The sequence below is a fragment of the Candoia aspera genome, chromosome 3 (assembly GCF_035149785.1).
Source record: "Candoia aspera isolate rCanAsp1 chromosome 3, rCanAsp1.hap2, whole genome shotgun sequence".
NCBI lineage: Eukaryota > Metazoa > Chordata > Lepidosauria > Squamata > Boidae > Candoia > Candoia aspera.
The window spans coordinates 67,316,750-67,377,697 of record NC_086155.1 but is presented as its reverse complement, the minus strand read 5'-3'; the positions used below and the strand labels follow the sequence as shown (position 1 = coordinate 67,377,697).

Sequence of the window (60,948 nt, the reverse complement as noted above, 5' to 3'; positions counted from 1 at the left end):
CTAGCCTGATGCCTTAACCGCTAGACCAAACCGAGCAGCCAACGTACAGTAGTCGAAAATACGACACAGTATCTATTCTGTGTAAAAAATGCTAGATAGAAAAATCCTACCCAGGGAGGGTGGAAATCATGTACAATCCCATACATATATTCTAGCACTTTTATCTCTCTGCTCTGAGATCTTAAGGTAAGGTGGACTGTTTATATCATTCTGATAGATTTGGGCTTAATTTTCCTTTCTTCCTGAACTATCCATTAAACCAGAAAATGGTTTACTCTGTACAAAAATTCTTATAAAAGTTTGCTCCAGTAAATCTGGGAAGGTTTAATCATCAGCACATATCTACCTAATTTATATATTCTATAAGGTCCTTCCAGGTTTATCATGATGTGTTGGAATATAATTTTTTAGCTTGCCAACTCAGATCCAGGCTATACTTCATGCAGTATATCTATGTAGCTATGTCTCTTAATTGACATAAGGCAGCTTCTCCAATTTCTTTTAATTCTGTATATGGGATAAATTTATATTGAGATTCTTAAATATCTAATTATTTTATGCTAATTATATACTTTTCTGTATATAAGTATATGATCTGGCCATTGACTGAAATAATTTGATCTGTACCATCATCTGTAAATGTTTTTCAGCAGAACGTCAATCTTATACAATTTAATAAAATATTTTTTTTCTGAAAATGGAGAAGCTAATAGTTAATTGTAGCATACTTCCATCCAGCAGTGTTGTTTGCAATTTTATTCCACATGCTCTAATCCTGCTTCTGGACACAGCTTCCACAGAGGCACCAGCACAAGTAAGACCTGATCCATGCTTTCCAAAGACGTTGACAGATCCTACAGAGCATCCTCATATAAACATGGGTTTAGCACTCTTTTGAAAGAGTGCTACATCTGTGTTTAAAAAAACAGGACTGCACACAAGGTTAATTTAAGAGAGTCAGGTTCTTTCAGCTGATGTTGCAGGTCTGTCGCCATGCAATGCTGACACTGATTTTCTGCTGCTTCTGCCAACAGGGAGATTTGTGAGGCCATAATTTTTACTGTTTATAATATAGTGGGGAAGGTGCCATTTTGCCTATTCATACAACATACTGCTTACAGTATGACTACTTCCGTGTGCTGTCAACTACAGCCACTTGCAATCAGCACTGCTATTTCCTTCAAGCATTTGTCAAGGATGGCTTGCACATTATCGATGGCTCGTTCTTCATTCCTCCTACGCCTATGTCTTGTCAGCTGGGCTGGTTTTGGACATGGGTCTGTCACTCTTCCAAAAGAGCAATAGATTGTGTTCAGGAATACAGGTCACAGACATGAAACAACTTGGGCACCTTGAAAGATAGCTAAACAGTCCTTTCCAAGTTCTGGCAACATATACCCAACATTGACCCACATGTTAAAAAGACACTATTCAGCAGTTAGAGCAGTGCAATTTTTGCCAGCCTCCTTTTCTGTCCACTCAAGAACTGGATAATAGCACATTTAGGTGTTGTCTGGCTGTGCCCGAAGAAATGCCAAAGGAAATATAAGAAAACCAGATAGGATGCAAGGATATTGAGGTACATGTTGCTAATACAAAAGCTAACAATAAAACATTATTTAAATGCATTAGAAGCTGGAAACTGACATAAATATTGGTTGGATTGTTGAATCAGGATTTTCAGGTGTTCATATCCTTGGCTTTTTCCGCAAGCATTAGGCTAGGATGGGGGTTGAGCTGGGAGGATGTTGCCAGGGGGGAAGCGTACTCTTGTTTTTAGCCATGTTTTTATGGATGTTGTGAGCCGCCTAGGATCATTATATGAGTTAGGCAGCCATATAAGTCCTACAAACAGACAAACATCCTAACATCTATCCTGTTTGTCACAGGTGTCCTATATGGTGATGAATTAGATTGCCCTTTGGTCTGATCACAGCTCTTTTTATATACTTTTGAAGAGTGACAGTTTGAAATATTCCTCCACATTGTTCCTTTATTCATAATAAAACTGTTTCCTAGATGATGCCTCTGTTCATTTGTAGAGGTTGGAACTTTAAAGAAAGCAATACAGTAGGGAAACACTGATTTTAAAAAGCAGCCTCTTTAAACACACATGCACATTATTTCTTGTCTCCTGTTGTCATTCCATACAAGAGCTTCTAGTTTTCTTTCTCAACTTGCACACTTTTTAGGCCATTTTGATTGGTTCTAATGAAGGTTATTCAACTATGGGCTAGAGATTTAGGGAAAAAAACCTAGAACATAGCTAACAATAGCTTTTAATATATTCCTTTTCTTAGGGCCACACAAAACATGTATTAGAAGCCACTCTGGAAAAACTTGCTTCTGAAGGGCAGGCAGCATGCCCAGTTTTAATACAAATGCAGTAAGAGAAAGATTGAAAGTTGTTTCATTAAAATTCTTACGAATGCCAGAATAAAACGAGGTTTGCTCGTGCCACCTTGCTGTTGCTTAGAGAGAGGGAAAAAAAAGCACCACCATTTGTTGTAGAAAAGGACACAGCATTTAGGAAGGAAGGAATAAAATAACAGGAAGGGGGGCATTTCCAGGACCAGGCAGCTCTTCCCTGGCAGTAAGTTAAGCAAGAAGGTCCAGTGACCAGGCCTGGCAGTTCCCTGGCATGCCCAGGTAGCCCAGGAGGAGTCTCACCCCATCTTGCTGCCAGCCCTCCCGGGCGCCACTTGGGCACCGCGGGCCCCAATCGCGCGCCGTTGCCCTCGGAACGCGAGCCCGAGCTCAGGCGCCCTTCCCTGCGCGACGTTCTACGAGCGACGCTCCGCCCTCAATCCGGAAGGGAAGCGAAAGGGCGGCTTCGGCCTAGAGCGCAGCCAACGCCCTTGAACGGGTGGCAGAGTAGAGCCTGCCTAGCTGGCTTTGTCCTTCCCCTCTCGGAACCAGGCGGACGAAAAAGCCACCTCTTCCGGGGGTCGGATGGGTTGCAAGGAGATCCCACCCCGCGATCGCAAGCCCCTCTCTTCTCGCCCCTCTGAGTCCCTTCGCCCGCGCCCAAGTTCTCTCGGTTTCGGGGAAGCCGGGACTCGGAGAAGGACGAGCTGTAAAACTTTCGGCCCCTCCTACGCCGCCTGGGGCGTCTGCTCTCAGCCGTTCCCCGGCCGGCCGGGTTAATTCCCTCGGTGGTGGTAGGTGCTGAGTTTGCATGGGCGCGAGCCGCGGCCCGAATTCTTCCCTCCTCCTCCCGTCCGTGTCTCTGTCCCATAAAACAGCCTTTTTCAGTGAGGTGCCCCTTAGCATGTGTTGGCCTACGTACCGCCCCTAACCCGTGTTGGAGAATAGGGGCGTTTGTTCTCCACACTCACCTTGGAATCTCATAATGCAGGTGCACAAGTTCAGCAGGGTGATTCCTTTAATCACAGGTTCTCCCTGTTTAAGTACTTGCGCCCAGGAGTCTAGAATACCTGTTTGCATGTTTAATATTGAGAAGGGAGATGGCAATAAGATAGGAGTTTTGTTGGTGTTTATTCGTTTAGTCGCTTCCGACTCTTCGTGACTTCATGGACTAGCCCACGCCAGAGCTTCCTGTCGGTCGTCAACACCCCCAGCTCCCCCAGGGACGAGTCCGTCACCTCTAGAATATCATCCATCCATCTTGCCCTTGGTCGGCCCCTCTTCCTTTTGCCCTCCACTCTCCCTAGCATCAGCATCTTCTCCAGGGTGTCCTGTCTTCTCATTGTGTGGCCAAAGTATTTCAGTTTTGCCTTTAATATCATTCCCTCAAGTGAGCAGTCTGGCTTTATTTCCTGGAGGATGGACTGGTTTGATCTTCTTGCAGTCCAAGGCACTCTCAGAATTTTCCTCCAACACCACTGTTTTTAATTCCCAGTTGGTTTAATGGGTGGGTTACTTTGTTGGCCTGGAGTTTAGATGAATATGTGGTTTTTGTCCCCCAAAGACTCTTCCCACTCTTTGGAAAAAAAAAAGAAATTTGATTAGACAGTGCCTGATTGTCATTTTGCTTGCTCTGTTAACCCTTGCTGCCACCTTTTGACACTTTCATCAGTCTGTCTATATTTTCCCAAGTTTCTCAGCATTTTCCTTTGGGTCGGAAAGTGCACTTTCAATATTGCCTTCTTTCTTTTAATAAGGGGGAGTCTTCTTTGACTTATAAGCAGCCTTGCTACGCTTTAATGATAAATACCAGGGCATTGTAAGGGATTCACTGAGTATTATATCCAACTTATTTACAGCTGTGTTACAAGATAAGTAAAAAAACTCATTCCTGTAGGTGGTGAATGAATGTTGGAGTGGAGAAATTGCAGCTTACAGAGCAACAAGTTTAAGGCTCCTCTGACCAATTCAACTGGTTATTGTACTAAGCCAGAATTTCATTATCCTTGATTTGTTAAGCCATCTATTGTGTCTGTCTTCACTCACTGCAGAAACTTTATATAAACTGCAGTAGCGTGATTCATGGCTGGATCAAAACCAAACCAATTGAGTGGTATGATTTCAGGCTTAGCACGAAATATCAACCCACAGAAGGTATGAAATTAAGTCCTTCTCTCACTTCCTGGAAATTCCTAGTCTTTTATCTTCTTTCCTCATATAACTTGTTTGTTTGCTGCCATCCATGTTCTCCCTTAAACTCTGCTCTAATTTCTTTTTCATTAGTTCTTCAGTTTTGCTTCCTGTTTCCTAAGTTCTGCTTTATTTCTTAACTGTCGCCATTTTTTATTGCATTTATATACTTTCCCAAGGAATTAGCTGTTTTGAAATACTGTAGTAAAATAATAGAACAAAATCTAAAACTACAGAGTTTGGAATCCAGTTCCATCATACCACTGCATCCCAAGGAGGGGCAGGGTGCAATTCTCCTTTCCCTTTAGCTGTTGTGTGTTTTAAAAATATGCTTTTGGTGTGTGGGTGTGTGTGTGAATAACAAGGAGCAGTTCTGCCATCTACAGTATTCATGGCTGTGTTGAAAGTTACCCATAGTTAACCCAGACCAGCTGATGATCCAACATTGTGAGTTTCCTGGTTTGGCCTTCTTAGCTTCTTCTTGGATTTCCATGTTGGACCACAACTACAGCTAACATGACCTAACCTAGAGTAACCCCGTATGGAAAAAAAGCCTGTGAAGCATATGGTACAGTCTTACATGCTGATTCCTAGGAATGAACCCTGGGAATGGTCCTTTTCTTTTCACACTTTCTCTTCTGGACCATGTTAGTGTTTTTATTTATTCAATTCGTATAGCTGCCCATCTCAGCAAGTCACTCTGATTCGTTTTGATTTTCGTTTACTAGCCTTATATTAAGCAGAGTCCCCAAATGGTGGAATTCTGACTTAATGTTGATTTATAAAGGGGCTAGACTTGGCTTGTTAACTGACATTAATTGTGATTTGGAAACTAGTTAAAAAATTAGGTTAAGCAATGGTCTGTTTGCTCCTGCCTTCGTAAATAAAGTTTTTGACTCCTGGAATGACTAGTCAAAGCCAGGCTGTGTTTTTATCACATCCTTGTAGCACTCAAGTAGGTCTGTCAATCTTACATGAATTAATTGATTTGTGTTCTCTCTTTGTATCACATGCTTACAAATTCATTCTCTCTTTTGTAACTTTATATTTTGATTATCTTAGATATCAAAACTGAACATAACGACAGATGGCTTCCCTTGGTGGCTCAAGGAACTGCATTTTAAGTCGATTGGCATCTTCAATTAGTTGGGGAAAATGCATTAATCCTTATACGTTTTCCAGTAAAGCGTTAAATGGACCCCAGCATCAACTGACAAAATGCCAGGCATGGAATAAAAAGAACAGCATTAGATTGTATCTGGGGAATGAAAATTCCAGAATCAACGGAAATGTCATGAATAGAACCCACAGATGGCTTCTGAATCCTAAAGATGTAGGAATATCTTCAACTAGATGCAGCTATTTTAGAAGGCCTTGTATTCACACTCAGCAAAAGGCAAGGAGAAAAGATGTATTATTTGGAGTAACTATGTCTCAAAAATTACAAGACATTGCTATTCAGAACATCCAGGTCTTCAGATGTTTTCATGGATCATCAATACTGCAAGCTGCTCCAGCTCCACTCTTACTGATGATCTTGAAGCCAGTGCAGAAGCTTCTTGCTATCATCCTTGGGAGGTAACCAATCAATATTGCCCTGGGCAAAGAGAATGTAGCAGGCTTTTTTTTATAGGAATAATTGTTTGTAAAGTTTGTAGTGTGTTTGTTTACAAAGGAGCTGTATTGATAAAAGCTCATGGTGTGCAAGAAAATAATCTTGAATTTCTTGTAGCTCTTTTAAAGTTACTGAAGTAGCTCATTGTGTGGTAGCATTCTGGTTCTGAATAAAAAAGTAGAAGAAAACAGCACGTTGCATTCCGGCTTTTGAGATGGAGAGAACACTATGGGTAGCCCTTGCTTACCAACTACTCATTCAGTGACCGCTTGAACTTAAGACAGCACTGAAAATAGAAACTTATGACTAGTCCTCAAAGTTGCTGCCATGACAACGTCCCCACGGTCATGTGATCATGATTTGGGCTCATGGCAACAGGCATGCATATATGACAGTTGCAGTGTGCTGTGGTTATGTGATTGCCGTTTGCAACCTTCATAGCCAGCTTCTGACAAAGTCAGTGAGGAAGCTGGCAGAGAGTTGTAAGTTGAGGTAACATGAGATTGTGCTTAACAATGTGTGATGATTTGCTTAATGACTGCAGCCAGGACTGATGGAACTGACGTAAGTTGGTACGGTCATATGACATTGTGCTTAATGACCGTGCTGCTTAGCAACAGAATTGCCGGTCCCTATTGTAGTGGGTAAGTGGGGACTACCTGTATAGGAATCTCTTGTAGTCTGGCAAGAGTAACAGGCTGGTTCTTTGGCACTTTTCCCCCCAGTGCTGTGGACACTGTCTCTTGACCCAGGAGGTAGATAAATGCTATAGAAGCTGGAGGGAATGAGAGAATTTATGCTGCTCATTCACTGTTGCTTGGGATCAGACAGTTGTTGGGACCACACCAGTGACACATACCACCTTTACTGCTAAGAATTTGAGACATGAAATCAGCTGTTCCCAGTTTGTTTTGTAGAATCTAGTTTGGATTGCCAGAAATTCCAACCAGTTCCTTCATTTGGGTTTATAGGGGCTTCTGTCTGTTAAGTTCCCATGCACTGGATATAGTACATCATTTGCCAGTTTGGAGAAAAACAGAAATGATAAATGTACACCCTAAATATTAGTTTAAAATTCCAACCAGTTTGTGGCTTAAATACAGAGTATTTTTGATAAATGCTGTCAAAAGAGTTTATCTAGCAGACTCGGGTTGCATCTTGAACTAAACCATAGTGTGGTTTGTTTGATTGCTCAAGGTTCAATGCAAATCTTAACTCATATGTTTATTTAGTTATATTTTAATTAAACATAAACATTTATTTTACTAGTGAAAGGTTACAAAAGAAAATGTTTCTTCACATTACAGATAAGCAAGGGGTCAAATGTATTTTAATATTTTATTACAAATAATATATTTAAAGTATGATAATGTGTTCTATTTTGACAATAGAGTAGTTCCTTTACCACTGGGGCCAGAGACCATCCACTCCTATGCTAAACTTTTCACTAGTAAAATAAGTTTGTTTTATACTTTAACAAGATTCAGTGTTAACAATGATTTTACCGATTTGTAGAGCTTGTTTTGCAGTCCTTGGGTGGAATTGACAGGATACTGATTTATTGTGCTGTAGTGAGAAACAATTGCACTTTATTTTTCTTTGACTTCATAACAGCTGAGTTAGCTGCTAACCTCCCATTTGGATATAATCTGTACCCAAGAGGACAGCAGACACACCCCTGAGCATGTATAATGTTTCATGTAAAAAAGCCACATCTTTGCCCAATTTCTGTGATCTTCTATCTCATTAAAAGGATTGCCAGCAAGAAAAGCATTGTCTGTAATACCTACCTGGGGTGTTCCACCAATGAACGATGTATATCTCTGCTTCATGTTAGTTGCAGTATATATGAATTGAATCAACTAAACATAAAATGTTTTTTGTAAAAATAGTCCGGTATCTAGAAGCTGTTTAGAGTTACATATGAGACTTCACTAGCCCAGTGAAATGCTTGCCACTCTCATGATCTCTCCCATCCTACCTCTTTCGCTCTAGCTCTAGCTCTCTGTCTCTATCTCATATTGCTCTTGAAACTTCTTGACAGCAGATCATCTTGAGGCATGTAGTAAAAATATAACAATTTGAAAAATAAGTTTAAACTCCCCAGGGCTTTCTAAAACTAGTTGTATAGGTTTTTTGTGTGTCTGCTGTATAAGATTTGTCTATTCACTATGAAATCTAAATAAAAAGACCTGCTCATGGAAAAGGTGACCTGGTGCCCTCTAGGTGTTCTCAGTTGAAACTCCCCAATTTATTCCTTCCTTCCTTCCTTCCTTTGTATAAGAAATTTATTCGATTTAAAGCAAAGATAAAAACTACAAAAAAGAAAAAAGAAAAAACTACAAAAGAAAAAAAGTGTGAAAACACAAAAAAAGAATTTTAAAGATTACATAAAGAGGTGACTTCTGACTTTTAACAAGAATATACAGCAATTTTCATAATTAATCCCTTACTGTATATCAGACAAAATTCACATTATTTCTATAAATCATTCCATTAGCACATTATAAAAATCATGAAATACAATTGCTCCTTCCCCTTATATTAAAAGAAAAAGAAATATATAAACCTCCTAATCAACTTCCCCCCAAAAAACATGTATGTAATTATTTCCTTCCTACCACCTATTCTATACATTTCTGTCCACTATAATGAAAATCAAACTAAAAAACATATAAATTGTCTACTCTTATAATTAATAATACTGCAAGTATAACAATCTTAATTCTATTAAACCTAAAATCAGCATTCATTGTTTATAACTTATTAATCTTAGTCCAAATTATTAAAAAAGAGTATGAAGTCAAGCCTTAAAAGCAATTCAGATAAACATTCTCAAATCCTTACCCCACTTCAAAATAGACCAAGGCATTCACATATTCCCACAATAAACACAAGGCATTTTTCACAGAGAAATCAAAGAGCCCAACTGTCCCCCTTAAAAAATCTGACTTCTTGGCAAAAAACCTCCCATAGAAAAAAAAAAACTTTTTTCCCATAACTTTTCATCAGAAAAATAATTCCATTTTTGATTTGCATTTTGGTCTGTCCATTTAATGGGCAAATTAACATCAAACACAGTAATTCTATTTTCACCACTCTGCTGGTTTGGGTGCTAATACATTTGCTGTAATCTGAAGAGGGGGGCGGGGTTTGCACCTGCTGATTTTTTTTTTTACATGAGCTCTAATGATAGCAATCTAGGGGCAGTTGTTTGAAAATTGTAATATATGTGTCTTATAGGAGCATAAGAAAATGGTGGCGTGCACTTCCTCCAAACAAGAAGGAGTTATTTAAAGAAGCTGTGAGAAGAAATAAATGGAAGATAGCCTGTGGACTTACTAGTTTAGGAGTTGTGTTTATCATTTTTTATTTTACTCATTTGGAGGAGACACCAATAACTGGACGCACTCGGCTTTTAGTGTTTCACAAGGATCAATTTGCAGAAATGACGGAAATTGAGTATAACATGGTAGGTAATTACTAATGTAAACAAAACCTTTGTTTCTTGTACTTTCAGAATGAGCTTCCTTTTTTTTGAAGTGGTGTAATATATGAAGTACAGGTTGAATTCATCCATTTATTATGGTATCATGTGATTCTGGTAGGTTTTGAGTTAGTGCTTTGGCTTTAGCTGTTATGATTCATAAAACATGGTTTATCTTAGAATGATATGTAAACTTATAAAACAAAAGCATGGCTAAAACTAACCATGTCATGTAAAATCAGTCATAGATTGGTGGTGTAATGCCATTTGTCCATGATATTCTGCCCCAGATCTTAGGAGAGCCATCTCAAATACGCAGCACTTTTACATATGCTTGATTTTCCCATTTGCTTCTGCAATTTTCAGCCCCCTTTCTCCTTAATGTGCCTATTTTGGACTTTAAACCCTTGAACAACTTTTTTCTTTAAGGGCAAAAACGTGATATCACTGAACACATTCCCTACCACCCTCAAAGGCTTAAACAAATTGACAAGAAATAAAATACAGCTCCTGGCAAAAAAAGGTTGCTCTACAGGTAGTCCTCGCTTAACAACCATTCATTTAGTGATGGTTTGGACTTAGGGCGGTGCTGAAAGAACTAACTTGCAGCCGGTCCTCTCACGATCGTTGCAGCATCCCCATGGTCATGTGATCACGATTTGGGCACTTGGCAACTAGTTTGCATGTGTGACTGTTGCAGCATCCCATGGTCATGTGATCACCATTTTCAACCTTCTCCAATGGCTTCTGGAAAGCAAAATCAGTGGGGAACTGCGTGATTCACTTAACGATCATGTGGTTTGCTTAATGCCATTGGTGTTTCACTTAACAACTGCCACAAAAAGGTCATAAAATCAGGTCAGATTCACTTAATGACCGCTTTGCTTAGCAACCAAATTTCAGGTCACAATTGTGGTTGTTAAGTGAGGACTACCTGTAGTTCCTACCTTAGAAATATTCTTAGTGAACCTGATATCAGGATTTGCCCACTTTCTACCGCTGAACAAACCAGAACATGTTTCCTTGTCATTTACTGGAGTACAGACAGACAAGATTGGTCAGGTCCTCTCCTCCTATGTTCAATTTGTCAGCTTAGCCATAGCAATATAGATGCAGCAACTAGCCATGTTTCATACAGCTTCTTCTGCAGGGATTTTGTTGTAACTATATTGTTGTTTAGAATTCAGAGGTAGTACACCTAGAAAAAGTTAAGTCTTTCTATTTTGCTTGGTTAGAATTTTGTATATCAAAAGTTGATACACTTTTTCTGCTGTTCAACCATTGTTTGACTTCTGTCTTCGGACAGTGGCACAGTGGTCTATTTTAGAACTTATTTTATGGGTGAACAGGTGTGTCTGCAGGATCCACTGCTTTCATCAAAACAGCAGTGTTGCAGCATTGTGATACAGGCTTCACTTCTGTTTAATGTGCGTGTGAAGTCAGTTTGATATGCATCTCATCAGCACAATGCTGATTTCATCATTTTCCACTCCACCGCTCTACTACCCGCTGATGCTGCTGTGGGTGAGGCAAAAGTTGTGAGATTCTGCAAACAAGAAACAGTAAGCTAAGCAAACTGATAGTGTGGGTATGAAATGATACTCTTGCAGGATTGGCCAGTTTGTGACCTCCAGACATTGTTATATTATAACACCCATCCTCTCTCATTATTACTGATCAGGAATAATGATAACTCATTAACGTCTGAAGAGACACATGCCCCTTTTATAGTGAAAATGTATCTCTATTTGCAGACATTCAATTGGATATAAAAATCAGGGTCAGTAGAAATTAAGAGTATTCTGTTGGTGTAAATATATTGCTAAAATGTTCAATATCTGCAAAAAGCATACCTGCAAAAAATTCCTCTATGAATCAGCTTTGATTTAATTTTGATAGTGATTCCAAGAGGCATGATATGATTCAGGTTTGTGGTTTGATGGTGAACCTACTTGATCTGAGCTGTCTTGAGATTCTGCTTGAAAAAAGTTCATTCATAAAGGACTGCTTTTTTATAGAATACTATGAAAATAGCAGGGATTGTTGAGTCTTTCAAACAGACTTTGTTTTGCAACACTGACGTTTTAAAATATGCTCCCATTACCTCTGTTGAGGCACAGTTAGCAGGGATAGGGGAAGGACAGCATAGCAGCCTCCACATTCTCCAGCAAAGGGCCTAATTTATGCTAAACCAATGCAGAAATTATCCTACTCAGAAGCTGTTGAAAAAAATAAGCTCTTAATTTTCCACTTGCTTTTCTGGGATGCCAAGCTTAATGTAAGATTCACCACTGACTTGGCCTTGTGGGTGGGTGTTTTGCTGTCTCTGATTACTGGGTTTTCTAAAATGCCAGGGGAGTTGGTGTGGCTGTTTGGCAAGTTTGGCCACTTCTGGGGTCTTTCTCCTCATCTCTGGCTTCAGTGGAATGTCAGACTGGGCAGGGCATGTTGACAGAGTTTGGCCTACTCTGGGCAAGACTTAGGAGAATAACCACTGGCTTGAGCCAAGGAACTGTAGTTATGCTGCCTCTGATCACTGAGCTTTGTAAGATGCCAGGAGCATTGGCGAGGTTGGCTCCTACATTTCTAGCAGGACTTGTTTGTGTCAGGATTGTGGCTTGCTAGGTATGTTAAGTAGTTAGCTACCCGAAACTGTGCTTCTTGATCCCAGTACAACAGTGAGATACAATGCCACAGAGATAGGCGGGGCAAAGAAAAAGTAACACCTGCAATTTTGTCTCCATCTGTTCATTTACCTTGGCTTACATCCAGTTACTGTCCAGAGGCTTAAACTTGCCTGATCACAAAGAATTTAAAAGCAAGATTTGACCCAAGAGTGTACTGGATAAGTCAAAATGCTGAAAGCTGAACTGAGCTTCCTGTTGTAGAGACACACCTTCTTGCTGTTTGGGAAGAAACTGTTACGTGATACCCTTGAGGCAAGACATCATTTCCATGTGTTGCAGAAGTCAAAGGATACTGGAGGTAGTCAGAATTAAATCATTATTTGCAGCAAGAATTCTCCCTTCTTTTGCTTCTCTGTTTTGGCATCCTAACTGCAGGATTTGAGTGGCGCTTATCCACATATATGATGACTTCCTCAAGTGCAACTGTGGTTTCTCAATTTTAACATTTCCTAACAGGGGTGACAGGTTTTATAATGGGAACCATTGTTCCACCTTCATTATTGAGTCAATTCAGTGCATCAATTAGCTTGGCACCCTCTTTGGTGTAACAGTTCAGGGTGTTAAACAGGCAGTTTTTCCAGCTGCGCTGCCTGTGATTAATTTGAAATACAGGGGATGGGTGTGTAGGTGAATTGTAGCTACTGTTTTGTGGACATCCTTTAAAAGGTGAGGATGTACATCTTTTTGATTTTAAGGACTGTTCTTAGGTTAAGTTTGGTGGTGTCGGGGGTGGGTGGGCAAAGGGTGTCCAAGTGATGTAAGCAGCATTGCAGCCTCATAAAACAAACCCTACCCCTTTTCTGTGTGTATCGTGATGAAGGCTGTAAGAGCGTGTGGACACTACTCCTTAAGCTTTACTTTTTTTTTTACTGAGGTAAAAAATACTCCCCCCTAAAAGCACTCTATTTGAATTCTTAAACTTTGCCTCTTGCAAACCATAGTATGAGGTATAGTGTTTTTCTTCTGAATAATATTGTCTCATGTGTTTATCATACTTAAGCATCCTCCATGGATATTCATAGATAGTATCGGCCTCTGTTTGCAATTTGAGTCATTTGGAACAATTAATGTGCTGTGTCCTTTTTTCTCTCTTTCCTCCCCGCTTTTTATTTTAATATTTCAGTGGCTGCTAGAATTTAAGAACAAAATGTTGCCAGAAACAGACCCCCGTTTCCAGGTGGTCAAGAAAACTGTTACACATTTAACTGAAAGTAACAAGGATGTTCCAGAATTCTCTGAATTTACATGGACCATCCATGTGGTAGAAGAGCCGAATATTAATGCTTTTGTACTTCCAGTAAGTGAAAACTGAAAAGAAAAGGTGACCCGTAAGTTGGCCGCTCAGAGTCCCTCTTTGGGGGGAGATGGGTGGTAGTACAAATTTGAGAAATAAATAAATTAATAAAGGGGGAAAAAAACATCTAATTGCTGGCCCGAATGTTTCTTTTATCCTTTTGCCTACAGAATGGACAAGTGTTTGTTTTCACTGGTTTGCTAACTGCTGTGTCAGATATCAATCAGCTTTCATTCATTTTGGGACATGAAATTGCTCATGCTATTCTGGGACATGCTGTAAGTTGTTTTTCTTTTTTTTTTAAAGAAATGTTAACATAAAAATCAGTTCCATAAGGATACGTGTATCTGCCATGGTGGACACCACCACATTTGCTGCAGTAAAGTGGGACAGACTGCCACCTTGCACTAGGAAACTTAGTTCACAATAGACAGCGTGCAAAATGTCTCAAGTTTAAAACACTCCATTTTGAGTTTGAAGCCGTTGTTGAATGTGAATTATAGGCAGTGTGCCTTAAAAACTGGCTTCCAGGGAGAATAGCAGAAGAGGGCAATTGTCTTTCTGCTCAGTAAGCTTTCTGAATGCATCTGAATGGCCATTGTGACACAGAATGTGTGGTAGATGAACCATTGGCCTGATCCAGCAGAGATTTTCTTATGTTCTTAAATGTTACCCTAATTGCCAGTGGGTTGGCGCATGATGCTTTTCTCCACCATTTTAACAAGCATAGATAAGCTGAGCCTTCTGCTACATCTTTTTTTTAAGGTAATTTGCTAGTCTCATTTGGGCTGTCCTTTATCTGTAAAAAAATATTATAATGTCATTGTTAATGAGGAAGAGTGCTTTAAACACTGTCCTTATAGTTTTATTTCAGTTTTATTTCAGTTTTATTTTATTTCAGTACTAAATATGGGAAAAGTTATCTATGGGAGAAGAATTAAAACAACATATTCATTTTTTTCCTTTGTTTCAAGGCAGAGAAGGCAAGTCTGATGCACTTCCTGGACTTCTTCTCAATCATTCTTCTCACCATAATTTGGGCTATCTGTCCTCGAGACAGTTTAGCTGTGATAAGCCAGTGGATCCAGGGCAGGATTCAAGAGGTAGGTTAATTGAGTCCTGCATTGTATCTTACATTTAAAGTTGTCTAATTCTCACGTTTAGTTTGAAAGCACATCTGTCACAAAGCTGCCAGAACTTGTTGGAAACAAGATGCTGCATACAATTGATTCAAGTCTGATCCAGCAGGGCTATTGCATTTCTGAATGCTGGGAGAAGCGGTAGATTAGCCTCTGTGAATAACTGATATTGCACACCTTGTGACTTGCCTTTTCTCCATAGGATGATGTTAGGAACGTAATCCCTGATTAAAAATTAATGAGTACAGACATTAACCAGGATCCCTTCTGTGGTCTACTTCAGCTTACTGGGTTGGTCCTACTTTGATCCATAGTGGATCAGGGGCTTTTCTTTAGTCTAATGCAAACCAGTGCCCAGCCTCTAAGGCTGCCCCTTTCAGCTTTGTTCTTTGTTTTGCCCAACTTGCCTGTTCTTTTGGCATTATGGTTTTAAGTACTGGTTTGTGTCCTGATTACCAGGAAACACACTGAGACAATGACTTGGTCTCTAATATTTATTAGTAGTACTTAACAAGAATCCTAACAAACTGAGGAAGCGTGGGAAAACCCAGCCATATAAACCCCAAAGGTCAAGGCGGTCCCGATCTGTGTCTTTTTGAATGGCTGAACAGTTCCTCAGTGCTACGCATGCGCTTGACAGTCTGGGTGGGAGCCCCCTGCTCGCTATCCTTACTCATGACAGTTTGTCTGGGAACCCTACTGCCTGTTTGCTAATTGGTAGGGCACTTGATGCATACCTCACTAGATTGGCCAGTAGTTTAAACAATGGAGTAATTCATGAAAGATACTACATTTTTGTTAGCTTCTCAGCTTTGGACCAGTGAGAACTAAGAGGGGACATTAGGAAATATAATATTCTTTTATTTTCTTTGCAAATTCTCTGAACCAAGAACAGTTTCCTTATTACTTTGTTCTAGCAACTCTATGTATTCTACTGAGCGATGTAACGGTTCCCTAGAATCAATAATTTAAATTCAGTTGTAGCATTCATCATCTGCGGTATTAACTATTGGAAGGATGGCATGCATTTTGTGGTTGAACTGTCTTCTCTTTTTATTTATGCTATTTCTTTAGCTTGATCACCCAGAAGATAATTTAAAATACAATATAATACTGTTTTTGTAGAACTGCTGAACCAATAGTTTGCTGTTTTAATTATTTTGACGAAACCCACTGATCTCAAACAATCCAGAACTTTGAACGTTTAGAGATCATTCCACTTGTGGCTGAATGCTGCAGAGCTCATTAATCTGAAACAAAGAGAATAAATGCCCTTATTCTTCCAGTAAAACTTCTTACTACACTTGTTTTTCCTGCCAGTCAGGAATAAAATCAGAGATGTAGGAAAAGGCAGTTCAGTTGCCTAGCCTAAACCAGCTGAAGGAACTGTCAGAATGATCAATGGTACTTCAGCACTGAGCTTTCTTTATATTCAAAAGATGCCAAACCCGCTTCTTTGCTTCTTGTTATATCTGGCGGTTTCTTTCTCTTCATGTTGCAGAAATGGAAAAATTTGGGGTGGCACATTTTGTTTTTTCCAAAGGAAACTGCCAGGGAAATCTCTAGGGTTAATGTTGGTTTTTCCTAGTTTCTATAGGTACCTAGGTGGATATGCCTTTCTTATTCCTTAATAAAAGTTCCCTGCTTTGTGGTACTAAGAGATTGAAGCCAAAGGAGCACTTAGGTCAGTGTTTATCAGCCTCGGCAATTTTAAGATGTGTGGACTTCAACTCCCAGAATTCCCCCAGGGAATTCTGGGAGTTGAAGTCCACACATCTTAAAATTGCTGAGGTTGAGAAACACTGATTTAGATGGTTACAGCAAAATAGTTTTGTGTCTTTCACACTGTAGTTGATTCATTTCTAGTTTAAAATAATGATTCAAGAATCTTCTTTTCTTTTTGAATTTTCTATGTCCCTTAAAGATCTTTCAAGATTTATGGGTTTGTTTATTAACTCAGGTTTATATGCCACACTGGTTGGCGACTGAGCCACTTATAAAATCAATATATACAGTAGCAGGGTTAAAAAGTCCAAAACCAGGGACAAAAAGCAACTAATAAAGATAACCGACCTCAGAATTATGCAGTTCATATTCAGGTCATCTTGCTTTGATATTGCTTTGCAACTCCTTATTACTGTTTCATATGTTGTAATAGATGTTTATATCTTTATATTTTAAATTGTATAAGTGTTTTTTAATGTTTTTATTGCCTGAGAGTATACTAATACAGAATTTCATAAATAAAGCTTGTTCTCACTTTCTGCAGATAACTGGGAAAGTTGTGGCAAGTGGCTTAGTTATTTTCCATCCCATTATAATTATGTTTATGTTTAGTTAAAATGTTTGTTTTATATTTATTTTTTACAAACAATTAAAGATAAGAACAGATTTGGCCAGGGACTGATCATGGGTAGTTAGGATTTTTCACTATATCTGTGAAATAGAACCAATAACTTCTACTGTAAATGTTATAAACAAAAGATGATGTATTTATCTATTTATATTGTTGTATGTATTTAGCAGATTTTTACCTTTATGGTTTATTCTATTTTTTACCTTTAAGTCTGTTTGGATTGCAGTGGGGGTATAATTGCAATAAACAAATAATAAATCTATACCCCTGAGGTATTTTTAGAAAATAAAAATTGTAGGGGGTGACAGCCCAGTGTTTTCTTTGGAAGAAAAATAGACATAAGCAAGCCATGTCTTTTCCATGCCTCCTTATTCCAGGAAAAGATGCACTTGGCTTAAGTGGGGTGGCAACGGGCCCGCCATGCTCACCATGTGCACTCTGAAATATTTTTTTTCCCTTTTTAATTCTGGTCACTGTGCAACCCTACTTACATTGCTAAGAAAATGCACCCTTGCATTTAGTAGAAACCCAGTGAGGGTAATTTGGGGGTAATTTTTGGTAAGAAGAAACTTTTATTGCAGAAAGCAGCAACTGTAAATGTTGGGGCATTCTTCCTTTTCTTTCATTCTAGTTACTTTTTGATAGGCCATACAGCAGGACTTTAGAAGCTGAAGCTGACAAAGTTGGACTTCAGTTTGCTGCTAAGGTAAGAATTGCCTTTCGTCAAATCATGCTAGAGCTTCAGTTGAATTAGTTTTCAGTAAATGGTGCTGCTGACAGATAGCTTCCACATCTGCTTGTAATGTCTTTCCATTTTTAATTTTAGTCCTGGGATTATTTTCTTCCTCTGTCATTGTGTTCATTCTTAAAACATGTATGTAAATACACTTATCGTGTATACCAGACATGCATATCATTATATACCATCGCTGCCACCTAGTGGTAACACAAAAATTGTGTGTTAGGATTTTAGAATATGTGAACTGTTTGGACTGCTAAATATAGCATTATGTTTAAATATTGTTGCCAAAGTTCTAGTTCATGTTAATTAACAACAATCTTAGTAACTTTCCTTTATATTTGTGGGCCAAAATTCTTCAAATTCCTTTCCAGGATTTTATTCTTTGTAAAAGGATGAATAAATTGAATGGATTCTATAGAAAAATCATACTGTTACTACTTTATTGTGTAAAGTAATTCCTTTCGAAAGTAATAAAAGTAATTCCTTTCGAAAAAGGGAAGATGGAGTAAGTAAGTAAAGTAATCTTTATTTGTTCAATGACCAGCACAAGGAAAGATGGAGGTAAGCAGTGAATCCCAAATAACTATCGTCTTTCAACCCATAACAACATCTATTAAACAATTGGAACATGTTCCTACACACCACGTGCTCTCCACTGCTCTTCATATATGTGCTGTGGTGCTGATATGAAAATGCAAGCTTGTTCTTGTTGCTAAGAGAGTTGTATGAACCCGTTGTCTATCTGATTGTGCTGATTCTTTTCCTAGGCATCTGCAGCAGGCTTTACCATACCACTTTCATACCTTTGCATTGTCAAGCAGCCTTTTACTATGGATGGCATGTATGAGTAGAACACAGATCTGTTTATTTCATGTATTTACATGCCACCCATCTCACAAATGCAATTTGGCACTCAAAGCAAAGGGAAAAACAAAACAAAACAGTGGTCACTGAAGATAAATTGAAACAAAACCATTAATAAAGACCTCTCAGTGGGCCATTTAATCTCCCGACCCTGAGGCCTTGGAGTACATCCAGATCTTCAGGCTTTGTGAAAGGCCAGCAAGCTCAGGGCCAATCTGATCCTGGGGCATATAGTGTTCTGTTAAGTGGAATCAGTGAGGCTACAAATACTTGTTAAATAAAACTTTTAAGGTACAGCAAGATTTAATCCATTTATCCCTATAAGTATTTTCTTTCCTTCAGTATCTTCTATATTTGTAAAGAATATTTTAAAAATCTGTTTTTATTTTTTTCACATTGCTACAGCAATTTCTTTAGTGTTCGTGCTTGTGCGTTTTGTTTGTGAAGGTCCACATCTTAGTTCAGATGGTTTTGTTTCTTTTGGCAGAATTGGTGTCTCCTTCTCTTGCATTTGCATGTGAGTCTGTTACTCATTCTTTGTCTTAATCAGCTACAGTACATGGTTGAATTCTTCTTCTGTTCCAGTTAGTTAAGATGGCTTCCTCTGGGCACCACCAAAATTCAAGCAAAACTTACTAAGGCTGGAGAGGGCAAAGGTGTCTACTTCCTCTCAGACCACTTAATATATTCTACCCATGTGGATGAGTTTGAAGTAAGAGAAAAGAAGGGTGGGGAGGAGACAAACTGATATGCTACCAAGCTAAAAATATTATAATCAGGCAGTCCAGGAACTACCCACCCCATTTTGCCTGTTGCTTAAGATTCCTCCTCCTGTGAGTGAGTGCCTGAATAATCTTGACTTCTAAGCTAGGATGTTTAGAAGTTCCAAACATTACGCAGTAATTACGCTGGTTGTGGAATTCTGGGAGTTGAAGTCCATGCATCTGGGGGCTTCCAGGTTGAAGACGACTGGTTCTGACTCAAAGTTTTGACTCAAAGTTTTGAACAGTAGATGACTGACAAATAAATACATCCTATTTTTTTCCCACCCAGCCCTTCAGTGCATATTTAATCAACATTTTCTTTTTTATATAGTAATTTTATTACACATTACAATTCAAAAGATAAAAACTAATACGAACTATGAAAGAAAAGAGAAAAATAAGTGCAGAAAGGAAAAAAATAAAAACAAAATAACGTAGTAAAGAAAAGAAATATTGTGATGGAATGTGAGGGCGACCTTGGGGAACAGAGGGAAGAGATGCTGCCTAGGGAAGAGGAGGAGCTAGAGCCATCAGCCTGATGGCACACGTTTTTTGCAGCTCCCGCCAGTCTAATTACATTAATAGATTAACAGATTTTTAGTATATTTTTTTTAGTATAGTTTTTCCTTTTTTAGTAGATTTATTTTTATGGGACTTATTTTAACTCAAGTAAATTTGTTTGGATAAGACGACTGTCAAGACAAACGCTCAATTAAAGGACTTTGTGTGGAATTGATTGATATGGGTAAAAGAAAGAAGCGACACGGTGTTAGCCTGGGTTCCCTTCCTCCACTGAAGCTTGCTAAACAGCCAAGAATTGAAGATTGCTTTGTACGAAAGGGAAATGTAAGTAGAATAAATCTCCCTTCCACTTCCAACAAATTTGAAATACTGGAATGGGATCTGCAAACTGAGTTGGAAAAACGACAGTTATTAGAGCTTTCCCTATCTGTTTGGGAAGAGCGAAATGGGAGCCAGGACCTTGGTAAGGGCTTCCCTTGTGTGTCGTTATTTCATGTAATTAGCCCAAATACTTGTCACAGGGGATCTGAAAGTAAGCCTAAAACTAAAAATAAAAAAGCAGAATATGGAGAGGCTTCTATGGGAAAGCTCAACGGAGTTTATGGCAAAGGAAAGCTTGCTCATGGTGCAAACTTTTATCTCGATATTTGAGCAACTCTCAGCCATAAAACATGAGCTGGATGTGTTGAGAGGAGATATAGAGGCTTTTGTGCAAAAATATGAATCTAGACCTTCTACTCTTATAAAAGCTTATGAAACAGATGCAGCTAAGCCTCACACCCTGGGCAAGTGTGCTGATAAAAAGCAAGCAGCTAAAGAAAAAGTTAAACAATTAGATAAAAAGCCGCAGCTCCCAAAGAATAACCCTCTAACTCTTGATAAGGCAAAGAGTGGGGAATTTATACACACCAAAGACTCTTTGGATGTAAACAAAGTATTTCCTTCTAAATCAAATTGTTCACTGCAAACACAACAGATTGCTCTTGTTATCTCCGTGAACAGATACAATGTTGGACGCTGGAATACTCGGAGAGCAATTGTAACTTCCTTGGGTCACCTTCTTCATTGCCAACAGGGGCAGATAGGTTTACGTGCTGTTGAATGGCTCCCAGGTGTTCCAAATTGGAAACGGATCCTCCTGTCTTTTAAGCAGTCCACTATTCCTTTGAAGATGAGGACATATTTAGCTCTGTTTCAGATTTTTCCTATCAGAGTATTTTGTGATGAAAAGGGTAAACCATTATTTGCTGACATGACAACTTCCAAGGTTGCTGCTTCTCCTCCTCCGGCCTTGAGAGAGCGAGAGTGTGGGAGTCACCCTGTCTTGCTTGATGAAGATGTTTTTGATCCAACTGAAGCCGGCCTCATTAATGCTTTCAGCTCTTTACTAAGAAAAGAACAAGATAATATTTGCTCAAGCTGGAAAATTTGAAGAAAACCTTGTTGGTCACAGTTGCTACAGCTGAGCCACTCACAGACCTCGTGTCCCCAAACATTGATTATAACTGTCTCCCCTCAGCGATCAAGGGACTGTCTGAATATGACCTGCCAAAAAACAGCAGTCCGGATCCCTCTGGGCCAATAGGGGAACTTGTAGCTGAGAAGGAGTTATTACTCTCATCAGGAGATTCTGTTGGGGCTTCAGCAACAAATCAGGGGACTGGAGGGGGATTCATGCCAGCTCCAATGTCACAGAGTTGAATGCAGCATGACATAGCAATTCTGTCTCCAGTGCCACTGAATGAAGTCTTAGTAAGGCAAGATCAGCTGGCTGATGTTAATTTTGAACAAAATCCCCAGGAGCTGATGCAGAATTTGCATGAGGCAAGCCACCCTTCAGCAGAGGTTGTAATACCAGCTGTTGACTCAGCTCAATATAACAACCTTGTAGCTCTCTCTTGTCAAAATCACATCTCGTGACTGGCTTTAAATGATTATGCATTTTCCTTTTTAACCTGCAGTATTGCTGGATGGTCAGTTCCATCAGAAGACCAACTTTTTTTTTACTATTTGTCACAATTAGAGTCCTTTTCTTACAGGAAACTTGGGCTTCTTCAGAGGTGGAGCTAGATGGTTATTGGGTTAATTCTATCTTGGCTGTTCCGAGTAAGGTGGGTGGGAGATCTAAGGGTGGTATTGCACCTTTAGTAAGTGCAGCTTTACAGTTCAACTGTATGTCACTGCCCCCCTTAAAGCTATGGGTAGTGGCTACCTTGCTTTCATCCAAACATATGGAAATTCTGCTTATTAACATCTATATTCCTCCTTCTAATAAGAATGATTTGATTAGTACTATTTGGCAGCGTATAGAAGATTTCATTCTCAGCTGCCTAGGGAACGATCAGATAAAAGGAAAGAAAGTCCACAAGAGGGTAATGGTCTAAAGAAGAAACTTAGGAAAGATCCACCCTGATCACTCAAGCAATAAATAGGGAGGGCGGGAGATTTTGTACTTTAAGACTTGCAGGATTCTGTTAATGTAGCCTTACAATAAAGTAGAATTAGTTAATCTAGGTGTGTTTCCTGTCTGGTTTAGGACTAATAAATACATAAGTGATTTCTCCCTTCATCACAACAAGTATAAACAATTTTAATAATTTATCACCTTCTCTTAAAATACAACAATTGATCTCTTCTTCCCATATCTCATCTCTTATCCATAAACAAATCTAAAAACCTAAAACCCTTGTCGTTTAGTCCTGATCAGCAAAAGTCCATTAAGGGTTACCAGAGATAACATATCTATTTTAATCTTGATCAAATAAACCAACTTTATATTCCTTCCTTTTATTTTTAACAATCTTAATCTTTAGTCCTTCCAAATAATGTCCTAGAACTTGATTTCTTTTTATTTTTTCTTTGTCCCTTCTCACAAAATTCTTCAAAATTTTAACAAATCTCTTCTGTAAATCCAATATAGGAAAGTTATCCAGATCACTCTTTTGGATGTTATTTGTATATCCCTTTTAATTATTAAGATCAGCCAGTTTCATTTGTATATCCAGTGTAGCATCTTTTTCCATATCATTCTTGTAGCCTGTCATTTTTAAATCCACTTTCAGATCAGTCTGTCTTGTCCAGTAAAACTTGTTCCTTGTCCGTAACATCTTTTAAACACTGTCTATAAACAATATGCAATCTGGTGCATAGAACTTTGAGGATAATTCCAGTTCAGTGGTTGTTTCTTCTCCCAGCAATAGTTCTCTTTGTTCGACTTGTTTGACTGCTTTAACAAGAGTATTTAGCCATCTGAAAGACAGCCTTTAGTTTTTAATCATTTTGCAAATACGTGTTGCTATTTAAACCATGAGCATGAAGTAGGAAAACCTTGAAAGAAAAAGGAAGAAGTGTTTGCCCTCTGCTTTCTTTCTTTTTTTTTTAATTTTCTTTTTAAAAGTTTCTTATTATTACCCCATTCGCTTCTAAAGCAAGGAGGTCTGCCAATTACTTTGCTTTCTCAGTAGGGGATGTCATAGTTCCTGCCATGAAAGATGTCCAGGAGCTTTCTTGTGCTCGCTTTCTCTCTGCAGGTACTTCCTTGCTGGTAGCAACTTCCCTGGCATAGTACGATGCCTAATGAAGATTGTGGCATCAGCAAAACATCTGCTTCAGCCTTGAATTTAACAATTGGCTTTTATTTTATCAAGGCTATAAATTATCTCAAAGTTTAAGCCAGTTTTGTGTAGTGGTTAAGGCACCAGACTAGAAACCGGGAGACCGTGAATTCTAGTTCTGCCTTAGGCATAAAGCCAGCTGGGTGCCTTGGGCCAGTCATACTCTCTCAGCCCCAAGAAGCAGGCAGTGGTAAACTGCTTCTGAAATCTTGCCAAGAAAACTGCAGGGACTTGTCCAGGCACTTGCCAGGAGTCAAGACTGACTTGAAGCCCCCCCCCCCCAATAGTAGTAACTTAACTACATCTATGAGTCCAGCCCATTGAAGTCTTATAAAATGCCCATAGAAACCTATTTGGTTAATAGATGAATTTTCTTCATGTGAAGGGAAGAGCTGGTGAATTTACAGGCTGCAAATTTTGTTATGGAACGTATTTCTGAAAATCTCATTACTTAGCAATTTTCTGTGTATCTTTTCCAGGCTTGTATAGATGTAAGAGCCAGTTCTGTCTTCTGGCAGCAAATGGAACTGGCTGAGATTTTGCAAAACCAGCCCAAATTACCAGAGTGGCTTTCTACACACCCATCACATGGGAATCGAGCTGAATATTTGGACAGTCTGATACCAGAGGTTAGTCACCCTTTGTAAACCTTGTGTGCTCTATCTTATTCGTTAATTATAGAGGCTTTCCTCCATATTAAATGACTTAGAAATGAGATAATGAGGGTGTCAACTCCCCTTTAAAATGTTGCTGGTAAATATACAATATGCGCTTTACAGTCTACCAGCGATGATGCTTTACTTTTTCTTTCCCCTTTTTTCTAAAGAAAATTGTCACCAGGTTGCATACTGTCAATTTGCACTGTGTTTTGCAATCCATACATAGATGCTTCAAAATAATAATGAAATAAATTATACAGAAATTGGCTATTATAGACATACCCTTAGATGACAGGGGGTTAGTTTTTATAATTACTTTCCAGTCATCCCTCTGGTCAGAAGTTCTGCAGTAAGAATACTGATGGACTGCTATATGTACGATCTGTTTATTATTCTGTCTCCTTCATTTGTTTACTCCCCTAGCCATAGGTATTGAAAAGTTTGAGTTACTCAACTCCTCTACTTGTTCTAATGGGAGTTACTGTCTGCAAACTGCTTGCTGTTGGAATTAATGTCATTGTATGTCTGTGTGCTATTTTCCCCAAATGCGATTCTCATCCTTGTTCAAATAGCTGAGAGGGGAGGTGATTGTGTGGAATCCTGCCCAGCAGATTCAGAATCCTGAAAGTGGTTTTTGATGTAACAAATAAGGAGAGGAGGTTAATTGAAATGGCACATAGTGTATTTGTGTGTCTTCTAGTACTCCTTGGCAGAATAAAGCATTGCATCAGAAGTGTGTGGAATTCATACAGTTGATTTCAGGGAAATTACAAGTGGAGCCTCTCATGGAGTAACACATAGTGTTTATTCTCAGTATAATAAAGCATGTAGAAATATGCATAGTTTCTCTATGGTTTGTGGATTTGCTGGACACACAGAATATAAATCAAGCTTGCATTTTAAAAGTGTAGATAAAACATAAGAACTCTGCTGGGTTAAATACTCATCTAGACCAAAGAATGAGAACAGCGAACAAGAGGCTTGTGGGAAATTCACAAGCAGGAAAAAAAAGTATAGAGTTTTTATGTTGTAGCTTAAGGCAGAAATCCTCAGCTTCTTTGATCAGTGGCACACTTGGAATTTTGAGAGGTTATTGTGGGCACTGTGACTGCCATGGTGGTGGGTAGAGGTCCTTTAATAAAATTGTCATGGTGACATGACTGGTCTTGGTCAGTTTCTTTGTCTCTGTTTCTCTCTCACACACATACTAAGTGTGGAGCCTAGACTGCATCAAAGGAGAGATCCATGGACACACTGGCACTGAAGGGCACCTTACTGGGAACCTTTGCAGTCATTCATTAAACAAGATTTACACTAAGCAAGATAAAATGATCAAATTAATCTTCATGTTGATTTACAATAGTTACCAAATTGTTACCTTGTAATTTTAAAACACATGTCTAAAGAAGCCACAACATTGGAACATCTGGGCAATACGAACTGATAACAACAACATACTGGTCTTCCTTGGTATCTAGATAGTAGGACCCCATTATGCTATTGAGGATTCCCTCCCCCCCATATATGTATATAAGGGATAGTGAAGCAGTTAATGAATCAGGTTTTTAGTTGAAGAAAACATAGCATTAGTGTAAAAACACTCTTACTGTACATCTTTCAGTAGCTCATACTCAAAAACATATTGCTTCCAGTGCTAAAGGTTACACAAAACCATCATGAGAAGTAGTCATGAATAGTCTAATTCCATTCTAAAGCTGCTGAAGTACCCTGTTGTAATCATTTGTAATAGCAAATTCTATAATTTAATTACGTTTTATATGAAGTACTTCCCTTTTCTGTCCTGACTTTCTCACTACTACAAATTAATTGGATATCCCCAGATCTTAGTATTATGAAGGACAAAAAGTTTTCCTTTGTTGTTTCTACAGAATACTTGATTTTATGCAGGAATACTATCTTCCTTTTTACTCACATATTTTAAAAACTAAAAAGAATGAAAGTCATAACTTTTCCCCATGATAAAGTTGTTGCAATCCTGTGATCACTTTGATTAGTCTTACCCAGAATTACTTCCAAGTCAGCAATATTCTCTTTAAGATGAGTGTATAGAGTATCTCAAGTATGATTGTGGCACATTACATAAAAATTATGACATTGACAGTTTTTTTTAAGTCCTACTAAGCCAAGATAAGGAATTTGCTGCACCTGAAATTGATGATTTTGACAAACTATCCACCACAGCCATGTGATCTCTTCCCATGACAGTTGTTGCCATCTCAGACTCCATCAGTAAAGTTGAGACGTTTTGTCCAATTTTCAGCACTATATACATGCTTGCGTTGAATATTTGTCATTTAAATGCCTTTTCCCAGAGTTTAGTTATTGTTTTACTCTCCTCCTCCTCCTTAGATCTGCAATACCATTTTTTATTTAACTGTTCTAAATATTTTGTTGCATCAAAAACCAACTCCAAATAATTTATGAACAAGTTAAAACATTTGTTAATTTCTCAGTTTGGATCAGATGAATTTGCAGCCTTCGCAACTCTTAAATTATGGGGAATATTGGAAAAGGTCTTGGAGCCTAAACCTACAGCTTAGTTACATAAATAGTGGAAGAACCATACCAAGATAAATATTGTTAATTTACAAGGACTTTGGAATTAAGAGTTGGAACAATCTGTTTTACCAAATCAATGAACTTGCATTCTAAAGAATGTCACACATTTATCTTAAGAAAATGAGATAAAGCCATAAAAAAATCTGTTTCTTGTTTATTGTACATCCTGGTTGAAGAAAACCTGGATATCAAACATTTTACGTTGGAGATACAAGTTTGAAGGAACTTTAACATGTGATTTGGGTTTCTCTTTGGTTGTCCCATTTGGTTTAACATACTAAACATGGTTGTGAAAAGAGAATTAAGATTAATCCTGCAAATGTAATGATAATTATGTAGCAAAAATTTGGAATTTGGGATACAGTAAAGAAGATAATGATTTACAGCTGGAAAGAAACTGCAACCCCAGATTATAAATATTAGATTGAAGAAATGTGTTCATTTCCATCCTTTGAACTGACTGTTCAATGCCATAATGGAAAGACTGATTAATGTGACTGCATGTGGTCAGTGTATTATCTGCTGTTCAAAGAGTGAGTCATCAATAGACACACAGAGATAAATAACCATCAACCAATCAATCGCCATCAACAGACACATAGAGGTAAACCACATTTGCACATCATTCAAAAGAGACAATAAAAAAACCTAGGAACACATCCCCTCCAGCAGCTGACACTCAGATAAGTAGGGATCAACACCAGGCAATCAGGCAGAAAACAATCAAGGGACTATCAAGGAGGAACCCCCCCCCCCCAAAGCCTGACAGGGCAGGCCCACACTCACTCAACCCACATCACACATTGATGATATTACCTAGTTGGGTAATGTAACATCTGCAAGCAAACAGCCAAGCTCAGAGAACACCAAGAACTCCACAGAATAATATTTACTGGATTTCCTATATGATACAGTTGTAATCGAAATTATTCAACCCCCATTGCAAATCAGGTTGATTGTCAAAATGTACACACTTTCAGCTGTTTGCAATGAACAAATCAAACAAAAGCAATTGAAATAGCTCAGCACAACGAATGCTTCAAGTGGTGTCCCCAACTGAAAATGCAACTTATAATGACTTCTCCAGTCTCAAAATTATTCAACCCCCTGAATAGAATCCATCACAACAGCACACGTACAGTATGCAAAACAGGTGTTGTCTCAAGCACACCTGATGCAACTAATCAAGGGCTTCATTAGTTGCACCAGGTGTGCTTGAGCTGGAACACATGGAATACCTGAAGTGGCTAGGGGTTTGTTGAGTGTAACGTTTGACTGCAAGTTAGAAATCAGTATGGCTAAGTCAAAATAATGGTCCAAAAAGGTAAGAGAAGAGATCATTGCCCTTCACAAACAAGGAACAGGATACAAAAAGATAGCGAAGGCACTGAATGTTCCTAGAGACACTGTTGGAAGCATAGTTCTCAAGTTCAAAGTTAAAGGAACAGTGGTTACACTACTTGGACGGGGCAGAAAAAGGAAGCTGTCAATGGCTGCAACCAGATTTCTGAGAAGGCAGGTGGAGAGAAACCCTCGAGTGCCTGCAAAAGACCTGAAGCAAGACTTGGTGGCAACAGGCACTGAGGTTTCAGTGAGCACAGTAAGGCACATACTAAACACAGAAGGTTTCTATGCCAGAACTCCAAGACGTACATCACTACTGACCCAAAAGCACAAGAAAAGTTGGTTCCAATATGCTCAGTATCATTTAAATAAGCCACAGAAGTTTTGGGATTCTGTTCTGTGGAGCAGTGAAACAAAACTGGAACTTTTTGGCCGGATGGATCAGCAGTATGTCTGAAGGAAGAAGAATTAAGCATATGCTGAAAAGAACACTCTACCTACAGTTAAGCATGGTGGTGGCTCGGTGATGCTCTGGGGCTGCTTTACATCCTCTGGCACTGGAAACCTGCAGTGTGTGGATGACAAGATGGATTAATTGAAGTATCAGGAAATCCTAGGAGAAAACGTCATGCTGTCTGTAAGGAAGCTGAAGCTTGGGCGTCATTGGATCTTCCAATAGGACATGATCCCAAGTATACCTCAAATTTCTCTAAGGCTTGGATGCAGAAGAAGTCCTGGAAGAGTCTATAGTGGCTATCACAGTCACCTGACTTGAACCCTATAGAAAATCTCTGGTGGGATTTGAAGAAGGTGGTTGCAGCACGCAAACCCAAGAATATCATTGAACTGGAGGCTGTTGCTCATGAGGAATGGGCTACGATTCCTCAGGAACGCTGCCAGAAGTTGGTGTCTGGCTATGCATCTCATTTGCAGCAGGTCATAACAGCAAAAGGGTGCTCTACTAAGTACTGAAGATACTTGCCATGAAGCGGTTGAATAATTTTGAGACTGGAGACTATAAGTTGCATTTTCAGTTGAATTTGGGGACACCACTTGAAGCATTTGTTGTGTTGAGCTATTTCAATTGCTTTTTTTTTATTTGTTCATTGCAAACATCTGAAAGTCTGTACATTTTGACAATCAACCTGATTTGCAATGGGGGTTGAATAATTTTGATTACAACAGTATATAGTGCTGGCTGTTCATTGAAAATAGGCCTTGTAGTGATGGTGGTTTCATTTGGAGATTGGCAAAGAGGAATTGGATAGTACTGTGTACCTCTTTCCTTTAAGTGCATGGTATATAGAACTTTATATTCCCATGTAATAGTTGAATATGCAATACAGAATTAAGCATTTATTTTAGTTACTGAGAATTATACTCTATTTTGTCCTGTTCTTGGCATGGGACATGTGTGTAGAGTGGGATGATCTTTCTCGTCTTCAATGCTCTTTAACTGTGAGATGGTCTCAATGCCACCTGGTATAAACAAATACTAATTTTGGGAGGGTCTCATCCTTGGCAGAAATAGGTGAAGCTTTCCAAAGACAAGATAAACTTTTTTCTTTGGCCTTCGCAAAATCAAGCGAGATGGCACTATTGAAAATAAGGGTAACTGAGTATATATTGGAGTCCATATAAGCTATTCAGAAATCTTTGTCAGATGGAACTTCAGTGCAGACTTGAATGGCAGAAGGTGCTGCATAGTTGGTGGCTTTGAAGAGGTCTGTCATCTGTTTGGGGTTCCTTGGCTGGCAGAATGGGCATAAGCTCTTCTTTTCCTCTTTCTTTTGTTCTTCAAGGTTTTTTATTTCTGTGTTATTTTCTCACTGTGCCTTGGAATAAAGCCTTGACTATTCATAATGCTGTGGTCATTGTCTCTGCATCCAAAAGTACCTGTGACCTAACTCTGCTGGGCTGGGGACAGAGCAATACACTTCTCATTACAAATTTCAGCCTGTGTCATCTAACAGTTTCTGTTGTTCTGTTGCTTGTTACTCTGTACTGTAATTCTGATTGAGGTGGTTGAGGTGAACCATGTTATCTTAACTGAGATGTAACCTGTCCTTCAGAAGTTCAGTTCCCTATAAGCCCTAGGGGCCAAAGGTTAAGAATTCTGTTTCTGTTTTCTAGATGATTTGTAGCTAGAAATTTAAGCATTCAGTTCTGTCCCCCACCTCCAGTTTTCTCCTACCAACTAGCCGAAAATGTATATGCATCTCACAATGTAATTCCTGCATATCTACTCAGAAATAAGTTCCATTGAACTCAGTTAAACTAATGTTAACTGTTTAACTGTGGAGTCCTTGATGCTCTCTGAGCTTGGTTGTTTGCTTGCAGATGTTTTGTTGCCTGCCTGTTAAAGTTTAACTGTTAAACTTTAAACTCTTAGTTGCAAAAATAAAGGGATTTTTAGACTTTTACTAAACATAATGTTAATCTGAGCTACTTGTACAGCTGTGATTGGGTGTGATTTCCATTACAATACTTTGCATATGTTTTTAAGTGGCCCCACATACCCTGATGTACGTGTTCAATACCTCCAAAATGGAAAGACTCATATGGTTATATTCATGCTTTCCTGATTTATGACCACAATGCATATGAAAAAAAAAGTTGCTATATTATTGTTGAGAGATCGTGTTACTGTTATTTTACAAATCTAACAATCCACTCAATGGCATAGGGATGGGAATGGGAGGAATCTTTATGGGGTAAAGTACTATACTGAATACTACTATATTACTACTATACCTTAAAATACTACTATTTCCTAAAACCTTTCCATTATTAGAACCCAATGCTTACTTGTATTGAGAAACTAAGAATTCATTCTCACTTCTAATCTAGTGAGGCTGGCAGATGACAGTTTTTTAAAACAGTGGCACATTTATATAAGGATATTACTATTACTTTTATAGCAAGAAGTGGAGGGAGATTTTCAATTTAGCATGGGAGAAAAGATCCTTGAGGAGAGATCTGAAATACAGAATTGGTTTGTAGAGGTTTAAGATATGAAGCAAGTCAGAGGGGAAATTTAACACTTGGATGATCGAAGATAGAAGATGTAGAGAAGTATTCTGGGAATGTATAATTTAGGATACCATGTATACTGCCTAACTGTGCATATTTGTGTATGTAGATGATAGGCAGACAGACTTGTACAGAGACCATAAATGCTTTTTTAAAATGTGTCATTCGTTGCCAAAGTGGGGTTATATCTGCTTGAAATATTGAAGCTGAGGCTGGAGTTAGTACTATAATTCAGGAAACTGTATATATTGCTTACTATATTCTTCCTTTAAAGTTTAATTTATTTGACTGTACATTAATGTTTAGTGTAAGGTTTACAAAAACGAAAATGGTATTTACAAGCCTTTGAAGTCCAGTTCCTTGGGGATAATTCACAACCTGGTCTTTGAAAGGTAATCATACTTCTGACAACCCAAACCCTAAGCGATATAGTGGATTTTATCTTCTGTATACATAATGAATGTGGCATCTGCTTTGGGGAAGCAATCAGAATTTGGCAGAAAGTACAATGTGCTGAATCTATAGCTATATACTTAAGGAATGTAGTGTGAAGAGGCTGTCATAAAATATGGCACAGAATATACAACCTATGTGGACATTTGCTACTAGACAGCAGACAGCTGAAATTTCCATAGGCATAGTTTACCTGTTTTTTAGAATGTCTCTCAAATGTCACAACTCTTACTGTTAATAATCACAGCTTGTGTACACTTGTGATGCTAAGCCAAATTTGCGGGGGTGGGGGAGCTTTCTACTAGCCTGTAAGAAATATTGGTCTGACCAGTAATGCTAACTCCAGTCTCAGGACAGTTCTAGAAGTTTCAGGTAAATTATATTGTTCTGTCTTTGTGCATCCTTGGGCACCTTAAATGTCATGGGGACTTTATGCTGAGCCATAAGGTGGAGTGATCACAAAGGCAGAATTGGAATAATAATGCATCATTTTCAGTAGCCGTTGCATGCTATCAAACAATATAGACTGATTGTGCTTGCTAGGTACATGTCAAGAAAGTGTTTCTATCACTGAAAACACGTTTAAAGGTTCTCTGTCTTGAAACAAAGGAGCAACTACTGGGCTTTGAACTGTACTTCTGTGGGATTGATTCTTATTTTCCTGGCAGAGTTCCTGTGGCTTGAATAACAGAGCCTTTATGAGCAAAAATTAAGACAGTATTTCCTAACTTGGGGTCTTCATCTTTTTTGTGTTTGTAACTGTTCAAGGTATAGTAACTTCTAAATGAGTAGCTATCCATTCCAAACCTCTCTTATCAGATCTGCTATGCCCCAAAGCACAAATGAAGCAGAGTCATGCTCAGTATAACTTTCATCTAGTAAGCCCATGTCTTCTTACCTCCCAAAGAACAAATAATAATTAAAAATGCTAAACAACTATGGATGAACATTGGGGGGCAGCGTGGATTGCAGCCAATATCAGATTAAATCCCAGTAGAGTGCTTTAATCACACTGTGAATTTCTTGAGCTGTTTTAAATGGAAAAGGTGGTAATGGTCCAGGATCAGGCTATTTTTCCTGCTAAGATTCAATTCTGCTAGGATTCCTTCTTAGTCAATTCAATAAAATGAAGATTTCCTATTAAGGATGAGTCTTGCAATTAGATAGGTACTGTCAAGTATTGGCATTGTTTGATCTAATTAATAAAGCAAACATGTAGCTCTCTATAATTTAATATATGGAGGAAGGGAATGCACTAACAATGATATTAATATAGTACTTGTTCCTATCAGTTCCAGAATCTTTTTTTTTTGGTGGGGGTGCTTAATTACTTCTTTCAAAATTTAATAAAAATTGCAAGCCAAGGTGTTTGAAGTATGCCCAAAGAAAATATAAGGCATAACATAAATGAGTAGAGTGACACTGAATATCGACTGTATTTCTTCCTCTATCCTACTGGTAAAAAAGAATTATTTAGTGAAGTTTACACATAGCATGTTCAAAGCAAAGGCACTTGTAACAGCTAATAGTGTGCTGCACAATATTAATTGCTATTAGATGGGATACTCGGTGCTTGCAATAGAGTACACATTAACTGTTAGATGGAGTGGGGTATTAATACAAGAATAAGTTTGTTGGTAAAGAAAAATCAACACTTTGAATAGTACCCAGAAGCCTACTGACAACTAGTACAGCAACTGCAGTATGGGGGAACTCAGGTATAATGGCTCTCAGTTGTCAGCATGCAGACCACTGTGTTCCATACCAGTTGCAGCTTCTGAATTTTCAGAGGTAGATTGATGTACAGTGCACTGCAGCAGTCCTTAAAAAGAATAAGGAGGGAATGAACTAGTATCATCAGCATTGGGTATGGTCTAGATATGTTTGGTGCACTAGCTGAAGCTGGGCAAACACCCACCTGGCCATGGTCTCCACCTGCCCATCAAATAGTAGCTATGAATACAGGAGGACCCCTAAATCATGTATCTCCTACTTCAGGGTGAGTGCTACCCTATCCAGAGTAACCTCCTGAGCAGAAGGACAACCAGCTGATCTCTGGGCATAGAGGAACTCTGTCCACTTTGGGTTTAACTGTAGTCTTTTTCATTCCATCCAGACCCTCACAGCATCCAGGAACTGAGTCAAGACCATAACAGCATCTGTGGCTGAGCCCAGGGTGGCAGTATATGACTGGGTATCACCAGCATACTAGTGATGTTTCACCCCAACCCAATAGATTACTTCTTCCTAGCATCCTCATATAGATGCTAAACAGCAGGGATGAAAGAGTCAATCCCTGGGGAATCCCACAGGGGAGAACCTATAGAACTGACCTCGCAATTTGTCCAGAAGAATCCCATGATCAATGGTATGAAAGGTAGCTGAGTAGTCTGGTAGGACCAGGAGGAGGATCACTCCCTCCATTCAGGTACCAATAAAGCTCATCTTCTAGAGCAACCAGTGCCATCATAGTCCTATGCTCAGCTCTGAATCCTGTTTGAAAATGGCCCAGATAATCCATTTCCTGTAGAGCAGAAATTCATAACCTTTCGGTGCCATGGATCCCTTTGAGAGTCTGGTAAAACCAATGGACACCTTTTCATAAAAATGTATTTAAATACATGAAATAACGTGCAGAGATACAGAGTGTATTACAAAGGCAAGCAATTATGCTCAAGCATAGTTACCAAAAATACTAAAAATAACAAATATGTAATGTAGTAATGTGCTTCTTTATTAATCCATTAAATCAATAACAAGACAGTGCCCTTTTTTAGGGTGTAGTAATTTTAGATAGTGAGATTTATTGAAGTTAACAAATACCTTTGGAGTCTAGAGGCCATAAATTACTTTGTTGCCTACATACATTATTGAATGAAAAGCTAAATTTCATTTAGAGCTCAGTGAAAATAAAGTTATTTTTTTCCCATCCAAGTTTGCAGATCCCCTGAAATCTATCCATAAGCCCCCAAGGAGTCTGTAGACCCTAGGTTGAGAACCCCTGCTCTAGAGCATTTCTCACCTCCCACTTTATCTCCTCCATTGACGCAACTTCCAGCATCCAATTGCCAATCAGAGTTTTCTGCAAGGCTCCCATTTTCCAATGTCATCTTTATCCACACTGATAACTTAACCAACACTTAAAAAAACCCCAAAAGGCCCACACTTGTCCTGGTGAAGCACATCCAACAACTAGTTGTACAAGCTGGTTGAACAGAACTTCTGAAAAATGACATGTTCAACCATAGTCACAACATCCTAAACCTAATGGAATACCAAACCACTTCCCTCACATCCAGTCACCATTCATCTACTTTCCTTCCACAGATCCTCTCTAGTGTCACCCCAATTACCAAGCCGGCATCACAGAGGCTCCACCCAAGGAATACTCAGCCCCCTTCTTGCCTGAGGAGGAATGTCTCCACTGCCTGCCTCACTCACATCAGCGCTAAACTTGGTGGGAGCCAGATTTTGGTTTAAAAAAGGAAAGAACAAATAAGAATTGAATAATTCTCCCTGCCCCCAGCCCACTCATCCTCTTTCCCCTGACAACATAGTTCTTCCTCCTCTTGTGTAGATTTCTGTGCCCAAGGAGAGAATTTCCTCAAAGAGCAGCAGAGAAAGAAAGGTTTAATTTATTACTGCAAGTATAGGACAATCCTTATAGTTACCAGTGCCCATCTACACACTTCTGGAAATCCTGGATCTTTAGTTTGATTCTTAAGTCATCATCATCATCATCATCATCATCATCCATACCTCATCTTTCTTGCAGCATCTTAAGGTGGCACACATAGTACTTCCTTCTCAAGAGCCCTATGGGGTGGGGTGGGGTGGGGTGGGGTGGGGTGGGCCCAGAAATATGGATGATATCTCTCACTAAAGATTTATTTAACCATGGTTTATTGAATAAAGCAGAATTATCTGGAATTATGTAGTACACAATACCAAAATCAAAGGAACCACATCATGTCCTAACATGATCTATGAACTCAGTGAATGGCCTAAAATCATTCAGCAAACTGCTATGTCCTGCTTTCAGATTTTATGTAATATATTGAGAGACTGTTTGTTTGTTTATTTATTTATTTATTAAATTTATATTACCACTCATCTCCCCCGATGGGGGACTCTGAGTGGTTTACAATAAAAGCAATAATAAAAACATCTAAGCTTCAATCACACTTTAAAAGCATAAATAAGATAAAAAAATATAAATATAAATGTAAAATCCAAGAGGAGATGGAAACCCCAATCAATAGGGGGTGCTGTGGCACCAACCATCCCCAGCTGGAGCTGTTACACCCTCCCTCCCCCTTGCATCCCACACAAGGTGGCAGAACCAGGTCTTCAGTTTCTTCTGGAAGGCCGGGAGCGAGGAAACCCGTCTCAACTCTGGGGGCATGATATTCCAAAGGGCAGGCGCCGCTGCAGAGAAGGCCCACCTCCTGGACCCCGCCAGATGTAATTCCTTTGTTGATGGGGTCCGTAGCATGCCCTCCCTGCCTGACTGGGTGGGGCGGATCGATGTCATGGGGATGAGACGGTCCCTCAGGCAGCCTGGTCCCATGCCATGCAGGTCTTTAAAGGTGATAACCAACACCTTGAATTGGACCCGGAAGCAAACTGGTACTCAATGCAGCTGGTGTAACAGTGGTGACACATGTGCCGATTTCACAGCACCAATAACTGTCCGCACCACCGCATTCTGGACCAGCTGAAGCTTCCGGATACTCTTCAAGGGTAGCCCCATGTAGAGCGCATTGCAATAGTCGATGTCATGAGTAAGGATGGCGAGCAGGGGGCTCCCATCCAGACTGTCAAGCGCATGCGTAGCACTGATGAATTGTTCAGCCATTCAAAGAGACACAGATCGGGACCGCCTTAACCCTGCGGGGTTATATGTCTGGGTTTTCCCACACTTCTTCAGTTTGTTAGGATTCCTGTTAAGTACTAGCAATAAATATTAGAGACCAGTTCCTTGTCTCAGTGTGTTTCCTGGTTGTTAGGACAGTCTATGTGGGAGATGACAAGGGTATGAGTGACTGTTCAGAGGGCATCTCGAGCCAGGAATGGGTGGAGCTGGCGCACCACCTGAAGATGTGCAAAGGCCCATCCATAAGTGCGACCAATGCTGTTTCTATCAAAACAAGGCTTATTATTGGTACATACTGTATTTCATTTGGCACACAATAAGATAAACAATTTATTACCTGAAAGAATTGATTTGGCCTTGAAACTAGACAGTGCTAGAAAACAAAGCCTTTTCAGAATTTACAAAGACATTTGTTGTAAATTAGATAATTAGGAACCATTAACATTTAAAGATTAAAATACTGCATTTATGAGAATGTACATAATAGGAAAAACTGGATGAGGATGAAGTTATTTTAATTTCTGCTTTGCAGATAGTTCTGGGTTGATATTCTCAATAAACCCTTTCAGTCTCTTGAGAATTTTTTAAAAAAACTGATAAATCAGAGGCAAAGGTTCACATTTTTCCAGAGATTTAATGGTTTTGTTCTTTTGGGTTCTGTCTTTGGGAATGGAATCAAAAAGCAAATAACTAGATAGTCTTTGTACACCCTAAATATATTGCTCCAGATCAGCATTTCTCAACCATGGCAATTTTAAGATGTGTGGACTTCAACTCCCAGAATTCTGAGAGTTGAAGTCCATATATTTTAAAATTGCCATGCTTGAGAAACACTGATCTAGATGAACTGTTCAGCAATATATGCCCTAATGTTTGCCTAAGTGGGGAAAAAGCTATTTTAATAGAAAGAAAAGCTCATCATAGCATTGTCACAGTCAAGCTGTTGGGAAAAAAAACACTTTGGTGAGCTCCCCTGCTTGGCATATATTATTATGAAAGTTATTAAAATATTAATTTCTACTACTAACTAAAATAGATTACAGTTGGATAATGTCTATACAGACCCTGGACTCAAATATATTTTTTTTACAGCCAGTAATTTTCTTTATTTGTATTAGCATGATTAAAGATGAGCAATCTAAATATTTTCGAGGCTAGCCATTCTGTTCAGTTAGTAGTAAAAAGTTGATGATAAATACTCAGGCCCACATTTTGTCATATACATGCAGAAGCTCTGCCTGCTGCAGATCTAGGGATTCAAGATCTATCTACCTACCTACCTACCTCAGTTTAAGTCCTGAGTCCTTTTTCTCCTGTCCTTTCAAGACAATGGACCTTTGAGTACTTTTCCTGCTCTTGAGAGTCAAGAGATGCATATTCCATGTAACAATTTGCTCTAGTCACTGCTAGAATCACTGCTTCTTTACCTTACCAGTTTCATAATTCTTAAACAATTAATTTTAGTCTGTTCTGTTCCAGATATCTGGTTTATTTATTTATTTTGGTATTTATAGTAGGGTTTTTTAAAAACTGTGTATTACTGAATATTCCCCCCATTACCTCCAAAAAGTGTGGGTTATTATTATTTATTTTTAAAGTAATTTAATATTTTAATATTAAATAATATTCTTGAACTCCACCTGCTTTCTGTTCCTACAGAATTGGCTGAATTGATTGAGTTAGGGTGGAATACCATGATATCTATTAAAAGATACTTATTAATGAGCTTGCATTACAGATTGCTAGAATTTACTGGTAAGCAGATTTTGCCGCCTACAGGTGTTACCGGTAAGCAGATGTTGTAGATACAAAAAAATCCATGGATTTTCACACCTTCATTTAACATGAGTTTAGCCTTTTCTATATATGTGGGAAGATGATGTCTTGAAAATAACAGCTGAATTGGGAAGGTGTAGTAGCTCTGCAGATGTTCTTCATTGGTCCCAGAGTATTCAAACTGATTCTAAGAACTGCATAATTCAAGATGAGTCTTATTCTGCTTATCTCAGTGGTCATTGTAGGGGGCTTTAGATACATTTTTTATCTAGTTTTGTTTTTTTTTATTAATACCTTCCCATTAATTGATTTCATTATACTGTTCATTTTGTTTTGAGGAAATTGTCATGCATGAGACTGCCAGAAATGATGAGAGAACCTCAAATGACTACAGAGGTGTCTCTCAGGATTTATTTCCTTTGTTGACTATATTAAACAATTTTTGAAGAATTTTAGATACAGTAAGTGAAAATGTCTCTCTGACTGCCAATTGTGGTATAGTAGTTGAACAGCTGGAGTAGAATCAGGGAGTATTAGGTCCCAGTTTCACATAAGCCAGGAAAACAATGTGGTGATTTGGGGCCAATGGTTACTTTTTAATCCATTGTACTTCCTAGGGTTGTTTGGAGAAAAATTGGAAGAGAGAACACTGTTGATATTTCCTTAAGCTTCTAATGGAAAGGTGAAGGAAATAGAAACAATGAATTGGCATCTAGCTAATTCAAGAGGGCTTTGGTTGAAAAATGTCTAATTCTGAAATGTTACTTTTCGATTTATCACAGGAACTTTTTTCTTCTGTTGCTTCTTCTGAGCTAGTGGTGGTCCAAGAATGTGCAATATTTTGGAAAGCTTCTATAAATGTTCTGAATCAAGTGAACCATTTAGCTATTTTTAACACTGAAGGCAAAAAGATGTTGGAGATTTTAACAAGGCAACAGTCTGAAATATGCTTTCAAATCAGCCATAAAGTACTTACAGGAAAGAAAGATAAAGGTTTTGAATGATCTTTAACAGTCCCCAGACTTGAATATTATTGAAAATTTTGGGGGAGATCTCATGCAAGGAGGCCTAAGAATATTTCTGAGCTAAAATAATTCTGTTACCTGAGGTAATCTCAGGTGGTTCTGAGGACTGCCTCTCCCTGATTACATCATCAGTCTGAGACTAGGCTGAAGCTGCCATAACTAAAGATGAAGCAAGCATGTAAGCAGAGAGGAGAAAAGCCAGGAATCTTGTCTAAATGAGCCCTTCAGGGAGGTAGACAAGTTGGAAGCAAGTCGTTAAGGAAACAAAGGAAAAATGTCACCTGAACCTGACAAAGGAAGCTGGGCCTGAGTATATGGAAACCCTCCCCCCTCCCCGCCCCCCAATCCCATCAACAGCTACCAAACTTGTGAATCAACAAAACAAGGACTTTCGGGGATAAAAGGGGTCCCAAAGCCCGCCCACTCCGTGAGTCGTCTTTGGATCCAGACTTGGTGGCTTCTGTCCCTCTAGCTAGTGCCTGGCAGCCTAGCTGAGAAGGACGTGGGTAAGTGTGGATGAGTGTGTGTGCATGTGCGTGTGAGAAAGAGCAATGTATCTTGCAACCAGTAAAGTTTTGCTGTTACTTTAAATTCACTGGGTCTCTGTGTATTACAAAGGACCTGCTGTGCCTTGATGTTCGGTTGGAAGTGATTTGTGTGTGTCCCTAATTACTTCCTGGCTGTTGACCAGGGCGGTGTGTCTTGTCTGCTCAAGCCTCACCTATCTGGAAAACCCAGGTAGAAAGCAAGGGGGGCTGACAAGATCTGCGTGCTTCAACAGGCTGTGTGTGTGTGAGCAGGTGACCATAAGCCGAAATTGGGAGCGTGTGTGTAACACCTGTCCCATTAGATCTGGCAGAGAAGGCATGCTATGGGTATCATCTGCTAGGGACTTACATTTGATGGGGCCCAGGAGGTGGGCCTTCTCTGCCATGGTGCCTGCCTTGTGGAACATCCCCACCCCCCATCATTAGCTCCATCCCTGCTAATGTTCCAGAAGTCCCTCAAGTCCTGGTTATGTCGCCAGGCTGGGGGTCCCAGGGAACCAGTGGCATCTTAAGATGTCTTGTTATATTTAGTCTCTCCGTGACTTGTGGTTTGTATATTTTGATTTGTAATAATATTTTAATCTTTAATAATGATTGTTTTGATTTTTTATAATGATTGTTTTTATATGTTTGTTGTTTTGATTGTTGCACGCTGCCCAGAGTCACTTCTTCTGAGATGGGTGGCTATATAAATTTGATAAATAAATAAAATTCTGCAAGGAAGAGTGGAAATAATTCCAAAAGGAATAATAGAAGGACTCTTAGCTAGCTGTGTTGTATGTATGGGATATCTAAGATTTCCTAGGAACTCTGAAGAGGGAGCAGATCCAACAGCAGACTTACAGAAGGGAATTGAACTGTTACAGAAAAGATTCCTTGATCCAGGGGAGGGACTAAGCATGACCAAGAGACTCAGAGTAACTCTGCCTTAATGACACTAGGTATAAATTGATCTGGAGAATTGCTTTGGCAGGCTTTCAAGACTCTGCTACATTACCCTATTTGCAATAAAGTTCATTCCAGAAATCCAAGTGATCCTTGTTTCCTAAGTTTGGCTTCCCTGCAGGGTTTGACACTGTAGGAGACATTTGGAAGAAAAGGTGTCAAACTTCTACATATGCCATATGCCATATTCATTATTTTCTTATTTTAGCTCTGGGAACATATAAATGGTATGCATTCAAATTTGTAGACAGATTTCATGATTAATTATTCTGCTCTGTTGAAGCAAATTGCATAATGTATTATACATACTTCAAGAAAAGGTTTTTTATTTAATTTCCTTGTACTGAGACAGGAACACATGTGTGAACAGTGGACATAGCACAGCAGAGTATTAATCCTTTTTAGAACATTGCAGAAGCAGGTTTTGTAAATATGGAAAGACTGTATTTTTCTAGACCTAGGACTTTATTTACACATGCACATACCCATACATGCAAGCACCCATTTTTTAGATTGAAGTCCTAAATACACTATGGAGGAAGTATTATTTGAGCTAAATGAAATATTGTTCCAAATAAACAGCAATAGAACTCACTGTTATTTTTTTCCAAATATGTCTACAATAGTATTGCTGCTGTTACAAGTCACCATAGGTCAAGCTATAACCCAGTAGCAGTTCTTAAACTACCTGTGGTCTTCAGCATTATTGGCATTAAATAAAGCAAAATAGCCAGTGAATGGCATTCCCTTGGTGAGACTAAATTTTCAGTATCAGCAATAAATCTTCATACAGGAAATTGTTGCAAATATCATTTTGACTGGACTTAAGGTTTCAGAAAGTTCCATGCTGAGCATAACCCTCTATCTCTCATGCCTGTAGCCTTCACCTTATATTTAATGGATGATAACCCAGTGTGAAGTATGTTTAATCAGGCACCTCTTATCCCCTCAGACTTCCACAGTCAAAATACTTCTTTAAGCTATGCTATGCCCCTTGAGGGTTTGGCTTTGTTGCTGAAGTGCTGCTATTTTAGATAAACGAACTAAAGAAATGGAAGATGGGTATAATATTCTGTTTTACAACCCCCCCCCCACCCACCAGATTTAAAAAACACTACACTAGTATGAAAGGAATTGCATTTCCTCTTTTTAAGAAATAACCCAAGTCTTTATGCTTGGTTTGAGTAATATCATTTGACATTAATGCAGTCATGCAGTGGCTTATGTTCAACAAGAGAATAAGAGAAAACTCTGTCACTGTAAATAACTGTGAAGTTATTGATTGGTAAGTGGAAATGGCTGGGTCTACATCTAGTGAATTTTTATAAGCAATATTGAGAAGACCATATGCTAATCAAAATGTTGATGAAGTAAAGGTGAAAGGTCCCCTGTGCAAGCACCGAGTCATGTCTGACCCTTTGGGGGGATGCCACTTTCACGATGTTTTCTTGGCAGACTATAGTGGGGTGGTTTGCCATTGCCTTCCCCAGTCATTACCTTCCCCAGCAAGCTGGGTGCTCATTTTACCGACCTCGGAAGGATGGAAGGCTGAGTCGACTTGAGCTGGCTATCCAAGAACCCAGCTTCTACTGGGTCGTGGGGAGAGTTTCGGTTGCAATACTGCCGCCTGCCACTCTGCGCCACACGAGGCTCTAATAAAAATGTTACTTTGTTTTATTAAAAGTATTGGTAGCTTGCAAAAAAGGTAGAAATGTTATATTTAAAAAGTGCTTCAGAGAAGTTTTCAGTCCAAGCCAACATTATTGAACTGTGTAAATGAGACAACACTAAGGTTTTGGTTGGAACTGTGGATTTCTGGGGTAGATTTTGGTGATGAGTTCCTTTTTTGCTCATGTCAGTGACACACTCTTTCTCTGTTTGCAGGCACTTAAAATAAGGGAAAGTTGCAACTGCCCATCTTTGCCTGGTCAAGATCCCCGTCTTACGTTCAGACTGGGTATGCAGCATCTCATTCAAGCATTTGAAGACAAAAAAGACCCAAATATCACTCCTCATGATTCTGCCCTCACTAAAGTTAAGCTTCCTTTCACTAAAATGGAGACAGAGCCGGTAGACAATGTTGCTAGAAAATAACACTCAGGGATGAAAGCAAAAATAATTCTGGATAGTTTTATCCAAATGTTCATCACATGGTGGATCGTCTGCCATAAATGTTTGTGCAAATGTTTGACAATATGAAGAGACAGATGTGAATCATTTTTTTCAATCCTAATGTGGATAAGAAACAATGTTTGGATGGATTGGCAGAAGATGGCTTCTTATACACAGGGTTGTCATTCATCCTTCTTTGGAGATTCGTGAAACTCTTGCTTCCATAGAAGCATGGATTACACTTACAAAGCAGTATACCTACCAGGGGCTATAACCACAAATCCTCAAAGACTAAGAAATGATTGTCCAATTTGTTCTTGTAACAAATACCCGATATTTATATTCCATTATAATCTCCAGCTTTATTTCTTTATGAAATGTTGAGGGCGATTGCCATTTGTACTACTTGATTAGTTAAAATCTTGCTTCTCTCTAAATGTCTGTCTATATTTGGCAACTGTTTGCATGGTGCATTTAAGTTATATTCACTAGTTCACAGTCTATCAGGGTTTCTTAACCAGGGTTCCGTGGAACCCTAGGGTTCCATGAGAGGTCATTAGGGGTTCCCTAGGAGATCATGATTTATTTAAAAAATTATTTCCAATTTGGGCAACTTCACATTAAAGAGGTAAGTTTCATTATTTATTTTTAGCTTAAGAACACTGTTAATGCATATATACAGGTCTACATATGAAACAAATATAATAATTTTGTAACTTCTGGACTATATTTGAGCCTGAATGCACAGGGCTTCCCCCAGGCCTGAAAAATATTCCAAGGGTTCCTCCAGGGTCAAAAAGTTGAGAAAGGCTGGTCTAAAGCTGCTTAACACAGCTTTGTTCAGCTTGTGTTGAATTGTAAAAATGCACTGCCCATCTCAAGAAGCAATACTGCAGTAAATTGTCCAATGAGCTGGTCAGAGTATCATCTAATTTGCTGACTTCATGCTGAGTTTCTCTTATATTTTCAAAAGACACGAGTCAACAGGTAAAGTCAACCTTGAGTTACAGTATGCTCAATTCCTGGTGACTACAAGGCTACATCCATGGTTGTTTTCTTAGCTTCAATAAGGAAATAGCCTGCCGTTGCCATCTCCTGGGATATTGCTTTTTTTATTTCCAGTCTGTTCTCCAGCTCTAGCATTTTCTCTTGGTCTCTCATCCAAGTATTAAGAAAATCCACCCCTGCTTATTTTTTGAGAACAATACATACTGTAGAGCAAGCCCAAAAGGTTGTGGAAATAAATTAAAGTTTATGTAGCAGGGGTTTCAAACTTAAATCAACCTAAGTGCTATATGAAGACTTATTTTTTACACTGAGGGCCAATACACCAAAACTTTTTCATACATTGATGAAAAGCTTCTTGTAATAATAACTCTAGTGATCCTATTTTGACCACTTGGGCCACAATGATGGCTGTGGAGTGATACTTGGGCTTGCTGTTGACATCGGAGCTAGTGTGTGGTGGGTGGCTGTTGCATGGAGAATGGCTAGGAGTAGCTAAGCCTTTGACTCTGCGGAACAGTTCCCAGGAACCTCTTTGTAAAATGAAAGCACCAAACTCCAGGAGGTGGTGCCTTCTGTACTAGAGCCAGCTCTTGGGTGATGCCTTGCAAATTTTGTTATTCTCTCTCTATATTCTATATACTCCTCTATATACCCCTCAAGAAAGAGGAAGGCCTTCTTGAAGTGCCCTCAAGAAGGAGCAAGGCCATCACAATCAGGACAAGAGCCTGCTCTTCTCACTTCTCCATTCCATACATTTGCTACAGCTTTAGACAGAGAAAAAAAAAACAGCCCCTGCCTGGGCATGGCAGGTCAGTGGGTAGCTGTAGCTGAATCATACATCAAGGAGATGCCATAGTCATGGCCAAGGGCTGAAGCTGCGCCTGCTCTTCCCCCTGTGGTTGTTCCCATCACTACAGCTCTTCCTGGCCCTGGCTCTGATGGTATCTTCATGTGGGACTAGGATTGTCCCCGCTTTCTTTGCTTGCCTTGTCCACGTGTCAGGCCATTTCCTCTTAATCACAGGAGGATCTGCTGTGCCTGGCCAAGATCATGACGGGTGCAGTCACTCCCCTGCTGTGTGAGTAGGCACTTTCTTCTGTTCTGGACTATTGGCAAGATAGCATCCTCTTTCCTTTCTGTTTCATCCTCTGCAGAGTTTCCTCTTGCCTCATTTGTTGCACCCCTTGAAATGGGCACCTTTTTTTGGGATAGTCCTTGCCAGCTGCCTGACAGGTTGTTTGTTGTTCAGTCATTAAGTCCTGTCTGACTCTTCATGACCCCATGGACCATAGCATGCAAGGCCTTCCTATCCTCCACTGTCTCCTGGAGTTTACTCAAATTCATGTTCATTGCATCGGTGATGCTAGCTAACCATCTCATCCTCTTTTGTCCCCTTCTCCTTTTGCCTTCAGTCTTTCCCAGCATCAGAGTCTTTTCCAGTGAGTCCTCTTTGCATTAGGTGGCTAGAGTATTTGAGCTTCAGCTTCAGTATCTGTCCTTCCAATGAATAGTCAGGGTTGATTTCCTGTAGGATTGACTGATTTGATCTCCTTGCAGTCCAAGGGAATCTTAAGATTCTTCTCCAGCACCATGGTTTGAAAGCATCAGTTCTTTGGTGCTCAGCCTTCCTTATGGCCCAACTCACAGCCATACATTACTACTGGGAAAACCATAGCTTTGATTGTATGGACCTTCGTCGGCAAGGTGCTGTCTCTGCTTTTTAATATGCTGTCTAGGTTTGCCATAGCTTTCATCCCTAGGAGCAGGCGTCTTTTAATTTCATGGCTGCAGTCACTGTCTGTGGTGATCTTGGAGCCCAAGAAAATAAAATCTATCACTGCTTCCATTTCTTCCCCTTCTATTTACCAGGAAGTGATGGGGCCAGATACCATGATCTTAGTGTTTTTAATGTTGAGTTTCAAGCCAGCTTTTGCACTCTTTCACCCTCATCAAGAGGGTCTTTAGTTCCACTTTCTGCCATTAGGGTGGTATCGTCTGCATATCTGAGGTTGTTGATATTTCTCCTGGCAATCTTAATTCCAGCTTGTGATTCATCCAGCCCGGCATTTCTTATGATGTACTCTGCATATAAATTAAATAAGCAGGGTGACAAAATACAGCCTTGTCATACTCCTTTCCCAATTTGGAACCAATCGGTTCTGTTGTTTCCTGACTTGCATACAGGTTTCTCAGGAGACAGGTAAGGTGGTTTGGTACTCCCATCTCTTTAAGAATTTGCCACAGTTTGTTGTGATCCACACAATCAAAGGCTTTAGCATAGTCAGTGAAGCAGAAGTAGATGTTTTTCTGGAGCTCTCTTGCTTTCTCCATGATCCAGCGAATGTTGGCAATTTGATCTCTAGTTCCTCTGCCTCTTTGAAACCCAGCTTGTACTTCTGGTAGTTCTCAGTTCATATATTGCTGAAGCCTAGCTTGTAGGATTTTGAGATAACCTTGCTAGCATGTAAAATGAGGGCAATTGTGCGGTAGTTTGAACATTCTTTGGCATTGCCCTTCTTTGGAATTGGAACGTAAACTGACCTTTTCCAATCCTGTGGCCACTGTTGAGTTTTCCAACTTTGTTGGCATATTGAGTGCAGCACTTTAACAGCATCATCTTTTAGGATTTTAAATAGCTCAGCTGGAATACTGTCATCTCTGCTAGCTTTGTTGTTAGTAATGCTTTGTAAGGCCCACTTGACTTCATTCTCTAGGATGTCCAGCTCAAGGTCAGTGACCACACCATTGTGGTTGTCAGGGACATTAAGATCTTTCTTGTATAGTTCTTCTGTATATTCTTGCCACCTCTTCTTAATCTCTTCTGCTTCTGCTAGGTCCCTGCCTTTTTTGTCCTTTATCATGCCCATCTTAGCATAAAATGTTCCCTTGATATCTCCAATTTTCTTGAAGAGATCTCTAGTCTTCCTCATTCTCTTTTCCTCAATTTCTTTGCATTGTTCATCTAAGAAGGCCTTCTTATCTCTCCTTGCTATTCTCTGGAAATCTGCATTCAGTTGGTTATATCTTTCCCTTTCTCCCTTGCTTTTCACTTTCCTTCTTTCCTGAGCTCATCAGACAGCCACTTTGCTTTCTTGCATTTCTTTTTCTTTGGGATGGTTTTAGTTGCTGCCTCCTGTACAGTGTTTCGAACCTCTGTCCATAGTTCTTCAGACACTCTACCAGATCTAATCCCTTAAATCTATTCATCATTTCCACTGTATATCCATAAGGGATATGATTTAGGTCATACCTGAATGGTTTTCCCTATGTTCTTCAATTTAAGCCTAAATTTTGCAATAAGAAGCTCACGATCTGAGCCACAGTCATCTCCAAGTCTTGTTTTTACTAAGTGCATAGAGCTGCTCCATCTTTGGCTGCAAAGTACATAATTAAATCTGATTTCAGTATTGACCATCTGGTGATGTCCATGTGTAGAGTCGTCCCTTGTGTTGTTGGAAAAGATTGTTTGCTATGACCAGCGTGTTCTTTTGACAAAACTCTATTAGCCTTTGCCCTGCTTCATTTTGTGCTCCAAGGCTGAACTTGCCTGTTATTCCAGTTATTTCCTGACTTCCTACTTTAGCATTTCAATCCCCTATGATGAAAAGGACATCTTTTTTTGGTGTTAGTTCTAGAAGGTGTTGTAGGTCTTCATAGAACCGGTCAACTTCAGCTTCTTCGGCATCAGTGGTTGGGGCATAGACTTGGATTACTGTGATGTTGAATGTTTTGCCTTGGATTTGAACTGAGATCATTCTGTCATTTCTGAGGTTGTATCCCAGTACTGCTTTTGCCACTCTTTTATTGACTATGAGGGCTACTCCATTTCTTCTAAGGGATTCTTGCCCACAGTGGTAGATATAATGGTCATCTGAATTAAATTCGCCTATTCCCGTCCATTGTAGTTTGCTGATTCCCAAGATGTCGATGTTCAATCTTGCCATCTCATGTTTCACCACATCCAGCTTACCTTGATTCATAGATCTTACATTCCAGGTTCCTGTGCAATAATGTTCTTCACAGCATTGGACTTTCCTTTCACTTACACTTCCAGACGCATCCACAACTGAGCATCTTTTTGGCTTTGGCCTGCTTCACTCTTTCTGGAGCTACTCATAATTGCCCTCCACTCTTCCTTAGTAGCATATTGGGCACCTTCCGACCTGAGGGGCTCATCTTCTGGGGCATCATATCTTTTAGCCTTTTGCTATTGTCCATGAGATTTTCTTGGCAAGGATACTGGAGTGGGTTGCCATTTCCTTCTCCAGTGGACCACATTTTGTCAGAACTCTCTGCCATGACCTGTCCGTCTTGGGTGGCTCTGCACGGCATAGCTCATGGCTTCATTGAGATATGCAAGCCCCTTCGCCACGACAAGGCAGGGATCCAGGAAGGGGGCTCCACAGGTTACTATTGCCTAATTTCAGAGGGATGCAGAAAATGACTTCCACAAGTTTGAGATTCCTGTTAGACTGCATAAGGTTACATTTCCTACAGTAAATATTGATGTAATAAAAAAGTTGTCTAGGGTAGGCAAGATACTACTTAGATTAATCTCAGTAGATTTGTGCTTGGATATCCATTGATAGGAAGTTCATGGGTTCTAGCTACATGATGTACTAATTTAAGTTGGTAGAGTGGGACTGGAATCTATTCTCAGCCATGGAAATTTACTGGGTCATTTGGGCCAGTCACTATCTCTCAACCCAACCTATTTGACTCAATTGACTCAACTGACTTTGTAAAGAAAACTTAGATGAGAGAGTGCCATCTGTACTGCCTTGAACTCCTGCAGGAACAGCATGATTTATTAATGATTAAACATAAACATTAGGTCAGAGGCCTGCCAGGCATTTAAAACACCTAGCCTAGATTCTGGCTCTTAAAGCATATTGCTAAGATACATGGATGCTATTCTTGAAGAAGTGAGAAGTGCCTTAAGGCATAAGGATTAAAACCATCCATCCAGCCCTGTATTGCCTATTCATTCCTGTGTCCCTACTTTGAACCTAATTTGTAACTAACCCATTTGCACAGGTTTGTCCTTGCAATGCTTTCATTTTCACCATATGCTTCTGTAAGTAAATATCGTTATAAACATATAGTTGATAGTTATGATGATGATGATGATGTCGTCGTCCTTGGCCAATATTATAATAGTTCTGCATCCTAACCATTCTAGGGAGTACATGATTGTCAGAATATAGTCCTTATTTCAGAACATTTGTTTACTCTATAAAACTCATTCACTAAATCCCACTTCACCTATTATAGCAAAGGCACTCCACTATTGGACAGCCATGTTTCCAGAACAATTTAAAAGATTTATGCATCTTTACTGAAGATATAAAAATCCAGGAAGATGTGAAGAGGAGTGGGAGATTTTTCTTCCATATTATTCTGAGCAAAGTTTCCACTGGGAATAAAGTATACTTTTAAAAAAATGTGTAAGTAAAGTGCTTGTGAAATAAAAGCTTTAAAGAGAATGTTGCTATAACCAAGAACACTGCTGCAAAATTCCAGGTTTCAAAAGTTCACCTATTACTAGTAATGGTAGTCTCTGCATTTATCGGTCAAGGAACACTGATAAGTTGATGCGTGGAACAGAGTTTTCAAAAATGATTGAATACATACCTTTCGTTTTTTTGTTACAATATGGGTGTGTGTATTGTTTTCAGCCAGGAGTTGTTGGTTAAGCCACAATAAGAAAGCTGTGCTTGTGTGTGTAGCCCATCCACTCTCACTCATACGAGAGCATAAGTCAGATACTGATAGCTTAATATTTCATCCAAACCTGGCATGTCAGCTTATTGTGACCAAGCAAGCCATGATTTGAAAATCCAGCTTTAAACCAAAGCTTGCTGGTGGCACACAATTTCTGGCTTAGTTGAATGCAATAAAATAAGCCATCAGTCCAAATCTGAAGGTAATCCATTCCTGTTTTGTTTTTTTTACTTGCTTTTGCAAGTTAGGACTAAATAGCTTTTGTATGTTAAATACATATCAAGCATATAATGGCTTAATAACCTGGAATCCTTGGCTTAAAAGTCCCATGCAGCCAGTACTAAATTAAGCTGAAGCATTTTGTTAGCTGTTCTGTGAGTTAGTCCAGGATGTTATTTTTTTGTTTGAAATGTTCCTTTTTTTGTTTTGATTTCACTAAAAGAAAGCAATTAATAAAAAGCAGTGCTAGTTTGTTTACTGATATCAAACTTCTTGATAAAGTTACATAATTTATCTTTATCTGGAGAAGAATGTCCAAGATTGGGTCTCCTGATTGCCAGTGTTGATACTGTGTCTCTTGATTTCATGTGCATTGGTTTCAAGCCTTTTATGGTTCAAAATGCAAGACTAAGTAAAAGGCTCATGTTGGCCATTCTTGGTCACTTCATTATTTCTGTTCATGATTTTGCTGCCTGTTTTATAGACAGAAAAACATCAAAATATGCTAAGCTATTTGGATCTATCACATAAAATAAACTGAAAAGCATAACATACAGTAATCACTTTTCCCCCCTACAGATCAAACAAATATCTTTGCGACCATATGTGCTGTAGAAGTAAATTGGAGTAACATGCCCCCACATTTGATGGGAAAGGAAGAGAATATTTATTTCTTGGCCAGTGTGTGTGATAACCCCTGTCTGCTTTCCTGCTGGGAGGGAGGAAAAGAGGAAAAGGAAGAAAAGATAGTAGTTGCTTCACATTGGCAGGATGAGAAGACTGAGCATTATCACAGGAAGTGGCTTTAGACTTACTCTTATTTTAAAAGAGCAAAATCCCTGGGGCAGATCTCTAATGTAGAAAAGACATTGTGGTTTAAAATGGTATCCATCTATATCTATTGAAAATCAAAGCAGATAACAAAATAATGGCCAAAATGTTTAGTTAAACTGCCAAGACAAAGTGAAATAACCATCAGCAAAACAAAATTACAAGAAATGAAAAAGCTGGATAGAAAAGAGGAAAGACTGGCAATAAAGCACGGGATAGAAATCAAATTGAAGCTAAAGGTTGACTTCAAAAACTCATTTTTTTACTTGGCGTGTAAAAGCACTATTACTTGGCATGTACATTCTGTGCGTTTGGCATCATAACTGAGAATGCCTTCTTCCAGTTGGATCACTACCAAACTTGATTTGGGGGAGGGGGGCTACATTGACCAGAACTTCAGAAGTTGAACAGGAATGCAACAGAAATTGCATGAGGAAGTGACTTCAGAGGAAGCAGTCTTTAATGTACCCAAATCCCAAGTTATTAATGGAGTAAAAAATGAGAACCAGCATTTTAAACCGAGTCTGTGGATGAACATATTATGCACATGGATAAAATATGAAAGCGCACTGGACCATTACATCCTAACTGGTTTTGTAATATTGTGCCCACAACCTGTCGCCGTATTTGCTTTTTCTCTGTAAAAGCAAGTTGTATAAATACCAGTATGAACTGTGCTTTCTGGCTACTATAAATTAAGATCTTGTTACTTTCTGAAACATGACAAAGCCTTGGGCAAAAGTTAGAAACAATCATTTGATCTTTAATGGAACTATGATGATTCTGATTTAGAAAATACTGTGCTTACAACATGGCAGACCAGACTTAAGACGGAATGTTAGTGGAACAAATCAAGAATGGGAAGTGTTACAGCTTCTGAAGAATGATGCCTCACATCCTTCTGGTGCATCCCATTGCGTATTGTGGATTTATGTTAGATGGCAAAGTCAGTCTTCCCCAGTCTGGTGACTTGCTAAGTCCCACAATTCTCAGGGAGTCTGAACTTGCTGGCTAGAATTTTTAGGAATTATGTTTCTGATAGTTCAGGAGGACAGCCTGATAAGAAATGAACTTGGAGGGAGAAATTGGTGCAGGGCAAGTTAATTAAAACATATTTATATATTTCGATGTGTTTTTCATATTGCAAATGACCGTTACAGTTATGTAATAACAAAGGATAGTTTATATGGGAAATATTTACATACCCCAAACGTGTATTGTAGACTATTTTCACCTCACAATGCTTATTAAATACAGGATGCCCACAGCTATACACTATCCAACAAGTGGATATAAAAAGTTTAAAACACCCACTAAACGTATAGTCTAGTTCAGTTTTCTCAATTCGTATGCAAAACCAATTTACTTGCCTTGTCTTCCCTAGAACGTTTTGTACAGCTTGTCTGAAGAACTTCGTTATGACCTTTTTACCTAGTTGTGATTTGGAAAATAAAAGATGATGTATTTCTGAATGATACACTTCCGTGAAAAACTACATGTCGCTTTAGAAAACCCAGTTGGACAGCAGTGAAACAATGTTCATATCCTTCCTTTTGTACCCTTCTATCATCTTTGCTCTATGGCCACTTAGGCCACTTGGCTTTGATTGCTTACTCTTCAGTAGCTTCCTTTGAAGGAGATGAAAGAGTTCACTGCTGGAGGAGTTTTGCTTTATTGCACAGCAGTGTAGTCTCAGCAGGTGGTAGCTTCTGCCTGACCTTGGCTGAACTTGAAAGCTAAGCAAAGTCAGGCTTGGTTATTACGTGAAGGAGAGTCCAATAGGGAATCTCAGGGTTGTAGGCTAAACTGGAAGTTAAAAAAAAAAATCTAGACGAAGGCAATGCCCAACCCCTTCCTTATGGTTGCCAAGAGAATTACATGGACATGTCTATGAGGGGGGCAGGAGCTGTGCTTAATTTGAAGACTACTTGACCTTTTACATAGAAGTATAAGATACATGTTTCTGCATTTGATAGACATGGATGTATAGAACCCTTCATACAGAACATTCATGTGCTATTAGACCCCTAATGGCAGTCTCCCCATAAAAAGCATCTTTTCAGCTAAAAGCAAGGCTAGTTCCACTTCCTAAAGGACAGCCCCCAATATAATGATCCACGTCTATTTGTTAGCATCCCAAATAGGAGCTGTACTGGAGAAGCATCCCTTAGTACGCATTGTCGAATCACCTCTTGATTCTAAATGCATTTCATGAGATAATGCAATATGCTCCTTATCTTAATGTGATGTTCAGAAAAGGAGGGCAGTTTAGATGAGGAATAATGGGCTAGCATCTAGATCACGGCTTGGCTGTCAAGCACAGTGAGGTTTTTATACCTCTTTCAGCCCACATAAAGTCCATTTATATGTCAGTGTCATGGGAAAAAAAAAATGGTGATATATGGAGAAGTGACTAAGGCAACATCACCCCACAACCAGAGAAGGGAGGATCCTAGCACAAAATGGTAAAAACAGGAACAATTGGAACTTGTGAAACGTGCTCAGGGCCAGAATCCAGCATGCTCCATTGTCTATGAGGAGGAGATCTTACTTAAGCACATCAGTGAGAAAGATTTCACCTACATGTTTACCTTTTTAACCCTGAAGGGGCATCTCCAGAAGATAAGAGAACGGGATAGCTTTTATCCCAAACATTACAAAAGTTGCTTGCAATGAGTCTCTCTCTGTCCTTAATGACTGATTTCTAGGACACCTCTGAAGGTCTGCGCCAGTGCAATGCTGCTGTGATTTTTTTCTCCAGATAATTCTCTCCTACTGATGTTGCAGCCTATTTACCCCATTATCAGATAGTTTCAGTGAACAATGTAGCACTTATGTGGCCTTTGCCCTTGTTCAAATGCTTCCTGTCTTACTGTCTTATGCATCTGGTTTAAGGCTTGAGGTAATTAAATTTCTCTCCTTTTCCCTCTAGTAACATTGATCCATATTGGATATTTAGACTCCAGAGAATCAAAGCTTTTTATTCCTGCCTGGAATATGTTGCCCTTTGATTTATTCCTTACGTGCACAGAATAAAGGAAAACTGACTAATGTATTAGAGTCACAGCAACAAGATTTGTTAACCACAAGATGGCAGTTCGACTGTCTTTGTGAGACTCTCTTAATTGATGTGTTGCAATAGATTAGTTCTTAGTCTGGCTTTGGCAAATTGAGATGATATTTCTTTAGGGCTTTTAAATGTTTTAAAAAGAGACGTTGCTTCCAGCACAATATTCCATATTTAAACAGGAAGCGTTTTGAAAACTTCCCAGTTCTGATTATGCTCATACTTCTGGGAAGTTTAAGATGCTTTTTCATTCCATCAGTTATAAAATTACCATGGAAGATCTGTGGGTAGAATTACCCCTGCAGTGTAAATAGGGAATTAGAAGTAGTATGACTCCTGTCCTCTCCACTCGTCTTTCTTTCCACCACCACCTCTCTCTTTCCTTGCAGAAGTACTTTTGTAAAAACTGGGGAAAGGGGAGAGTATTATGACATACGATGGATTGCAAAAGTTCATGAGAGAACAGAGCTTATAGATGCCATAACTATAATTGTGAATGTTCTAGATTTTTTTTTTACTTTAGTGATTTTTTAAAGAAAATTAACCAACCTAATGGGTCTTCTAGACACGCCATAGACCTTCTTAGAATGTAAAATGAGAAATGACTGCAACCTAGGGTGTTCTTTGAAAATCTGCCCTTTTGCTTCCCCAAAATATTAAGTAAACTGAGGTAGGAGAGACCATGTGAGAATCTAGAGAGGAGGAGGATGGGGAGCCATCCCACCAGTTTTTAGCTCCCAGTAAAATGGCTGCTTTATGGTTTGCTGTACTTGTCATGCCACCATGATGTGAAAGCCTGTCACAAATTCCAGATAGCCCTAACTGCCACAAAAGGTTGTGAATCCCTGATCTATGCAACGTACGGACGTTTCCCAGGCACAATCTCCTGCACTTAATGTGAAATGAAAAGGGTAAGGTCTCCTGTGAGTTGTGCTCAATTTCTCATGGTTTCATGAACTCATCTAAGCAATTTCTCCACAGTGAGATGGAAGTGGTTAGCCTCATATTCTGAGATGATTTTTCAACTCCCACCCAATAATTAAGTCCTAGAATTCCCTAGGACTCTCCCACCTAACTACTAAGCAGATCAATATTCCCAAAAGGAAAGGAAAGGAAAGGAAGGAAGGAAGGAAGAAAAAAGAAAAAAGTTCTTCAAATGGAGTTCAACTTGTGATTTCATGGATACATGTAGTTATTTTAGGAATTATACTTGGTGACTTGAGGCTGGCAACAAGGAAGCTAGGAAAGGTTGTCTTAGAGAGTCCTCCACACGTGTGTGTGTATGTTCAATCAAGATCTAAAATGCTCCCATACATCTTTCACAGACTACAAATGAAGCTCACACTTTGTTTAGAATATCCTATTAAAACAAAAAAAGCAAGCAGGAGGTGGCATTCAAAAAATAGATTTAAAAAATGTGGGATTTTTTTTTTTAGCTACTGCAGTTCTCTTCTAGAAATTTTATGTGATGGCAATTCCAGAGTCAAATATGAAATAGAGGGCACCAACATAGAGATATGGAAATTGGGTTCCCAAATAACTAATAAATCAGTGCCTACTAATCCTCCCTCCACTTTTCTGTTTAAACCATAGAACAAAACCCTCTCCAGAACAATGAGGTGTTCCTTGTTTCATAAATGTAGGCTGCTGTTTCTCCTCATGTTGATTTACACCACTGCTTAGCTGCATAGAAGTTTTATTTATGGCAGCAACTAAGATCTGTACTGCAGGCTTCCTCTGGAATATGAACTAACATGTTTCTGTGGCTTCATAGATTACTGACGTTCTTTAAAAGAAAGAACTCCTGAAGGATTATTGAGTAAGAACCAAAGTGGAGGGACCCTCCTCAAACTACATATGTATTCTGAATGAATACATGTTTGAGTTTGAGTAGCACCCAGTAAGATGAAGTTATCTATCATACATGTTTAGTGCAAAAACCTATATTTGCTTTTCTTTTTATCCATACAGATTCGATCACTGCAGTTGGTTTGCTATTTGTTAAATACATGGGTTCTGCTCTCTGGGACCTCAGCTCATCAGTTACCAAGTGAGCAACCTGTCACAGAAGCAACGCATATCATTTATTACTGTCAGATACCCAAAGATCAGAATCTTCCTTGAGCTTCTTATCCTTTGATGTCTTGGAAATGGACTAGCCATAAAAAACAAAAAACAAAACTTGTGCATAGGAATAGAAAATGAAGGGCATATGAGAAATTCACTGGGTGAGGTTGGATTGAATTAATTTTGGTTTACAACATAGACTGCTGTTTGAAAGTGTCCCTGCATAATGTTTCCTGTTTATTTCTGGGGCTGCCTTCACATAGAAAATTGATACCAACTTCTCAGGATGCCTAGGTATCTATCCAGGAATGTTTGCTTTTATCTGTATGTTTTTCTAGAAGTTGGCAAGATGGGGATATCTTGCTTTGTTCCCAAAATATATCCCCCGATTAATCCCTTTTCAAAATAATGTCTCTCATGTAAGATCAAGAGTCAGGAAAAAACGGTAGAAACAATCTCTAAATAATTTTCTGACTTGCTATTTAGGCCCTTGATGTCAGAAATAGAGCTTCTTTTTACAAGTCGGAACAAGAATTTGCATCAAAGAAGTTTTTGTTGGCTCTCATAAATCACTGAAACTTCAACCAGTATTTTGTCTCCCTGGAATCATGTAAACTAGGAGTCCAAAGATGCTCTAACCTTAATCCTTTCTCCATTCCTGAGCTGAGCTAAAATGCTACCAATTGTTGAGTAGGCAAAAAACTATAACAGCACATTTTCTCTTTCTCTCTGTGTAGCTTGCTGATCCTTCCTCTATTGCTCCTTTGTTCAGTTACCTCCGTCACCTGGCGGGATAATGGGTAACAAAGCATAACAGATATTGTACACCTCAAGGTGGCCCTTGGATAGTGTCAATGTACAGGGGAAAATACTAAACCCCAAAGCAGTTAAAGACAACTTAAGCCTGTCCCCTCTTGGGCTAGGGGTGAGATGAAGTCATTGTCCTAAGGACACCAAAGAAAAAAGACATTGCCAGGTCATGTTTGAATTGAGTTGAATTTGAACATTTACTTTGGAATTCCTTCTACTCATAATTAAAAGGCCCTGCAAATATGGTTCAGAAAAATCTGACACCAGAGTTTACTTTGTTCACAGAACTGATCGTAGCTGTAATATAGTTTTTTTTTTTACTTAATGTAAAGACCACCCATTATACCTACGCTTTATGTATCAACTTGGCCATTATGACTAATTCAACGAACCATTATTTTAAACAATCCTGGCTTTATGTTATGTTGAATGGAGATCTACAGCTCTTCTGCATCTTCTCATAATTGTTTTTATATATTTAATTCAATTTGGCACCACCCAACTCCAGAATAATTCCAGAGCATGCACTGATAATCATATATTTTAATGCCATGTCCTCATAACTTTCCCTTTAATTCATCCCCAGCCCACAGCTCAGGCAGCCTAGTGTTGCCCTTGGCTGTTCCAGTTCTCCCAACACACTTATTGGTGTGCATATGATTTGGCGTGCTGCACTGACCACTTGTTTGCTGATGCAGTTAAAGGCTGGGATCTGCCCAGCTTCTATTGGTCACTTTAGGCTGCTGCAGATGCACAGTCTGTCAGGGCCAGCCTCTCTTCGCAATAAGACACAGACTCACTTAATGGGTATTAAGGATTTCTGGTTTATTGGAATGATAGCTGACAGATCGAAAAACGGGAACGGGGTAGGTAGTGTGGGGGTGCCCCTTTTATACCCTCCTGTATTGCCCCGGGCTTCCCCACCCCTCAATGCCCCGATCCCTCTTGATGGGATCCTTGATGGCTGCATGGGCGTTTTCCCCGGTGTCCTCTTTGTCTTCCTGCAACGGTTGAGTTCTCCGGGGCACCATGTGCTCCTTATCTTCACTCCTCTGACGTCTCTCTTTTCAGGTGTTGATGGGATCATGGGTGTGGGTGTCTTTGGGTGCTTGTTTTAATCCCTGATTGGATTATCTTCTTCCCCCTTTTCCTTAATGATCATGATCCACGTTGTGAGGCTCTTTGTGCCTTGCAACGAGGTCATGACATGCTGCCCCCCCAAAGATGTTCTATGGTGCTGGTTTCTCTGGGTATGCCTCATGGAACTGTCTTGTTAGTTGTCTAGCCATGACGTGTCGTGCCTGGACCCACTCTGGGTGTGAGAAATGTTTCCATCTCACGAGGTATTGGAGTGTTCCTCTTTGCTTTCTTGAGTCCAGTATTTCTTTTACTTCAAAATGTTGTTGGTTGTCTATCATTATGGGTGGGGGTGGAGGTTCTTCCGTATGCCATTTGGATGTGCTCGTTGGTTTCAGTAGTGCACAGTGAAACACTGGGTGGACCCGTCTCAAATTGTAAGGCAGTTCCAATTTGAACGTAACTGGGTTGATTACCTGTATGATTTTAAAAGGTCCGATGAATTTCGGTGCCAATTTCTTCGAGGGTTGCGAGGTCTTTATGAACTTAGTGGAGAGGTAGACCCTATCTCCCACTTTGTAGTTCGGTGCCTCCGCCCTGTGGTTGTCCGCATATTTTTTGTACGTTGTTTGTGCGTCTGCTAGGGCCGTTTGTATGATAGGCCAGGTTGTTGCCAGCTGTGCCGCCCAATCGTCTGGTGAGCAGGGCAGGGTTTCGGGTTGCGGCAATTCTGGTATCGGTACAAAGTCCCTTCCATAGACCACCTTAAAAGGGGTGTGGCCAGTGCTCTGGTGTACCGCGTTATTATAGGCCACCTCTGCAAAAGGTAGTAGGTCTACCCAGTTGTCCTGTTGATAATTTATGAATGCCCTCAGGAACTGTTCAAGTGTTGAGTTTAGGATCTCTGTTGATCCGTCCGTGTTTGGATGCCACGCAGTGGACAGTGCTTGCTTGGTTCCGATTAGTTTTAAAAATTCCCGCCAAAACTTTGACGTGAATTGTGTTCCTCTGTCGGTCACCAACCTGTAGGGGGCGCCGTGGATCCTGTATATGTGTGTTAGGAATAAACGTGCCAGCTGTTGTGCGGAGGGGATAGTTGCGCACGGGATGAAGTGTGCTTGTTTCGAGAAATAGTCTTTTACCACCCATATCACAGTTTTTCTTTGGCTGGGTGGGAGGTCCACAATGAAATCCATGGAAATTTCTTCCCATGGCCGGGAGGGGCTGGCTACCGCCTGTAGCAGCCCGTGGGGTTTCCCTCCTTTACGTTTGATGGTGGCACATATGGGGCAGTTGCCTACGTAGTCTTTTACGTCCTTTCTGAGGTTTGGCCACCAAAATTGCCTCCTCGTTAGGTGGAGGGTTTTTACAAACCCAAAATGCCCTGCAGATTTGTCATCGTGCGCTCTGTGTAAGATTTCCCCCCGCAGTGATTCGGGCACGTACAAGGCTTTCTCTTTCCAGGCGATGTTGTCTTTGAAAGATACATGTTGTTGGTTATTCTGCAACCATGTATCTTGCTGTAGTGCTTGTGTGAGTCTTTGTTGCCAGTTCGGTGAAATTGAGCGTCGGCTCCGATCGCTCCCCGCCGTTCGTGCTGGCGTGCGCTGATTCCTTGTCTGGCTCCGCGTGACAGCTGGGCAGCCGAGCTGTTTCTCGGTCCATACTGTTCCTACGATGTCGGAGGCTTGCGTGTCGTCCTGTGGCTGTCGGGAAAGGGCGTCTGCCAAGAAGTTTTTCTTGCCCGGTATGAATTTCAGCGTGAAATTGAACCGGCTGAAAAACTGAGCCCATCGCACCTGCTTCGGGCTGAGTCGTTTTGGTGTGCTGAGTGCCTCCAGGTTCTTGTGGTCCGTCCAGACCTCGAAGGGGCAGGAGGCCCCCTCCAGCAGGTGTCGCCACGTTTCCAAGGCTGTCTTCACTGCAAACGCCTCCTTTTCCCATACGTGCCATCTCCGCTCCGTTTCGGAGAATTTGCGGGAAAGGTAGGCGCAGGGCTTTAGGTGGTTGTCGGAGTCCTTTTGGAGCAGGATGGCTCCGATGGAAAAGTCGGAGGCATCTGCCTGCACCACAAAAGGCTTGGTGGGGTCGGGGTGTTGTAACACTGGCTCAGCTGTGAAGAGGGTTTTCAGTCTCTCGAAAGCCGTTTGACAGTCAGCTGTCCAATTCAGTAGCGCCCCCGGGTTCCTCGATTTGCGCGTGTCCCCCAAGCCCTTAGTCTTTAGCAGGTTAGTTAGGGGCAATATAGTCTCTGCCAGCCTGGGCGTGAACCCCCTGTAGAAATTAGTGAATCCCAGGAGGCTTTGCAGCTGTCTCCTCGTGCGTGGGCGTTCCCATGCCAGGATGGCTTGGACCTTGCTGGGGTCCATTTCTATCCCTTTAGCAGAAATCCTATACCCTAGGTAGTCAATTTGTTTTTTGTGAAACTCGCACTTGGAGAGCTTTACAAACAGCTCTGCCTTGCGAAGTTTCTTGAGCACGTCTTTTACCAAGCGTTCGTGCTCACGTTCTGTTTCTGTGTAGATCAATACATCATCCAGGTAAACCAAAACCCCCTTAAAAAGGTGGTCACGCAGGACCTCATTAATTAACTGCATGAATACCCCCGGTGCTCCTGCCAATCCGAATGGGAGTACTTTATATTGAAACGCCCCCAATGGGCAATTGAAAGCAGTCTTCCACTCATCCCCCTCCCGTATCCGTATGCGGTAGTAGGCTTCCCTTATGTCCAGTTTGGAGAATACCTTACCCTTTACCAAGTGGGACAAAATGTCCTTTATTAAGGGTAAGGGGTATTTATTTGAAATGCTTGCTGCGTTTAATCCGCGGTAGTCTGTACAGAGCCGCAATGACCCGTCCTTTTTCTCGCGAAAGAGGACTGGCGCTCCCACTGGAGAGTTTGCTGGCTCGATAAAACCTCTCGCCAGGTTTTTGTCTATGAAGTCCCTTAATGCAGCTAGCTCTCGCTGGGTCATAGCATATATTTTTGGTTTGGGTAGGGGTACCCCCGGGACCAGTTCAATGGTGCAGTCCGTCTTTCTGTGGGGGGGGAGTTTGTCCGCCTCTTTCTCACCGAAAACGTCGGCGAAATCCCCGTATTTGGTCGGCAGTCCCTCTGGCAGTGCTGTCTCTCTGTGTTCCACAGTCGTCGTC

At 39.8% G+C, this 60,948-nt stretch overlaps 1 protein-coding gene across 1 annotated transcript; it reads left to right on the top strand.

Moving 5' to 3' along the window:
- Positions 1–2,917: 2,917 nt before the first annotated feature.
- OMA1 (OMA1 zinc metallopeptidase) lies at positions 2,918–43,362 on the top strand. The gene is made up of 9 exons (XM_063298022.1): positions 2,918–3,161; positions 5,620–6,135; positions 9,416–9,644; positions 13,470–13,643; positions 13,811–13,918; positions 14,615–14,743; positions 17,767–17,841; positions 24,121–24,270; positions 42,765–43,362. Exons 2-9 carry the CDS (start codon positions 5,645–5,647, stop codon positions 42,972–42,974), a joined length of 1,566 nt encoding a protein of 521 aa, XP_063154092.1. The 5' UTR covers positions 2,918–3,161; positions 5,620–5,644; the 3' UTR covers positions 42,975–43,362.
- The last annotated feature ends 17,586 nt before the right edge of the window (positions 43,363–60,948 follow it).

Bases quoted from the DNA above. Each gene is read 5' to 3' on its own strand.
- OMA1 (XM_063298022.1), top strand. From the start codon at position 5,645: ATGGCTTCCCTTGGTGGCTCAAGGAACTGCATTTTAAGTCGATTGGCA. The intron at 6,136-9,415 runs GTAACCAATCAA...TGTGTCTTATAG, and splicing joins CTTGCTATCATCCTTGGGAG to GAGCATAAGAAAATGGTGGC. The intron at 24,271-42,764 runs GTTAGTCACCCT...CTCTGTTTGCAG, and splicing joins TGGACAGTCTGATACCAGAG to GCACTTAAAATAAGGGAAAG.